This window comes from Miscanthus floridulus, chromosome 13 (assembly GCF_019320115.1).
Source record: "Miscanthus floridulus cultivar M001 chromosome 13, ASM1932011v1, whole genome shotgun sequence".
Classification (NCBI taxonomy): domain Eukaryota; kingdom Viridiplantae; phylum Streptophyta; class Magnoliopsida; order Poales; family Poaceae; genus Miscanthus; species Miscanthus floridulus.
Window position 1 is genome coordinate 78,340,159 of NC_089592.1, and position 60,948 is coordinate 78,401,106.

The following is a 60,948-nucleotide window of genomic DNA, read 5'->3' on the forward strand; positions in this document are numbered from 1 at the left end:
AAAAGATATAAAATAATTTTAAGTTTATGATACCAAATAAGTATTATTATTGCACTAGTTTTTGAAATGTATTTTTTTATTGTAGAACCTATTTTAGAAACATAAATATTGATACTATTTTTTATAAATTAGGTCGGTCAAACTTAAGAAAGTTTGACTTTATCTCAAACTGTTGGGGAGAGCACCTCCGGCGAGCCACCTTGGTCTACCCTCGCCCGTTGGGAAAACCCTCGGGCGGCCTCAGCAGAAACTCTTGACCAAGTAGTGTTAGCGGCGAAGGTCCCTTCACTAAAGTCACTTAAATCCTATGCAGCTTGAGGCGGGACCTTCGTGGAGATCGGTTCGGCCGTTTGACGAGAGACGGGGAGCTGTTATGGATACAAATTAAATACCTAGCGGCTGTTACTGATACGAATTAATGGTCATTTACTTCAAAGTTTATTGCAATGCTTCTGCACCCTTTCTACCCTCGCGTTCTTATTCATGTGGGAAACCCTCAACCCCCTCCATGCTAGCCTATAGCGAGGGTAGGAGGCCAAGTTGTACCCCCACACAGACCTAGAATTGCACCCTTTTAGCATGAATAGAGTACCAAATATAACCCTAGGGACATATGAGACAATTTTCATAATAACCTCTATTTCTGCATCCGAATCCTAGGCACACAGACGGATCTGAATCCGTGTTAGGAGGAAGTAGCTGAGGCAGCCTGGAGGGGAGCAGGCAGCCCCGCCCAACTCCAGCTCACCAGGTGTCTGCCTCCGGCCCAAGTCACGTCCATACACGCCGGCAGTGGCGTAGATTTTTTTTGCACGCCGTAAACATGTGCCACATTCTTGACGTGCTCTGAAAACGTGTGCACCCGCTTGATTTCTTTTCTTTTGAAAGTACAGGCGGATTTCGGGATTCACATAGTCAGATATATTTTGTTACCAATAATATAGGGCTTGTGTTGTTTGGGACCGCTTCGTTGCATGAATTCTGATTTTGCTCGTAAATCAGCAAGCTAAATGGGGTAGCTCCATGAGCTTTAGCTAAAAAACAAAACGCCTAGCGCCCGGACGTCCGGACGACGTCGTGTCCGGACACGGCTCCAACACCTGCGCCGCTCCCATGTCCGCATTGCGCCCATGCCCCGCTTCCCACCCCAGCACCTGCGCCCGCGTCCATCACTAGGACCCATGGCTGCGCCCAGCAGCAGCGACAGCCACCGGTCGCACCATGCAACATCCCGATCTATTCAACATCTAGATAAAACCTTTGTAATATACGTCTAAAATAGATAAAGCATTTAGAACATACAGTTGAAAACCCCATTACAACATGTGTAACATCCAAATCTACTTTTAAAACATCCAGATGTACACACTTGCAACATACAAAAGAAGACAGATGAAACACTTGCAACATACATGTACAAAAAAAACAGATGAAACATTGGGGATAGACGCTTGCAACATACGTGTACAACCATTGCAACATATGCAACATCTCGATCTACTTTTGCAACATCCACATGAAACAATTGAAACATACATCTAAAACAACTGAAACACTTGAAACATGGGCTTGCAACATATCTGAAAAAGCGTCCAGAAACACTTGAAACACAACATCGCCGCACGACCATGACCTACCTAGTGGGCAACTGCGGTGGCGTAGGCTCGCTGGATGGTGCACGCCCGTACGCCCCCACCATGCCCGTCGTCGGTCAAGGGAGAGGAGATGCTTCTAGATCTGGGGAGACCACCGTCGGGCGGGGTAGGGGAGGGGCCGCACGCCAATGGCTTGTTCGAGCTCGCTAGACAGATCTAGAGGGATGCGGGGGAGGGTCGCGACCGCCATGGAGTGGGGAGGGGATGCCATGGAGGCTGTCAGACTTGAGAGAAGACGCACGTGGAGGAGGGGTGCCGCTGGATCCATGGAGAGAGGTTATGACGCACTGGAGGGGACGCCATGGCTCTTGCAGCGGTGATTTTTTTTTGTGAAGACTGAAGACTGTGCGGGCGAGAGGCTACAACTATATGGGGCGCGGTGCAGGCGGGGTCCATTACAGAGCGGCGTAACTCGTGCGGGGTCTGTCCGAACGGACAAACGACCGAACAGGAGCATTACCCAAAAAAGAAATAAAACAATTTTAAGTTTATGATATCAAATAAGTATCATTGGACTATCTTATAGAGATTTGGTCAAACTTAAGAAAGTTTGACTTATCTCAAACCTAGAATTATATATTTTTTAGCATGGATAGAATACCACACATCATCCTAGGGACATATGTGACAATTCGCATGATAACATCTATTCCTAGAGCTAGAGCTAGACTGCAAGATAAATAGATGCAGCTAATAAATCTGACTCGGGATGGAGTTTGGTGTAGTGGAGACTGGAGAGTGAACCAGTCACAGGCAAACTTATAATAGAAGAGCTTGAAAAAAAGAGGTGCAATGATTAATTCCTAGTGGAAGCACCCAAAAGCTAATAAATCTGACTCGCACTATGTCAAAAAGGGTTTTTAGGGGTGGTTGTAGACCATTTGTAGGGATGGTTTGCCCAGCCGCCCCTACGCAAGGGTCTTTACAAATCATGCATTTATAGGGGCGGTTTCTAGGCCACCCCTACAAATCGATTTGTAGGGGCGGCTCGTATTACCAGCCGCCCCTACAAATAGATTTGTAGGGGCGGCTTGTATTATCAGCCGCCCCTACAAACAAGTATTTGTAGGGGCGGTTCAATCTAGAACCGCCCCTACAGTATGTTTTCTCGTGAAAAAAATTAAATTTACAATTCAAAATTGCGTTGCCGAACGTGCCACGACCAACGTTCCGAACCGCGTTCGCGTTGTCGAACGCCCCGCGATCAACATTCCGAACCGCGTTCGCGTTGCTGAATGCCCCGCGACCAGCGTTCTGAACCGCATTTGCGTTGCCGAACGCCCCGCGACCAGCGTTCGCGTTGCCGAACGCCCAGCGACCGCGACTACAAGCACAAGAGTATTTTATAAACTACAATTACAAGTCCAATTCACAAGAATATATATAATCTATCATTGAATATATAAATTCCATACACATTGTTATCAACGTCCTAGAGCTAGTCTTTTAGTCTCACGAAGGTGTTGGTATTGAGGATTTGTACCTAACTCAGACTCTCGGTCATGGTAGGCGCCTCTGACGTGTACAATCTGGTCCAATATGAAGTTGCAAAGGTCACCAACGAGCTCTAAGAGTTGGTCATCCTTGTATGGGTCTCTTTTCATTCCTTTTTCTTCTCTCCACTACAAGAGAACAAGTTTTAGTTTAGTATTTCATACCATTTATAAAGTTTTTATACTACGGGTAAAGAGGTTCAAACTTACCCTTAAGGAGTGTCTCCTATAGGCACCGATGTTACTCATTATAGAACATATATAGTATCCAAAATGTACACTCCCAGGCTTCTGCTTGGGGCACTATGTGTTTTGCATATGAAAATGTTAAGCAATGCTTTTGACAGCCATGTAATGGAGTACTAAAGAAGTAAGTTACACTTACCGCACATAGTGTTTTATAGCCAGCTTTTCCTTCCTTGCTGGATCATGCCTTCCATGATGATTAGTGACATAGAACCTAAATACCCTGTTCGAATTATTTTAGCAAATACAACTTGTTAGTATCCAAAAGTGAACGTTACAAGTATGTATACAAACATATAAGCTAATGAGGATTATCGATATGCATACGTCTTGAGAATCGATACGAAGTCTTTGTATGTCGTCGGGTCCTTATCTAATGAATCAAAGACCCATGCCATGCTCCTCCCGACATCGACGGCTATACAAATCTAGTGGTTGCTGCATGGATTTAATCATAGAACTAGATAAGCTCTTTTGCATTGAATAAAATATATCGAACAAAGCTTTAAGTATAGAGTTGAGCTTACTCGAAGTTGTATGGTAGCCATATAGTACAGTGTTGTTGGAGATTTTTGAAAGCCAGGGCAATGTATGCCGTAACCTTAAGGGGCTCTTCCCTTAGTTTCGCTGTACGGATGTGCTCTTTCTCCTAAAGAGTCTTTGCAGCAGCTAGCTCTTTGGCATCAAGTGTCCACCGTTTAGGGTAATTGAAATTTGTTTGGGCTATAGCTTGAGGGTCCACATACCCGACTTCTACACTTGGCATTTGTTTGACAATGTGCACTTGCATTCTACAAATCATGACGTGGGTTAGTTACAACAAAATTCAAAGATTACATTCATATCATATCGAGAGGACAAGGACTTACAGGCACCATGTGCGAATTAGATTCATCTCCATTTCTCCCAAGTGAAAGCATGTTTGCATGTCATTGAAGTCAAAGACAATTTTCCCGGCTGGGCTTCCAAATGTGCCGGTGGGAAAGCATGCTTGTATGATATCTATGCTCGTTGGGAGAACACGCAAGTATCAATCATGGAACCTTCTCATTCCAAGTGGTAGGCGCTGTATGTCTAGGTTTGGTATGAAGGGCTTGCCTCTTTCATATGTTTTTAGGCAATCCTTTGACCATTTGATGGCATCAACATTTGGATACTGCTTTGAAATTTGGTGGAGTTTGCTAATGATGACCTCCTCAGAACCCCGTGATGGGACTTTTTTAACATGGTTCTCAGGCTTGAACTGGTCATGGGAATACCACTTGGACACCGACGAGACATCTTTGATCGGTACATAAATTGGCCTTATGGTGATTGGATGCTTCTTTCGAAGTTCCCATTCAGGCACGTCCTCATGTTCTTGTGCTGTAGCTTCTTCAGGAGGCACTCGATGTTCCTGTATCGGCTATACTTGTTGAGAAGACTGTGGTATCTCATGATGCACTTGCTCGATATGAGCTAGAGAAGGTTGTGGCATCTCATCAGGCACATGCTCGCTAGAAGGCGGGGAAGAATGTGGCATCTCAGGAATGTGGGGGTCACGAGACGGTGAAAATATCTCCCTGACCTCAATAACTTGCTCCAAATTTGAGAGAGGGGGAGGCGGCGAAGAAGCAGTCAATATAATGTCCTGTTTGTGCCAGAGGATGAACTACCCCATAACGTCTTCGAGTAACACCAGCCCCATGGGAGTTGCGTAGTCTATCCTCCACTACATGAACTCGGGCTTCACTGTATGCACCTCGACCCTAGTGTAGTCCGGAGGTATCTTATTATTGTGGTGTAAGCCATCGGGAGGATGTACCACACCCGTTGCCACCTCCATCATAGTGTTCTGCTAGCCGCTGAGAAACACCAAGGTGCAACTAGTTGGTTCCCGTATGCGATCGACTAGGGTTGTGGCTGCAGTGGACCTTGGCTACTAGGAACTTTCAGAGGGCTGCCAACTAATGCTAGTTCTCCTGGCGACGTCTCTAATACCGTGGCTCCGTAGACAGTCATTGCTCCTCCAGCGCCTTCACAACTAGAGCCTTTACTTGGAGCTCAAGACTAGTCTCCCGGTCTCGGCCATGTTTCTTGTACATGTGCCTGTCCTCTTTGAATCCTTGCTTCTAGGTCGTCCTTTTCCCTAGCCCCCTGGTGCGACCTGTGTGCTCCTTGTTTCCCAAGCCAAGGCTAAGCTTGTCCCTCTCTCTGGAAGGATTGAATGAGCCATTCTCCTTGTCTTCAACATATTTCAGTATTCTTGATACCGCCTCTTGGGTCTCTGGCTTATCAAACTTAAGATTACTGTCAGATGATTCTGTACTCCTCGCATATATCCAGTTCCTTGAGCGTACCTTCAAATTCATCACATTGATATTCCGAGCAGTTGCAGCCTCTTCATCCATCTTCCTAAACTGTTCTTCCTTGGTATAGTAGCCACCGGGGCCTAGATGATGGTGGTATTTGTTCCTCTTCGCCAGCTCGGTGTTACGGGCAATGAGCTCCAATGCCTCCGGTGAAGTCTTCTGAGCCACGAGCTCCTCCTATTGACTAGGAGTTATTTTGCCAAACTCGTTGAAGGGAGTTAACCCCTTTTGGATATACTTTGTGTTGAGCTCCAACCTCCAACGTCGGAATGACTCTCCCATCATCCTGATAGCATTTTTTTACCAATTCATGCTTACCCTCCGGAAATCTAAAATTGACCTTCAGCTACCTATCCCATAGTGCATTCTTTGTGTTCTCTGGTACCTCTTTCTAGTTAGGGATTGCTGGGTTCAATTTATCTCTTACTCGAGCCCCGATTGCATTACAGAATTTTCCTCTTAATTCCTTCGGCTCAAGGATCTCCCCTGCTGACCCGACCTCCGTTATCACATAGCATGCCTTATCTGGATATGGATTTCCTTTTCTATCCCCTCATTTCCTCTTAGGCTTGGTAGTCATGGTTGTGTCTTGAGTTTGTAGAGCAGAGGCATCGTGATCCATCTCTCTGGCTGTTGCCTCCGCTCTCCTTTCCTCTACTCCGTCTTGTCCAGCGAGATATCACGGACGTCGATGTCGTCTTTTCTAAGTTTTAGGAGGGACCTGTATATATGCTAGGTCAAAGTGTTAGCAGAGGTAACACAACCAAAGCTTTAGCAAAATTTACAAGCTAAGGCTTTTTCCCTACCTCCTCGTTCGGGTCAAAATCCTTGTCCAAATCTTCCTCCGTTGGCCTCCTTCTAGCTTCACGTGGGAAAGGATCCTCGAGACTTTCATATCCCTCTTCTGAGTCATCCTCTTCTTCTTCGCCTTTAGCAGACTCTCCTGCTCTTCCTTCTGCTCCCCCTTCCTCCTCGTCACACTGCTCCTGAGTAAGCATCACTTCTAGATCCTTTTCTAACTCATTATCGAACTGCTCCTAAGTTAGCTGGTCCTCTAGTGCTTGCTCCTCATTGGTTGGGTGCTCATCATGCTCGAGGCATCGGGCTGCACTATCTAGTGTCCACGACATTATTTCACGCTTTGTTCTAATAGATGCAAGAAAGTGTGCTTTAGGTACGCGAGAAGGTATACACAATAAAAAAGGGCTATAAACCAAAGTAGTCGTATAAAACAACAATATATCAAAAAAAAGAGTAGTAGTAGTGGTAGAGGCCTCAGAAATATGTCAATCATCATCTGATCTTGAACTTGGAGCATCAAGGCATCATAATAGAGAAGAGAGGAGAAGGTAATATAGGGGCGGCTGCTAATGATGCCAAGTTCCTCACAAGTTCTTGATTATCAGCTCATATTCCATATAATGTATGGACTTGGACAATTTCATCATTGGCAAAACAAAGGAGAGGAGAGGAGAGGGGAGATTTGGCAAAAAAAAAAACCAACAGCTGCTTAGCAAACAAAGTACAGCAGCTGATGGCAAAAGACAGGACAACAAGTCCTGGGCGAGTCTTGGGAGATTTGGCAAAAAAAGCAACAGCAGCCAACAATTAGTAGCTAGAAGTAGCCACTTAGGAGTAGTAAGTAGAAAGTAGTTGAGTAGAGTAAGTGTAGCAGTAGAGTGGTAGTAGTAGAGTAAGAGCAGCAGGCACTTAGGAGTAGTAGTAGGAGCATCACTGAAAGAAGAGCAGCAGTACGAGTAGCAAGTATAGGGAGGAGTAATAGGAGTAGTAAGAGGAGGAGTAGTAGGAGGAGGAGTAGTAGGAGGAGGAGTGGTAGGAGGAGGAGGAGTAGTAGTAGCAGCAACAACAGCCACTACACACCAGCAGTATATAAGCAAAAAAATAGAGAAGGAGTAGTAGTAGGAGCAGAAAGAGTACTAGTAGGAGTAGTGGTAGGAGTAGGAGTAGGAGTAGTAGTAGTAGTAGTAGTAGCAATAGCCACTACACACTAGCAGTATATAAGCAAAAAAAGCAGAGGAGTAGTAGTAGGAGCAGGAGGAGTACTAGTAGGAGTAGTGGTAGGAGTAGGAGGAGTAGTAGTAGTAGCAACAGCCACTACACACCAGCAATATATAAGCAAAAAAATAGAGGAGTGGTAGTAGTAGAGTAAGAGTAGCAGCCACTTAGGAGTAGCAAGTAGTAGTAGTGAGTAGAAAGTAGTAGAGTAGAGTAGGTGTAGTAGTAGAGTGGTAGTAGTAGAGTAAGAGCAGCAGCCACTTAGCAGTAGAGTGGTAGTAGTAGGTGCTATAATGATAGATTATATATAAAAAAAAGAGTAGTAGCAGTGGTAGAGGCCTCAGAAACATGTCAATCATCATCTGATCTTGAACTTGGAGCATCAAGGCATCATAACAGAGAAGAGAGGAGAAGGTAATGTAGGGGTGACTGCTAATGATGCCAAGTTCCTTACAAGTTCTTGATCATCAGCTCATATTTCATATAATGTATGGACTTGGACAATTTCATCATCAGCAAAACAAAGGAGAGGAGAGGAGAGGAGAGGGGAGACTTGGCAAAAAAAAAGCAACAGCTGCTTAACAAACATAGAGAGGAAAAGGTGTAAAAAAAAGCAGCAGCTGCTTCCCAAAAAATAGCTGACTGTTGCCACATGGTTGGAAGACCCCTGCAGATCAAAATCTGGTAACTTAGATGTGGTAAATAATGTATTAGAGTAGAGGAGGAGTAATAGTAGATAGAGTAATAGTAGAGGAGTAGAGTAGAGGAGGAGTAGAGAAGTGTAGCAGCCAGTAGTTAAGAGTTGCAGCCAGCAGCTAGGGAAGAGAGTAGAGTAGATAGAGTAATAGTAGTTCAGTAGAGTAGAGTAGTAGTAGTTTAGTATAGTAGTCGTCATCGTCTTGCCACTTGCACTTAATAATAGCCACAGCACTTGAGAAAGAAAGGAAATACTTTCACTTATTAGATCCCACTTGTGCTACCAGCATCGATGCAAACATTACATCTCTGATCCGATTGTTGGCATCGATGAAACTTGGCAGTGGAATCTCTTTGGCACCGACTATGCTGTGGCTAGTCTAAAACTACTACTAATAGCAAATTGATTAAGTGCAAGTGGCAAGACTACTACTACTATAATAGCAAATTGATTCATGCCAGCCAGCAACAAAGCAATAATATAAGCAAGCATGTTCTAGCTTCAGAAAAAACATAGTCGGCCTAAGCAAGATCAATAAACCAGAAAGAAAAGCCTTTACTAGATTAAATTTGTAGGTGATCACTTAATAGTTTCATAAGCTGAACCTCTACACAACAGGTTTAGTGTATTAACTTAACTCTATGCTAACCATTAAAATATTTGGATGGACATAACAAAGCAAGGATCACTGAAAGCAATAGCCACTTAGGAGTAGTAAGTAGAAAGTAGTTAGTAGCTGGAAGTAGCCACTTAGGAGTAGTAAGTAGAAAGTAGTTGAGTAGAGTAAGTGTAGCAGTAGAGTGGTAGTAGTAGAGTAAGAGCAGCAGCCACTTAGGAGTAGTAGTAGGAGCATCACTGAAAGAAGAGCAGTAGTAGGAGTAGCAAGTACAGGGAGGAGTAATAGGAGTAGTAAGAGGAGTAGTAGGAGTAGTAAGAGGAGTAGTAGGAGTAGTAGTAGTAGTAGGAAGAGTGGTAGGAGGAGGAGTAGTAGTAGTAGTAGTAGCAACAACAACAGCCACTACACACCGGCAGTATATAAGCAAAAAAAATAGAGAAGGAGGAGTAGTAGGAGCAGGAGGAGTACTAGTAGGAATAGTGGTAGGAGTAGGAGTAGTAGTAGTAGTAGCAACAGCCACTACACACCAGCAGTATATAAGCAAAAAAATAGAGAAGGAGTAGTAGTAGGAGCAGGAGTACTAGTAGGAGTAGTGGTAGGAGTAGGAGTAGTAGTAGGAGCATCACTGAAAGAAGAGCAGCAGTAGGAGTAGCAAGTACAGGGAGGAGTAATAGGAGTAGTAAGAGTAGTAGGAGTAGTAAGAGGAGGAGTAGTAGGAGGAGGAGTAGTAGGAGGAGGAGTGGTAGGAGTAGTAGTAGTAGTAGCAGCAACAACAGCCACTACACACCAGCAGTATATAAGCAAAAAACAAAGGAGTAGTAGTAGGAGCAGGAGGAGTACTAGTAGGAGTAGTGGTAGTGGTAGGAGTAGGAGTAGTAGTAGTAGTAGTAGCAACGGCCACTACACACCAGCAGTATATAAGCAAAAAAAATAGAGGAGTAGTAGTAGGAGCAGGAGTACTAGTAGGAGTAGTGGTAGGAGTAGGAGTAGTAGTAGTAGGCAAGTGCTTGCGCATGCGTCTAACGGGAGAGCCGCAGTCAAGATGATGAACAGTGAAGAAGCTGACTACTGTTGGCACGTGTAAATACTTATGCATATAAGAAATTTTCCAAAATCATAGGAAAACAATGATACATCTAAAAATTCTAAAACTTGCTATGTAGCTTTGCAGTGTGCTCTCTCTAATCCAAAATTATGAACCAACAACATAGTGTTTGTGGGGGTATGGCCCCCAAGACATGGACTGCGCCCCCAGGGGTGGCCCGGCCCACAAGGTTAAGGCATGCACGGCGCTGCTCGGCGTGCACCGTAAGATATTGTATAGTACCAAATATGCTACTTTACTTATAACCCTACCTCCTCCAGAGTATATAAGGAGAGGTAGGGGTCCCCTAGCGGATAGGATCTATCAGATCAGATCTACATATAGATCAATACAATACACCAAAGACATAGGATATAGGGTATTACGTCGATCAGATGGCCCGAACCTGTCTAAATCGATGTCTCTGCGTCTTGTGTCACCATCCGATTCCTGATTACGCGCACCCCCACCGACAAATCTACCATCGTGGGATACCCCTCGATGGACTGCCAAGCATATTCTATTGATAGTTGGCACGCTAGGTAGGGGTGTGCGCTTGATCCATGGTGAGCCAGATGGACCTCAAATCAACAATGCGTTCTCATCGTCAATCTCATGGAGATCCATCCCGATCCACGACAACGATTCATCGCTGCTACACCAGCCCCTACGACAGCAGATCTGATCTCAAAACCACCTCTGAGGTCGTCTTCACCAACAACTCACCACCCGCCAGGTGCTCACCGTCAATGCTGACTAGATAACGCCATACATCGCCGACCAGACGCTCCGTCTAAAGCTAAGTCACGCTTTAATATTTTCCTAAATATTCTCCAATCTCCGTATATCGTCATAATGTTTCTCCGAACTATTTTCTCCATGTTTGCTCTCCAAACGATTTTCTGAACCCCCAAACAGTCCTATTGATGCTCGGACGCCTCCAGAGATGGCCCTGTCTCTGGTTCCTCCCTACACGTGCACGAGCGTCTGCCCTCTGCGTTATGGGTGGTCGGCAACGGCTCCTTAGTGACGCCTGTTTCTCCTATACGTGCACGGGCTCCACGCTCGACGCTATGGACTATGGGCTAGCTAGGGCTGGAGACTCAGCTACACACTAACTGTTTGGGCAGTTTATATTAAACATAAATATATTTTCACGCCAACTGATCGCCGAACTACATACGCCATTTCATCACCATTGCTGATTTTTCTCCAGAGTTCATTTATTTTTACATCATGTACTACCTGTTCTACATGTTTGTATTGTAGGATCATCATCCACCTAGTGCTCGGACTTCTCCACCAATCAACTGGTCGGACCACTTGGTTCATGGACTCTGTCGCTGACCAGTTGATCGAACTAATCGCCAGCTACGGCGGTTACTCCTCGGCGCACGGATACTTCATGCTCGAGGACTAAGTGGGCACACTTCACCACACGGACGTCGTTAGCTACGTCGGTGCTCAGACCTCGCCGCCTACGCTGGGGACTCCTTGGTGCTCGGACCTCGCCGCCTACACCAAGGACTCCTCGGTGCTCGGTCATCATCAGCGATGTCGGGGACTCCTCGCTCCTCGATGCTCGGTCATCGCCAGCGATACTAGGGACTCCTCGCTCCTCGGTGCTCAGACATCGCTAGCGACACCGGGGACTCCTCGCTCCTCGATGCTCGGTCATCGCCAGCGACGCCGGGGACTCCACGCTCCTTGGTGCTCGGACATCACCAGCGACGCCGGGGACTCCTCACTCCTTGGTGCTCGGACATCACCGCCTATGCCGGGGACTCCTCGGTGCTCGGTCATTGCCAGCGATGTCAGGGACTCCTCGCTCCTTGGTGCTCGGTCATCTCCAGCGACGCCGGGGACTCCTCGCTCCTCGGTGCTCGGACATCGCCAGCGACACCGGGGACTCCTCGCTCCTCGGTGCTCGATCATCGCCAGCGACGCCGGGGACTCCACGCTCCTCGGTGCTCGAACTTCGCCAGCGACGCCGGGGACTCCTCGCTCCTCGGTCATCGCCAGCGACACCGAGGACTCCACGCTCCTCGATGCTCAGACATCACCAGCGACGTCGGGGACTCCTTGCTCCTCGGTGCTCGGTCATCGCCAGCGATGCCGGGGACTCCACGCTCCTTAGTGCTCGGTCATCGCCAGCGACACTAGGGACTCCCCGGTGCTCGGTCATCGCCAGCGACGCCAAGGACTCCTCGCTCCTCGATGCTCGGTCATCGCCAGCGACGCTGGGGACTCCTCGCTCCTCGGTGCTCGAACATCGCCAGCGACGCCGGGAACTCCTCGCTCCTCGATGCTCGGTCATCGCCAGCGACACCGGGGACTCCTCGCTCCTAGGTGCTCAGACATCGCTAGCGATGCTAGGGACTCCTCGCTCCTTAGTGCTCGGTCATCGCCAGCGACACCAGGGACTCCCTTACTGCTCAGATCTTGCTACGTCTTGTCAATGTGCTATCAAGCTGCTCCATGCTGTTTGGATCAGGGTGCTGGTCTTGGGCAGCATGTCTAAGGTCTTGATATGCACATGTTGGATGACGTCGACAAGCTTTCAGACTTTTTTTTCTTTAACCCTGCTATAAGATTCATTCTTCATCTTCCAGCAGGCTCGGGGACTAAGTGGGCACACTTCACCTTGTAGTGAATGTGCTTGTTCTCATCTCGAGGCTACGCCTAGGGACTGGCTGCCTGCTCGGCTGGTCTTCTACTTTCTGACCCTGGCACCACGTGACTGCGTCACCTACTGTCAGGCTCGAGGACTAGCTGTGGGGGTATGGCCCCTAAGATATGGGTTGCGCCCCCAGGGGTGGCCTGGCCCACAAGGTTAAGGCATGCACGGCGCTGCTCGATGTGCACCGTAAGATATTGTATAGTACCAAATATGCTATTTTACTTGTAACCCTACCTCCTCCAGAGTATATAAGGAGAGGTAGGGGTCCCCTAGCGGATAGGATCTATTAGATTAGATCTACATACAGATCAATACAATACACCAAAGACACAAGACGTAGGGTATTACATCAATCAGATGGCCCAAACCTGTCTAAATCGATGTCTCTGTGCCTTGTGTCACCATCCGGTTCCTGATTACGCACACCCCCACCGACAAATATACCATCATGGGATATCCCTCGGTGGACTGCTAAGTATATTCTGTCGACAATGTTTGTGATCAATTAATTCGTATAAGACAAATTATAGAGCAAATAAAATGCTGAAAGCACTTACATTGGACACTGCTCTACCTATTTCTTCTAGGCTAGGAAAGGAAAAGGTTTAAGGTGAAGCTGTCTCGTGGTTGTGCACTACATTTAGTTGTATCATTACGTATTATAAAATGCTTGTCCAACTTATTAGTCATGATGGTGCACTGTTTTGGACTAGTTAGCTCCTTATTAGTCCTTACTAGTTGGAGCATTGGACCACAAATTGGCAGCGGATTTTGACATTTTCAATCACTTCTAATCGACCAAACAGCTAGATATAAAGATAAAGATATGTACCAATTCAAATTAAGGTAGCGAAATCAGGCGTCGCTCCTTTCTCTCTCAAGCATCAATCAATTAACTAGACACAACGAACCGAGAGGTTTAACAAGAAGCAAGCGTGATAGATTGCACCAAGATGCATGTATTTGAAACTACAATGGCCGAGCAGTGCTAAACAATACTGTAAACACATACAGTGCTAAACTAAAATTGGAAATGATTATCTAATTTCTCATCGAACACTTACAGAGCTTAAGTTATGTGGTTTCAGCTAAACACATAGCATAAGTTCTAGGGATTGCAACAAATGCAAGCTGCCTTTTAGTGATGGTGAGTCATGTTATTTCTGACTAATTTATAAAGGTTTGCATCACTAAAAGATTTAAAACAAATTTAAATTATACATCAAAAACAACAGGCTATCACAAACATGTTGTGGTTACTGTCGAGACAAACAAAAACAAGGCCTACTGGAGGCGTCCTTGTATGCACGCAATAGAGAAGAGGGAGAGAAAGGGTGAGGAAAATGAGCACCTGCTGTCCTTGTAGATCGAGATGTAGCGGGGACTAGTGGAGGCTGGAGATGAGGTGTCGGCGACGTGCATAGGTTGAAGACGGTCGTCCACCATCGACGATGCGTCGTCGGTGTGCAGGGGCGGGATGCCAGGGGCTAGGTGTGGGGCACCGGGAGCCTACGTCGTCGGTGCGCGGGGGCGGGCGCCGGGGGTCGGGTGCGGGACCGCTAGAGGCTGAAGGCTCCTCGCTCGCCGGCGGTGTCCGCTCCTTTGGAAACCCTAGGATGGGTGCACAGGAGGGGGCGCGGGAGGGAGCGAGGAGGCACGGGTGCGGGGAGATGCGCGGAGATGGGGGCGAGCGCCAGGGGCCGGGTGCAGGACTGCTGGAGGCTGAAGGTTCCTCGCTCGCTGGCGGCGTCGCCGCTCCTCTGGAAACCCTAGGGCGGGTACGCGGGAAGGGGCGAGGGGGCGCGGGTGCGGGGAGATGCGCGGAGATGGGGTGCGTGGGTGTGAGGAAGGGGCGCGGGCCGGCGTCGACGGGGAAGGGGTGCGGGCCAGTGTCGGTGGGGCAGCCTAACGGTGTCGGAGGAGAAGAGAGCGCTCAAATGAAGACGACACCTGTGCGCCCTCTGTTTTATAGACGGGATGATTTGTAGGGGCGGTTCCTAATCCAGCCACCCCTACAAATGCATTTGTAGGGGCGGTTCCTGATCCAGCCGCCCCTACAAATAGTTTCTATTTTTTAAATAATAAATTCTATATTTTTTATATCATAAAAACACAAAATAATTTAAAAAAATTGTGTATATGCACAAATATAATATTTTGTATTATTCTATATATGAATAAATATATATAAACAATTGTGGTCAAAACAATATAGAAAACAAAAAAAACAAAAATTAAAATTTTGAATTTTAAAACTTCGACTACAATTTTATGGCATTAAATGAAATAAAATGAAAATGTTGTAAACATAAAAGTTGTATAACTCATCAACATGTACAACTTTTATTTTGGTCATCTTGTCATGTGACTTTGTTGGAATGATTCAAATTTTGAAATTCAAACAATTTCAATTTGAAACAATATTTTGAAAGAGTAAATGATTTCAGATGAAAAACTCATGAATACCAAAGTTGTAGAACTCATCAATATGTACAACTTTTATTTTAATCATATTTTCATTTGACCAAATTTGAATAGTTGAAATTTTGAATTTTAATAATTGACAACTTCAAACAAGATTTTGAAACCTTAAATGATTTCAACAATAAAAGTCGTGATCATAAAAGTTGTTGAAATCCTCACTATCTACAACTTTTATTTTGGTCACTTCTTTATGTGACAAAGTATTAGTAAACATTGTTCATAAATTCACATATGACTCATAGTTTCATAAACTATATGAGAAACATGTTGATTCGTGAACAATGTTTACTATCACTTTGTCAGATGAAGAAATGATCAAAATAAAAGTTGTAGATCTTGATGAGTTATACAACTTTGGTATTCATCACTTTTTCAGCTTAAATCATTTAATGGTTGAAAATCTCATTCGAACTTATCATTTTTTTTAAATTTGAAAATTTGAAGTGCTCAAACTTTGTCAAATGAAAAGAATGACCAAATCAACACACTAACTTTGTCACTAATTTTAAACAATTCAAATTTTTAATTTCAAAAAATGACAACTTCAAACCTGATTTTCAAACACTAAATGATTTCAGCTGTAAAGGTGATGAATATAAAAGTTGTATAACTCATCAAGATCTCCTACTTTTATTTTGGTCATTTCTTCATTTCATAAAGTGTTAAGTGATTTCATAAAGTTTTAGTAGTAATAGAGTGGTAGTCTCACACACATGCATAAAATGTAGTCTCACACACATACAAAAATATATAGTCTTAAACACGTACATAAATATATAGTCTCACACGCATGCATAAATGAAGTCTTACAAACACATACTTACACAAACACTACATGTTCAACAACTAGCTAGCCCGCTATAACGACTTTCCCCTTGATACCTTTTCGTTCCCATGGCATTATGTCTTTGGGGAGGTTCTTTTCCACAACACTGATCTTTTTAGGAAAGTCTATGAATAGCGGCATCTCATCGTAATTATTGTAAGCTTCAACATCGTCCACGCCATCAACTCCAATAATTTGCTGTTTTTCGGAGGCAACCATGTGCTTTGTCTTCTTCTTCGGGGGCAGGTTACTTTGTGGGTCAGACATATAGAAAACTTGTGCGACACGTGAAGCGAGCACCCAAGGGTCATCTTGGTAGCCTAGATTCTCGAGGTCCAAGACTCTCAATCCGATCTCGTTCAGTTGGTGTTGTTTGATCCAGCGGCATCGAAACAGGGCCACCGTTATATCACTTCCATAGTCAAGTTCCCATATCTCTTCAATGATGCCAAAGTATTGGATCTTTCGCCCCAATCCATCGATAGCCTCTATTCGAACGTCGCTGTTTTGGTTCACATATTTACTATCCTTTGTGTGGGTATAGTACGTATACCCATTGATGTCATAAGCATTCCAAGATGTCACTTGTCTCGATGGCCCCTCTGCTAACCTACTGATGGTAATAGAGTCTATGGTTTCTCCAGGCGTTATGTTTTGGTCCTTCAACCATGTAGTTAGTCATTGCTTGTGTTGTTTCATGACCTAATCATACGAACGGCTATTTCTCTCTGCCATAATGATAGCCAAGTGTTCATCAATGTACGGTTGCATCAGTTGTGTACTCTGCAAGACACTGTAATGCGCCTGACTTACCTCTTTGTAATTATGGTTGATGAACACTTTTCTACCACTAGTGCCCTTCCCAGCCAGCCTACCCTTGTGACGAGAATCGGGTTTACCAATCCCTTTCTGTACTTTTAGGTACTCTTGACAGCACTCGATAACTTCTTCAGTACTGTAACCCTCTACAATAAAGCCCTCTGGGTATGCTCGATTATGCACATATCGACTTAGAACTGACATGAACCGCTCGTAGAACCACATTTCATGCAAGTAGCAAGGGCCTAGCGCCTGTATCTGATGAACCATGTGAATCATGAGATGTGGCATTATATCAAAAAAAGCAAGAGGTAAACACATCTCTAGTTGATTTTGTGTCTCTACCATAAATTCATGTAGGTCACTCAGCTCTTGCTTGCCAACCGTCTTCTGTAAGATCTTCAAAAAGAAGTAGCGCATGCGGGTGATGGCCATTTTCAAGAACTCTAGCTTTATAGCCCTGATTGCAATAGGTAGAAACACTATCAGCATCACATGACAATCGTGAGCCTTGCAGTATGTTATTGACAAGTCCTTCATCGACACTAGCTTCTTCACATTTGCTGAAAAACCAGTCGAGACTTTGATCCCCCTTAGAAAAGTGTATATAGCTCTCTTCTTGTCTGGTGTTAGGTTGAAGCACGCTACGGGCAGAGTGTATTTTCCATTAGCCTCAGGTACCGAGTGAAGCTGTGGCATCACGTTTAACTGCACCATGTCTTTCCGTACTTTCAGACCATCATTTGACTTGCATGTGTCCATCAAGGTAGCAATGAGACTCTCAAAGACATTCTTCTGCATGTGCATAGCATCAATGGTATGGGGGACCTCCAAGTCTGGCCAATAAGGCAGATACTGAAAGAAGATCGATTGTTTCTTGAAAGGTACTCCTTCGACAGGAGGTGTGCTTCTATCTCTGTTTGTCCCATCTAGATTCTTCTTTCCATAGACGACGTGTATGTTTTCACCATTCTGTACATGTGTTCTCCATTATGACGTCTCTCCGGAGGGGGTTCAATCTCCAGGGCGTTGTCATAAAATCTAAAGAATAATTTGCTGCGGTACTTGTGACTTATCTTTAAGAAGCGTTGGTTCCTTAGGTAAACTATCTTCTTGGATACATCTAGGTAAACCCATGTAGTACCATCCAAACAAACCAAGCATCCCGTCTTCCCTTTGATCTATCCAGACAAAGCAAACAACGCGGGATAATCATTGATAGTAACAAATATTATTGCTCTACATATGAAGTCCTCTTTATGGAACGCATTGTACATCTGCTCCCCATGCCTCCATAGCCTCTCCATTTCTTGCATCAAAGGCTCGAGGAACATGTCTATATCACTGCCTGGTTGTTTAGGGCTAGAAATAAGAATAGTGAGGAGAAGGTACTTTCTCTTCTGACACAACCAAGTTGGGATGTTGTACATGGTCAAGATCACTGGCCATGTGCTATGGTCGCTCATCCTCTTATTGAAAGGATTCATTCCATCGGTGCTCAAGCCAAACCGTATATTTCTTGGGTCATCGCTGAATTCTTTGTGCTTCTCATCAAACCTTTGCCACTGACTACAATCAGTCGGGTGTGCAATCTTATCATCATCCACCTTGCGCTCATCATGCCACTATGTCATGAGTGTGGATTCTTTAGGGTTTAGGAAGATACATCTCAAGTGGTCGGTCACTGGCAGGTACCACGTTACCAAGGCAGGAATTCTTCTCTGCTTTGCATCGTTGCCTAATGGAGTGTCCTCTAGGGGCTGATATTCTTGTACCACCTTTTTTGTACCCTTCTTATTCATCTTTTTCCCCATGGAGGCTTCGTCCCCACCGTAAAGGTCATTGTTCTTGTACCGGCTGGCCCCCACACCGGGGATATTTATCCAGTGATTTGAACGTTTCGCCATGAAAAAGTATATAGTGGTTGGGGCATGCATGGATTTTTTTCAACCCCCATTGTTAATGGACTTATGACCTTCTTCGCTTGGTATGTGTTGATGGGAACTGAGTTTGGTTGTGGCAGTACCCATGACAGAAGATGCAATAGATCATTGAAACTACAGTCTGACTAGCCATACTTAGCCTTCAGGATGAGCAGCTCAAGCACAAAATGTAGCAATGTCCAATGTGTCGGACAACCCTTTTCAACACCATACACAGTCTCCTTCGATGCTTTTGTCACCTTTTCTAAATTTTCTAGACCTTTCGGGCTATTTAGTAAAATTTCTGGTCTAAGGGCTCGAATCATGTCCTCCAAATCATCTTCATCCCCGACACGTGCTCCACCATTATTATTGGCACCACCTTCGTCGTTACCATCCCAACCACTAGCATCACCACCTTGTTTATTGCCAAACTCGAAATTCATTCGTGCATCAAGCTCTGCTGAATATTGGGACATGGATTCTATGGTTTCGTCATTGTATTTCTCCTCATCCTCGTCGTTAACAATAATCGTTTTACCATGATGAATCCACACTGTGTAGTCCTCAACAAATCCTCGCATAATCAACTGTGATCTGATGATAGTCACATCTGTCCATGCCATGCGGTTCTTGCAATCTTTACATGGGCAAATAATTGTATCTTTATTCTCTTTCAATGTCGTTGCATGCTTCTTTGCGGCTTCAATAAATTTATCCACCTCTTCATGGAAACCTGCCTTGAACCTTAACGAACCATACATCCAAAAGTTCATGTACTCCATCTTTTACAACAACAACAAAACAAACATTAAAGGACTACTTATTCAGATATATATAAAAATGAAACAAATTAATAATTACTTGAGAATAATTGTATATACTTCAGATATATATGAATATAAATCTAATATAATTACATAAAGCATACAAACACACCATGGTAAAGAAAAATTAATTAATGGCCCATTTATCCATAAATAATTAAAATACATAATTATTGATTACAATAAACAATTTCAAAGACAATAATTAGCAACAATTATACTTTACCCAATATCTTTCATACAAACCCTAGTCCAATTTCATCAAATATAAATTTACAAAAACGAAATTAATAAAAAAACCAAACCCTAGATCTAGATCCACATACACATGAAACATCCATAAAACTAACTAATTGTTCACTAAAATCAAGAAACATGGACCAAATAAGGGTATGATCTTGTTCCCCTCCCTAATTTACTCTAGTACATTTAAAACGTGGATCTAATTTACTTCATAAGTAGCTCAAGCACCATAGAAGAGAGAAAAACAAAACTCTAATTACTCACTAACCAACCATTAAAACTTCAAAAAAAGTATAGAATATCATTTTCTTACCTTCTACAACCTCTCCACCAAAGGATTTGAGACCAAAACCTTCCCCCTTAGTAGAACAATTTTTAGGAGGTGTCCAAGGTCTCCCCACCTTTTTTTTCACGGGTTGGAGTGAGTGATCCGAGGAGGAAGGTGCTGCATATGTTTTATATGGGGGGCATTTGTAGGGGTGGCTGGTGATTGAGCCGTCCCTACGAATCAGAGCTATAAATACGGCTGGTGATTGAGCCGCCCCTATAAATCAGACCCCATTTGTAGGGGCGGCTCGTAACACCAGCCGTCCCTGCTGTTCCATTTGTAGGGACGGCTGGTGTCTGGGCACCCGAGCACACCACTGTAGGGGCGGCTCCATCACCGGCCACCCCTACAAAAAAAAAATCGAACCGTTGCTAAAAATTATTTTTTTATGTAGTGTCGGGATGGAGTTTGGTGTAGTGGTCAGTGGAGACTGGAGGGTGAACCAGAGACCGGAGAGTGAACCAGTCACCGACAAACTTATAATAGAAGAACTTAAAAAAAAAGAGCTGCAAGGATTAATTCCTGGTGAAGCACCGAATCTATCTATTGGTTAGCCTACTAAATAGCTGCCATTTATTTAGTATTAGTAATAAATGGTAAGTAGATGATTTTGTCGGACGCACGTCATCATGACTATGTGAATGAAGCATAATACACGTACAGTATGATTGCAACTAGGAACTGTACATGTTGCGCTAGAAAAGAAAAAAGACCTCAAGATGCCTCTTTGATGGGTGAAAGATAATGAGCTTAGAGCAGTGTGCTTTTGTGTGAGTGGAAGAACACGGCTTTTGAGCATGACACATGCGACCGAGGGGAGAGACTTTTGTAGTGCATTGCTTGTAAAACTTTTCGATCAGTTCCCAGCAAGAATAAAGCACAAGACACGTCGCTGTGGACGATCTCAGATTGTGGCGGACGGGCGGTGCGGCGAGACTTTTGGCCGTGGAAAGGCGTGTTTATTTAAAATTAAAGCAAAAATAATTTCGAGGGTCAAAGTCTCAAAATAAAGGAGCATCTTGCCACACGTCTCAACTCTCCAACCCCAATCATGGAAGCAAGACTACGCCATCCGTTCGTTTTCACTCGGAGAAAGCTAGATAGATGTAGCCTTTGCCCCAAACCGGAAACTAAAGGTACCGGTCAGCATGAACCAAGGTTGAATTATGTGAAAAAGAATGGATTGAGAATTCTCCTCCTATGATGATTAGTTTTGACTTTACTATTTAAGTTTTGACGGTTCATTTTTCGAGTATATGTATTGGCAAACTATTACAAAACTAATAATTTTAATCGACTAATTATTATTGAAATATTATTAGTGGAAGTACTAATACGAGTCGAAAACACGGTCATCTAAATGGTTTGGAATGTTACACGTAACTAGGGTGCATTTGGCTCCTGTCTGCAGCCTGCCACAACGGTAGGTGAGGCGGTGGCAAAGACCGATGTGTCGTTCGTCACAGAAAAAATGGCTATATGCAAACATGTGGGGTATATAGCAACCAAATCTCTTTGCTTGAGCTTATTCAGCACTATTTTTCAGCTATGTAACAGTATTTTTCTCTCACAACATTTTAGCATAAACATCAGTATAAGCCGAATTTCAACATGGTAAGCCGCAGACTGTTTCCAGCTCTGAATCTCGTTCCCAACCCTGGTAAGCCAAAATCCGTCGTGAATCGATTAAGGAAGACTAGTGTTTCTGGAACATGATGTTGTTGATGAATTGCCGTTGAAAAATAGGTTGGATCACATGGTAACTATGCCACAACTGATCTGCTTTGTTTATGTCGCATAATATTTTTTTTCTCTGTAGAAACTACTAGTATAATTATGCATTGTGGATGATGATTTATAGTTGTGAAGTTTTGAAGCTATAAAAACTATAGATGGTTTCTGTATTGAGAGTGCTCTTACCTTATTCCTTTACGGCGAGACCACCAGTGGCAAATGAGTCGAGACCACTGGTAGCAAAAGAATTGGGACCTATCTCTAGTTTAAAGTCGAACAATTTTTAGATTTAATTTGCTTATCTTTAGTCCTAAATAAACTTACGACGTGGCCAGGACATTGTAATCAGTATGCGATGACTTCCGTGATGATTCACGCCGAGGTTTGTTCAGAAAATTAATAATAAAATAATAATAATAATAATAAACCTTTTGCTTTATAGCAGGGCAAAATGCGATGACAAGCGAGCCTATGAACGGGCGTCGCCGTCTCTGCCCGGGACCCTAATCCCCGAGCCTATCAAGCGTCAAACTCCATCCGTCCATCACCAACCCTCCGATGGGCCCCATCGCCGTCGATGTCCTACCCCTCGGTCCCTCTTGGTCGCAAGCGACAGTAGCAGAGCGGAGCAGCGCAACAAGGCCGCGCACAATCCAATCTGCACTGCCAAAGGCCAGAAGAGCACACGAGGAGGCTTTTACATGTGTGTCATTAAAAAAGTTTGTAATTATATATATGTTATTAAAAAAGTTGACCACACATATGCCACCGTTCTGAACTTCTTTTCTCTCTAAGCTATTCTGTCTGTTTTTCTACTTAACGGTGTCAAACCGACAGGTGAAATGACTATTTTATCCTACGGTGGGGGTCCGTTTATCAGCCACCCAAACTCTCTTTTTCTCTATCTTTCTCTTACGTCTCCGTTCCGCGCTCCCCGTGCTTCTGCTCGTCGTCGTGGCGCAGGCGGTGTGCTGCTGCTTCCCCTTCGCGGTGGTGGAGCTCGTCGTGCTCACGGTCGTGGGTGTGCCCGCCGCACTATGCCGCCGCGCGCTCCGCGCCCGCGCCGCCGCGGCCAAGAAGAAGGAGATGGCGGGGATGGACAGGGTGAGCAAAGGGGAGCTGCAGCAGCCGAGGGCGGAGCTCCCCCGCGCACACCGCGAGGCGCTCGTGCACGGCGTGGAGGCCTCCTGCTCCCGCCCAGCCGAGCCCCTCGGTGGTGGTGATGGCACGGTGGTGGAGCTTGTGCACCAGCGTGAGGCAGGAGCTCACCGTCGCGTGCGACACCACGCCCGACGCCGCGTCGTACGCGGAGAGCAGCACCACGCACGTGCCGCATCCGCCTACAAAAATGGGTCGTCAAGCTCAAATCGCAGAACGAAACGGAAGAGCGCGGGGAAGGGAGGGAGGGAGGAGGAGGTCGGGGTGGCGTGCCTTCGCCGCAGCCGAACTTGGGCCCGGTGAAGCGGGTGCGGGTGCGGAGGAACTCGAGGAGGGTGGCGCCGGGGTCCATGTCACCCTCGCGGAGCTCCACCCGCTCGCCGTTCACGGCGAAGACCACCGCCGCTGACGCTGAGGAGGAAGGAGTGAGCACGGTCGAAGGCGAAGCAGCCATTGCGGCGCGGAGAGGTGCGCTGTGTGGGCGCGTGCGTGTCGGAACCCGATTCCCATCTGGGCGGCGCCACCAGGAATGGGCAAGCAGCAGCAGCTCATGGAGCCCCATGACGACTTGACGAGGCGGAGCTTCTTCTCGCGGTGGTCGGAGCCGGAGGCGGCCGCGCCATCGTCCCCGTCCGCAGAGCCGACGCTCCGGCGGTTGGAGCTTCGCCCCTGGGGCTGCTGCAACTGCTGCTCCAGGCGGTGGAGCTCTGGCCCGCCTGCCGTGGCGTGCGCCATGGCCGCGTGGGAGCTTTGTCCGCCATGGCAGCGCGGGAGCTCGAGGCGGAGGAGCTCCGCCCCGGCCACCGCGGGCGCGCGCGGGCGAGCTCCGCCTCGGCCAGCCACGGGCGCAGGCGAGCTCCGCGGGGCGCGCGTGCGGAGAAGAGAGATAAGGTCGAGTTTAAGAGAGAGAGAGGATATGGATGAGAGGAGTATTATTGACTTTTTGGCTGACCTGACCCACTTGTCAGGACTTCCAAACGGTGAAAAATGAACAGAATGCGAATAGAATGACTTGGAAAGAGTTTTTTTTTTTAGAACGGTGACATATATATATATATGATCAACTTTTTTAATAGCTTGCATGTAATTACGGACTTTTTTTAACAGCACACGTATAAAAGCCTCCGGCTAGAGCGTGTGCGCGGGGGCTGTCTGTCTGTCTGGCAATTTGTTAGCCTTGGCAGCTTCTTGGCTTCCGAGTTCGCCAGTTCCCACCACCGCGGCGCGCGCACGCAGCGCGCTGACGGAGGGAACAAGGGCGCGCGCACGCCGTGTAGAGTGCCCTGCCAGGTGCCACAGCTGCGGGGAACACCTGCTGCTGATCGCCTCACCGATTGATTTCCCGGCGCGAGGCGGCCGGACAGCGCGGCGAGGAGCAGAGCAAGCGTGGAGGACAGAGGTCCAAGGAAGAGGAAGGGAGGAGAGGGCTAGTACTCAATGGCGCCGCCGGACGAGGGTGCGGCAGCAGGCGGCGCGCTGCGGCGGTGGGTGCGGCGGGAGACGCTGCTGGGCCTCGCGCTGGGCCAGTTCGTCTCGCTGCTCATCACCGCCACCGGCTTCGCCTCCTCCGAGCTCGCCCGCCGAGGTACGTCTGCGTGTATACCTACAGTCCTACACTACACTACACTACACTACACTACACACGCAGCGCCGCCTTCCCCGCCCACCCGCCGGCCGCCGCCAGCCATCGCGCGCGCTCGATTGGTTCGCCGCCGCCGCCGACCACCGACCGCCGACGATGGCGAGTGCTCGGTACTGTTGTGTTGCCTGTTGGGAATTATTGAGGGATCGCGCACGCACGTTCCGTGATAATGAAATCGATCGAAATCTGCGGGAAAGATTTGCGCTTTTGACCCTTCTGGTGGTGCAGCGCGGAAGTAGGGGAATCTGGATCCTCTGCAGTCGACTCGCGACGCTTTTGCTCCAGCTCGACACGGTTTTTTTTTTCCCCAACAGTATAATGCCTGAGCTCTTTGACTAATCATTTCACTGGGGAAAAGTTGTTTTTTTAAATACCCTAACTGTTCTGTTTCAGTTGGATATATACGTTGGTCTCAGCTCACTTTAGTTTCTTGCAAAGTACTCCTAGCTTTCGAGTTGAGATAGTTCCGACTTCTGATCAGTTAACTGACACTGCAACATGTTTTCAGGGATCAACGCGCCGACATCGCAGTCGCTTCTTAACTACATCCTCCTCGCTGTGGCCTACGGCAGCGTTCTCCTCTACCGGCGGCAGCCCCTCACGGTATGCAATGCATCCTTCAAAGTTCCAACTGTTACGTCAGAGTGAGCTGTCATGTCAGAAAGTTCATACACGGAAAATGTCCAGCTGTCATGTCAAAGTTCCAACTGTCATGTTTTCAGGGATCAACGCGCCGAACCTGTTGATTCCTGTTCTTGGCCATTTGCGGCTTCTCGAGCGCATGGCCATCCTTTGGCTTTATTCCATTTTGACCTCCGGTCCTTTCTACACCGTTGAAGCTTGCTTGTAGTGTAGCCTACAAGTTTGACATGTCACATGTGCATTTATATATCTTATCTTTTCGCTTCTCAATAGTTAGGGCCTATGATCACTGCCTGTAATCTTGGTGTAGGACTGGAGCACAGCAGGATTGATGCTTAGCCCTTGTTTAGTTCCACCCCAACTTCCAAAAAATTGCTACAGTACCTGTCACATCGAATGTTTGCGGCCCGTGCATGGAGCATTAAATGTAGACGAAAAGAAAAACTAATTGCACAGTTTGGTGGGAAATTGCGAGACGAACGTTTTGAGCCTAATTAGTCCATGTTTGAACACTATTTGCCAAATAAAAACGAACGTGCTACAGTAGCCCCAAAATCCAAATTCCTCCAACTAAACAAGGGCTTATTCTGATTCTGTTTTTCTCTTAGAGGCTGTAACTAAACTCATCTTTTGAAAGAAACTGGGACAGCCTTGGGGCCCTTCTTTTGAAAAATATTCTGATTCTGTTTTCAAATACAGCTTGGTTAGGCCAATTTTTTGGTTGGCAGTGACAATGTTTATAGGTGGCATCGTAATGCAGAATCTGTACCCTTTTCTGTGCAGATAAAATGGTACTACTACTTAATACTTGGAATTATCGATGTGGAAGCTAATTATATCGGTATGTAGTTAACACAAATTAAACCATTATTTCAATTTCTGTTGGCTCCATTAATGTTTTTGTTTGCTTGTGCAGTTGTGAAGTCATACCAGTACACATCTTTGACAAGCGTGATGCTGTTGGATTGCTGGTCGATACCGTGCGTCATTGTTCTTACTTGGGTATTTCTGAAGACGAAGTATGGGTTGAGGAAGTTCCTTGGCATTGGAGTTTGTGTGGTTGGCCTTATACTAGTTGTATTTTCAGACGTCCATGCCTCTGATCGAGCTAGTAAGAATATGCTTCTTGTCGTGCTATATATGTGCCTATGTTACAGTGCCATATAAAAACAACAATATTTTCATGGACACTGGAAAATTGTTCAATTTCTGTGCTCAACATTCATCAACATAGCATATTTTCTTTTTCCCTTACATTCTGACATGTCTTGCAGAAGGACCTCATCCATTGAAGGGTGATCTGTTTGTAATTCTTGGTTCAATGCTTTATGCTTGCAGTAATGTTACTGAGGTAACCAGCGACTTGCTTGGCTTAACTTGCATGTCACAACTGTTTATATGATTGTTTCTTGTTGGTTGGAAAAAAAACGTGTACAAAGATATTTAGCAATTCTTCTCACTGAAATTCAGGAGTTTGTTATCAAGAAAAGCAACAGAGTGGAGTTGATGGCAATGTTGGGACTTTTTGGAGCAATTGTCAGTGGCATACAAATGTATCCTTGGAATTAACCCATTTTCGTATTTTTCGATCATATCCTATACTCTCATCCTTCCATCCAAGGAATTTTCTTTATTATTATTATTGTTTCCTTGACATTGAAACAGTAGTATACTCGAGCGAAAAGAACTTCACTCGATTACATGGACTACTGGTGCTGTAAGTATATCTCCCCATCCTTCTTGATGCCAAACATTTTGATTTTATTCCTTAAACTCTGATCAATGCAAATCCTAGATTATTATTTTTATTATTATCCAGACATGGTTACGATTCTCCTTATCATGGCTTTTTTATGTTGTTTCAGGTGCTCCCTTTTGTTGGATTCGCAGTAGCAATGTTCCTGTTCTACTCCACTGTACCAATAATTTTAAAGGTACTGCAGGGTTGCTGGAGCTTACTGATGATCCTGACTAATAGTAGTATTTTCAGTTTTTTTTTTCTGATGTTGCATTTGCATTCGCATTCCCTTGTCTGTTGCAGATATGTGGCGCAACCATGCTGAACCTCTCGCTCCTGACTTCAGACATGTGGGCTGTTCTGATCCGCATCTTCGCTTATCATGAGAAGGTTTGTCCACTGCCCTGCATTCTTCTGCACATTCAGAATTCCCTATTAGGAGAACTAGATACTAGTACCTTGCTATAGAACATGCCCAAGTTGGAACCGTAGATGACTCAGCTTGACTAAGTTCATCGTTCCCAAGCAATACTAGAACTGACAAAAATGTGCTCACCGAGCGTGTGTTTACACATGGCCAGGTCGACTGGATCTACTTTGTTGCTTTTGCTGCCACGGCGGGCGGCATCGTCTTATACTCATACAAGTATGGCTCGTTTCACCATCATTTCAGATATGGCTGCAACCTGGCACGCTTACACATATGGTTCTTACTACTACTGAGACTAAGAGGACTCTGGTTGCACGCAGGGGCTCCAATGAGGTGGAGACGGCACAGGTCGCCGGGGCCAGCGACGAGCATGGCAAGGACCGGGACGAGGAGGCTGGAACGCAGAACCCAGTGTGAAGCTCTGGTGCCAGCAATGGCTGCCCCGTCCCCACTCTCTAGCAAGGAGGTCCCATCGGCTGCCAGACATCCAGGAGGCTACTAGATTAGCTGTGATGAGTTGTTGTACTAGGATAACAGGAAGAGCTTGAGAGTTCAGGCTTGGACTGCTTGAGAGCGGCAATATTGTCAGAGAATTTGATGAAGTGTAGCAGGACTTACTTGAGATTTGACGGAAATAATTTTATTTATGTAAAAGAAGAACAGTTGATAACACACCAACAGCGAACCGTCAGAAGATTAGGCTGATGCATTGCCAATTCTTCAAACATAACCAATTTGACCTTATATATAGTTCACGAAAGTTAAGGACTCTATAGTTCTAAGTGTCAAGCATAGCCCTATCAAAAAAAAAAAAAAAGTGTCAAGCATAGCCATGGTGCAAGACGGAAGAACATACTAGATAATATTGGTCTTTGTTTACCCACGGCTTTAGTGCTTGCAGATGCATTATCTAATGTAACAAAGATCTCGTCAGTTGTACCATACTCAGAACCACATAGATGCAACACACTCAACAATATTATCACCATTGTGTGAGACATCAATAAGCCTAGGACTTCAGGTCCTCTTCTGGAATTGCCAATCAACATTAACATAATAGGATTATAGGAGACAACATTATCAGTCTTAACATTATTAGACGAGATATCAGATGAGCAACGGAGCAAACATACTGCCAAGACTGTACAAACTTACCACAAACAATCATTGAAATACTTAGCAAAATCCCCGGTGGTGGTGTTCCCAGAGACGGTAACAAATCTAGGATTACGAGCGACCTTTATGTACCAGTGATTGCACTCATCCATCACTGGCACTCCGGTTCCTTAGGGCCTGTTCGCCTGAACTTATCAGCCGGCTTATCAGCTAGAATCTACATTATTTTTCTCTCACAACAAAACAGCTTCAGCCGCCTTATCAGCTGGCTTTAATAACCTAAGGAAAAAAAAATCAAGAAAGAGGATTCGAGGATAGATTTATTTGTTGGAGTATAAGTGAATTGTTCATCTCTCGTCAACAGCTTAAGCTTTTGGGTTGAACTGTCCCAAAAATAGAGGATATGAGTAAGGTCCTGTTTGTTTCCCCCTGCTAAAGTTTAGCTACTAAACTACCAAACAAACTGACTAAAAACCGACTAAAGTAGTTTAGTCACATTAGTACCTTAGTAGTAGCTAAAGTGAGCTAAAGTACCCAGTGGACATGGCTGCCCAAAATTATTGCCGGTCCCTCACCCTGATTTGTGCATTAGGGGCAGTTTGATCTTTGTTGAACTACTTTAATAATCTTTAGTCACTTTTAGTCACTAGAACCAAACAAGGGTGACTAAAGTTTAATCATTGATTTTAGTAGCTAAATTTTAGTCATGGAAAACCAAACAGGGCCTAAGATGGCCAAAACAAGTGGCATGTGTCAGTGTAGATAACCAGAAGATTGAGAAAGGATTAGATGAAAGATTGATAAAGGATCGTGGATCTAGAGAAGGACCGAGTCGCGGAGAGGCGGCCAAGACAGAGCCAATGTGGCATCGATGCGAATTGGAATGGAGCGGGGCTAGGGTTTATGAAGGAGGTGGCAAGGACAAGTTCAAAAAGGATAAACTTGATGGGGGCGTCGACAAACCGAGTTAGCCTCCAAAAGAATGCTGAGGCCATGTTTAGATGCAAAATATTTTTGGAGTATTGGAAAACTACTACGGTTTCCCAAAATAATTTGTTCAAAAACTGTTGAGTGTTTAGATACAACAAATCCTATCATCTCTAAAACCATGGTTTTGTTAAAATTAGTCTTTTTGGAATTTTAGAAACTCTAGACACTACTTTTTTTTTCTTCTAAACCACTGTTTTGTACCTCTTTAGATTATAAACCAAAGCTTTTGAAATCTACATCATTCAAACATGACCTGGGTGTTAAAGGACCAATTATTATGCATATGCATGATAACTCTAGATGAACTCCAGGAGTGGAGGGGCGCATACTCATCTTTTTTCCTTTTCCCTTTTCTCTGTGCTCATCATCTACTGCTCTAAGCTGCTTAAGTTTTCCTTAATTATTACAGTAATGCTAGATAAATCGCCCGCTCGCTTTGCGCCTCGCCCGTGTTGTCCCCGCGTGCGTCGCCTACGCGCTCAGCGTGCTACGCGCCTCTGCTCCGGGACGGACCCCGCCCTCGGCCGCGTCGCCCCCGCTCGCGCTGCGTGGCTCCACCCACCTGCACCGCGTGCCCCCGCCCAGACTCGCGCTCTATTGGCTTGCCCCTGCCCCTGCCAAGGTCCGTGCCACCGACGAGATCTACATCGGCGACCTCCACGCCACTCCGCGACATCGAGCTTCGCGCCGACGTCGAGCTCCGTGTCGACAAGCCTCCATTTGTCCAAGCAGCGAGCAATGCTAAAAGCGCATGTTGCAATAGTATGTTTCAAGTATTTCAGATGTTTCAGAGGTATGCTGCAAGTGTTGTATATCGATGTTGCAAAAGTAGATCGAGATGTTGCACATGTTCTAATGGCCATACACGTATGTTTTAAGTGTATGTTCCAATATTTCATATGTTTCAGACGAATGTTGCAATGGTTTATCTGGATGTTACATATGCATTCATGTTGTAAGCATATGTTTCAAGTGTTTTCATGTGTTTCATGTATATGTTTGCGAGTGTTTCATCTTTACGTTGTATATGTTTGCAATGATTTTCAAAAATTTTCAAGCATTTTCGCAAGTGTTTCATACGTTTGTTTCAAGTGTTTCATTTGTCTTCTTTTGTAAGTTGCAATTGTTGCATTTGGATGTTTCAAAAATAGATCAGATGATGCACATGGGATACACGTGAAAAGTGACCGACAACACGAACAATGTTCGGGGTGGCATGGACAAGTGTCCGGGGCAACACAGGCCCACTGTTGATGCGCTCCCTTTGAAAGTCCGATGCGCTATACACTTATTTGCTTCCTTTGCGTCCGAACGCTAGCAAGTCCGTAATTATAATTATTAAGGCGTCACCTCGCCTCCCGCCAGTCTCTTTAGCACAAGACAGTAATCAGTCGCCACGCCTCACCTTACCACCTGGATAACCATGATACACCACCATGAAATTTGATCCGGAAGGCCGGAAATAACATGCATATGAGCTTCAATATCAGAAATGAAGTGGGAATACACAAGTCACGTACGGTAGACCATTACATGCTTGTTCAAACAGCAGCCTCTTAACTGTAACATGACCCGCATGCGCTAGATCAGATAGCAATTAGGCATAAAACAGATACAAGGACCCGATATGCGGCTATCCAAACAAAAACATGAAACATGACCATACTTGAACCAAGAGTCCATGTGTCTATGGAAGCCATGATACTTAAAGGAAGGCGTCCTTCTCGAGCAACTTGAGAACCTCGTCCTGGTTGTTGAGCTTGGCAACGTCGATGGGAGTCTTCCCATCCAGGTTTTGTAGCGTTCTGCAGTACATTGGAGACGGTCAAAGCAACATCGATGATATCACCCTTGGGAAAGGAAAGAGATGATTTAACTTACACGGCAGCACCATGCTTCAAAAGAAGATCCACACACTCCTTCCTGCCATAGCCAGCGGCATAATGCAGTGGGGTGTTCTTATTCTTGTCCAAAGCGTCCACTGCAGCACCAGCCTCAAGAAGGATCTGGGCACACTTCAACTGAAATGGAGTTCACCAAATTCTTTAAAACTAGTATCAATAAAGATACCAAACAGATGTAACAAATATGGAAACAAATGTACTCATTTCCCAAATAAATTTTACCACCTAACGTTCTAGTACTATACCTATGAAATCATAACAAACAGCATAAGATCACTCCTAGATTTTAATGTTGCAGCATCAATACAACCTTCAAAGGACTATGACGCCAATCCTAAAGACCACAAATTGCAATTACTCAACAGCAAGGTCCTGAAAACTACTCTGAATAAAAAAAGGGCGTACCCAGTGCAGAGAGCTCCCGCTCTGTGCGGGGTCTGGGGAAGGGTGTTAGTGGCAAGCCTTACCGTGACTCGAACCCGGGACCTTCCGGTCACAGACGGTAAGACTCTACCGCTTGCACCAGGCCCGCCCTTCTGAAAACTACTCTGAATACCATAACAATTATCTCAAGGTTAGAAAGCGAACCATTACCAACTCCTAGAAAGCTGCTGGCCACCTGTGTATCAAAAAACAGCCTAGGCGTCCAAGGAAGTGTTTTGCAGGCACCTAATATGAGGTAATCAGTATGTCTTGGCAGTCCCACCAAATTTAAAGCAATGCTAGGGGCTCCAATGTGATACCTTCATTTTTCATAAAATTATCAAGAAACCTCCTATGTTCAGTTAGATTTTATCATAGCTGAAAAGTAAAAGTCTTTTAGACCCTAAACAAGCTAAATATTCAAGAGCTGGCTAGTTTCCGAACAGTAATTAGAAAACTGCCACAAGTTTTAAAAACACCAAAAGTTAATATAATTTTGTTCATAGCTTGCCTAGTCATGTGGTAGTATGATTTAACAATTTTGAAGTGTTGGTATCATTGGACATTCATTAGTTCCACAAGTTCGAATTTACCACGTATTAACAAGGCTGAGGAGATCTGCATACCTCACCGTACCCACATGCAAAATGTAAGGCCCTTCTTCCCTCAGAGTCTTCTTCATCCTTGTCTGCTCCACCGTCTAGTGCCTTCTTGAGACCCTATTGCATGAATTTTAGAAGGCGACATCAGCATATCAAAATCAAAACCCAGTAGCAAGGTGTTAACTGTATTTACTGTGAAGACAGATAAATTGATGTTTAGAACAAAACATGCAATGTTGATGACTTTATCAAGGGGCGTACCCAGTGCAGAGAGCTCCCGCTCTGTGCGGGGTTTGGGGAAGGGTGTTAGTGGCAAGCCTTACCCTCGCTTGTGCAATGCGAGGAGACCGCGACTCGAACCCGGGACCCTCCGGTCACATGCGGTAAGACTCTACCGCTTGCACTAGGCCCGCCCTTCGTTGATGACTTTATCAAGATTATTAATAAAACATACATCAATTTATGACCATGTGAACACTGAACATAATATTGCAGGTTCAAATATTAGTCCATGTCCATAAAGGCGATTTAAGAGCAAATCACGAATGACTGATAAGCAGAAAGATGCAGTGGTTGGTGCGCAAATCACATATATTTGTCTAGTGAATTTTTGAGAATCAGAAAGTCAATGACTAGGGGTTAACTAGTCTGCCCTAATGTCTCAAGATAGCGATGTAAGCAAGTTCATCTTATTTGAAAACATCCACATGATTATAATAGCTACAAGAAACATCTAACCTAAAAACACCAACATGACAATGACAGCCACAAAATTCCTATGTTCCACTGGCATCACTCAGATTAAATAGATATATGGCAAACACCAAAAGGTAGTAATGGACATTGATGAAGTAGATTTGTAGTGTCACCAGCATATATAATATAAAAATATATGCAAAGTCCAAAACAACTCAATACAAAAATTAAAACCGAACATTCAAACCAATGTTCTCATTACCTCTTCATCACCAACGCTGGCAGTGTGATGGACGATGGATTCATCATCATCCCCACCTTCTTCCTCAGTTTCTTCAGTAGCAGAAGGTTCAGCAGAAGAACCTGCACCAAATGGGAAGCTAGCTCCCATTGCCTCGCCAATCTTTTGAAGAGTATCAGGGTCGTTCCAGTACCTAGAGGAGGACAGCAAGGAATGTCACAAACAAACTCTATAAACAAAACATATCTGTAGTAGATATGACCTACTTCATCATTGAAGAAGGACCACCATTCTCTAACTCATCAAGAATTGACTTCATAGCTGGATCTTCCTTAATGCGAGACATACGCTCTTCCAGCTGCTCCTTATGTGATGGACTACTAAAGGTTTCCAGCATACTGGACATAGCAGGATCCTGAGCCAAATAAATGAGACTTTGGGCACTGATAGACAAATAAGACAATGGAAACCAGCTGGAGGTTTTCCAATGGTACCTGCATAAGAGCATTCCCGAGACGCTCTGCCATTGTCATAAACTGGGGGTTTTCCATGACCTTTTGCATTGTTTCCATGTATTGTTGAGGGTCCAATGGGGGCATGCCCTGTTCGCCTGTACTATGAGCACTATTCTGTAGCTGCTCAGCCATCCGGTTGAATGCAGGATCCCTTGCAATTTGATCTGCCATCTCTTTAATAGATGGATCCTGCACATAACAAGGTAAACTTTGAAGTAACCAGCGGGGTCCATCAAATAAAAGATAATGCAGATTCAGATAAAGCTAGAGTGCAGGCATGTAAAACTACAATAATGCATTGATACTCACTAAGTGAACAACACCATCCTGTAAAAACATTTAGGAAGATCAGTATGTACTACAGACTTTATATGGCCATAGAGGGGCATACGTTGAGCAAACTTTGCATAGAAGCAAAATCAAAAGGATTTGAAAAGCCTGCTGGAGGAACCCCTTGACGTTCGTCGGAAAATCCTTCAGATTTTGAAGTTTTCTTCTCATCTGCAAAAGAAAAGGATAAGAACAGAACAGACATCATGTGGTAATTAACTATGACAGCAAAGCAAAATGAAACAACAATTGAAAGGAACTGAACAACAGTTCGGTGAGTTCATAAATAATCCATAGTTGAGTCAACATGCTATCATTGAACTTCTTTATTTTCACCTTATTAGAATGGAAGGACACTACCTATATATTTTAAAAAGAAAAGGCAGACGGAAGTAATCTGGTCAAATGCACCAGATATCTGGTCAAACACACCAGATTCGACACCCGTAAACACTAGAATTCCCCTCACAAACCTAACACATCAGATTCGACACCCGTAAACACTAGAATTCCCCCACAAACCTAACACATGAGGAATGTAATAAACAAATTGAGTTGAATAGACCACTTATTTTTTTTTCTACTGCGACTGATCAGTGGGCAGCCAAATGAATTTGCAAATTCTCATCGAACAATTGCAGAAATATACTCTATTGCTACAAAATTAGTATAATTGACATTCTTTGCGTGCAGAGGCGGACTTCCCTAGGGCTGAGGGTACAACTGATCTGCCGATTTTCGGCAGACAAACCATTATCAGCAGCAGTAATTCAGAGTAACAAGCACCCTAACACTAAGATCGAGCTCGCGCGGGGTCCGAATCGAGCCAGAGGGGCAAATGAATTGGATTAGCACTCTACCAGACACAGCAAACAAATCCACAACTGACTGGATGAACTGCAGCAGGTCGATCCACAGAGGAAGACGCGGACTCGATTCTCCGAGCACAGCAAAGATCGGAACAGAGTAGAACACAAAACATCCAATCAAGCGAGCGAGAGAGTCCCTCACCAGCAGATCCGGGCGGATCCCCACTCGACGCCATCCCGGTAGAGCGACGGAGGAGGGCGCCCGCTACTAGCAGGGAAGAATTCGAGGCGACTTAGCGCTTGCCCCGGTGGAAGCTGGTCCGGAAGGCCGTGCTCCGCCTCGGAGAACGGAGGAGGGTTCGGCCTCGCCCCTCGGCGGCGCTGCTGGACGGTGGAGTAGGGTCGTAGGGCAGGGACCAGTGACTAGTGACTAGTGACTTAGTGACTAGGGACAAAAACGAATCGGATACGGACAAATATTATCGATATTATATTTATTTTTATATTTATATTTGAATTCAGATTTAAATATAGATAAGATATGATTAGATATTAATATCATAAATATACAATTTAAGTATTTAGATATAAATACGGTATTAAATATTAAATATCTGAACTCACCTATGAACAGATTTTTTTAAATACGGTGTAAAAATATTCGTTCCGTTTTCATCGCAGGAGACGAAGGCACGACACGCGGGCGTCGGGACTCGGGAGGTGAGCTGGGAGGTGTAGGTGGGCCGGGCCGGAGGCGAGTCTGAACGGCCCGAGGCACATTTGGCCTGTGGGCTGTTTGGCTAGATGGCCCATTTTGTCTTGCTCTCGTCCGTGTCGCGGCCGCAATGCGCAGTTGCGCACCGCTGTGGCTGCCTCTCTCTCTCCCCTCCACCTTCCGGACTCTGATGGCGCTCTCCCGGTCGCCGGCTCGCCGCCGCAGGGCACCAGGGCCCGATGGCGGCTGGAGCGACCTGGTCGCTCGCCGCTCGATTTTAATCCGCGAGGAGGTGGTGGTTGCTCCCACTCGCGGCAGCAGTACGCCGACTCCGTCGATTAAAATCTCACATCGTTCCACGAATTAAAAGGTTCGGTTTTCCCATAATGCACAGAGGAGGTCTGATTTTATCCTTTATATTGTGAGGGTGCTCTTGAGTTCTTGACCATCTATTTATTTTTCTTCAGTATTTTTTTGGGTACGGATGCACACAGCGACGGAAGAAGAAACGGGAGCTGCAACATTTCAGGCTAATGCTCACAGATGACAATTAAGAAAGGTGGCATCCTCAGAGCAGCCACAGATCGCTGGGTGTCCAGTTTCCTTACCCTCCCGGGAGCTGGGTGTCTGGAACAAGCAAAGGTGTAAGGCAAATGTCTCATCTTCCTCCCTATTCCTTCTCCGACCGGACCAGCTCCTTTGCTTTGGCTTCAGTCCTTCGGATGACAGGAATACATGGTGCTTTAGCTTTAGCTAGGTAATAACTTTGCTTAAAGCTACGAAAGCAGTGATTCTGTTCTATCTGCCGTGTGGAACAGAAAGAAACAAAACAAGCTTCCTGAGGTTTTCAGCTTACTGCCCTGTGTCGAGAATGCATTACTTTGGCATCTGTCCTTTGAGTGTGCTACCAAGATAAGATAAGAGGACGATGTTGCTTTGTTCCTCCTGTCACCTTGAAGCAGAAGATAGGAATGTTTCATATTTAATAAACCGAAGTATCTTCTCTTGCTTTCCTTGAGACGCAGCAAGCGGGTATCTTTCCTGTTTCTTCAGCTTCTTAGTTCGGATCATCGATCTCTTCTTTGCACATTGTGTTGCTACGTTTTCCTCAATTGCTTTATCCCCATATACTGTTCAACAACAACAGAGTGTGTGAGAGAAAGAAAAAGGGCGGTGATGGAAGCAACAGGGCTTAGCCTTGGAAAGTCTGTGCTGGATGGAGCTCTTGGCTATGCCAAATCCGCCGTTGCGGAGGAGGTTGCCTTGCAGCTTGGCATCCAGCAAGACCAAGCTTTCATTAGGGATGAGCTTGAGATGATGATGGCTTTCCTGATGGCAGCACATGAGGAGTGAGATGAGCACAAGGTGATCAAGACCTGGGTGAAACAGGTCCGTGACGTGGCCTATGATGCAGAGGACTCCCTCCAGGATTTTGCTGTTTGTATTGGGAAGCCATCCTGGTGGCGCTTCTGGCACATCCCTCTCATGCTGCTGGAACGCCACCGTGTAGCCAACAAGATGAAGGAGCTTCGAGCCAAGGTTGAGGATGTCAGCCAGAGGAATGTGCGCTACCGCCTCATCAAGGGCCCTAGCTCCAAGGCTACCACCACCACTGGACAATCCAACATGGCCAGCGAAACAATGTCTAGCACTGAGGAAGTGAGGAGGCAACACAAAAAAGCAAAACTCGATTTCATTCAATTGATCAACATGAAGGATGAGAACCTTAGAGTGATCTCTGTATGGGGAACAAGTGGTGTTCCTCAGGAGACATCCATCATAAAGATGGCCTATGATGATCTTGAGAGGAAGAAGAAGTTTGAGTACCATGCATGGACCAGGATCATGCATCCTTTCATTCAAACAGAGTTTGTGAAGAATATCATCGAGCAATTCTATGTTAATATCCTAGATGAAGCAACAAATACAAAGCAGAAGTTTAACTCCTGGGGCCCAAGATCTGTGGAGGATATGGATGATGAATGAAGATGATTTGGTTGATGAGTTCAAGAAAGTTTTGAGTGAGAAGTGTTACCTGGTCGTGCTTAGTGATCTCTCCTCTATGGAAGAGTGGGATCAGATCAAAACATGCTTCCCAAATAACAAGAATGGGAGCCGATTCATAGTGTGCACAGAGCATATCAAAGTGGCAAACTTATGTGTTGGGACAGAGGTTGCGCTTCTAGAGCACAAGCAATTGTCTGTTGACCAGACTCTTTATGCTTTCTATGAGAAGGTAACATTCAAAGCCCTGAAACCAGATAGCTTAGTCTACTTTACTGTTTTCTAGTTCAACTTCCCAGTTTAACTAAATCGCAGCTGATGTTTTGTTGGAACCTACAATGAAACTTATTTTCTATATTATCTATCGGCCTACCTTCTTAGCTATCTTAATTGTTGCATATCTATCACAGCCTCCCTCCGTCCATCAATGCAAGGCATATTTTGAATAGTGAAAAGCAAATTTTATTAAAAAAAAAGACCAACAACTAGCCAAATTATGTGTTTGTTTAGTGTATAAAAGTTGTATCTATAGATTTCTATTCAAAGTGGGGTTTAAGATAATATTAATTTTGTAGCAGTTGATAAAATAAAACAATGTAAAACTAATAAGGATCAAAGTCTACTTTGTAAGACTTTTCCCATATCAAAATACACCTTAAATTGATGGACGGAGAGAGTACTGTTGAAGAAGCAAAATTTTGTTCTCTACATAATTTTTTTTATGGGTACCATTACAGTTTTGCAAGTTTAAAGAAATACCATTACTATTCACCTATTTAGGAACATGCCATTATATTTATTGTTCAGCTTGAATCGTGCCATTTCTACGTATTCTACCACGTTGGGCCCACGCGCAGGTGACTAGAAGCCAGTGTATTCTCGTATGTCCAAAAATACCCACACTTCTTCTCTCTCCCTCCACTCGCTGACATGTGGGCCCCACCCGTTAGCTTCTCCTTCAACCTCCAGCCGGCACACGGTGTTTGACTGGCGGCGCCGCCGTCGCGGACGCGCGCTCCCCCGCGCCTGCGAATCCAGCATCTCCTGTAGTGCCGCCGTCGCCGATCCTCAGCGCTTGTGCCTGTGCAGGATCGAGCCGGCTGATGCTAGGATCGACACGATCGACGTGTCCGAGCTGCTCGCCGGCCTAGAGGAAGAGGGCTGCACGGCGGAGCAAGGGCGGGAACGGCTGCAGAGCAGTCGCGACGAAGGCGAGGCTCGGTGGCCCGTGACGAACGCGATGGTACTGAGCAGCAGATGCAGAGCAAGAGCAGCTCGTCGTTAGAACGACCGACTGCTCTGGCAACAGGCAGAAGGAGCTCGCTACAGCCACGGCGACCGCGGAGGCGGGGTCGAAGGCTGCCGCCGGCGCCAAGCGGAGCGCAAGGGCGCAGCATCTGGGCGAGCTGAATGTGCCGGCGGCCGCATCCTCGACGAGATCCTAGAGGCGCTGGAGCTGGAGGCCTCGGAGAAGGACGGCGCGGCGGCAGTGGTCCCTCAGCCTCCGGCCGACGCGGGCGCGGGCGCGGGCGCGGACGCTGCGGCGCTCCCGTCGCGGGCAGCAGCTCGCCCGACGGCGCGCAGCTACTGTGTGCTGCCGGCCTGCCGCTCCTCTTGCTTCCTTTGCTTTGATCGGGGCCATAGCTCATAGGCCACACAGGCACACACCGCCACAGCCCACAGTCCACAGGTGGCAGGCCACCCACTGCCTGCCACTGCCAGCCATGGACTCACGCCGGTGGCTGCTGCTCAGCAAGGGAAGAGGAGAAGAGGAGGAAGAAGAAGATGACAAGTGGGGCCTACGCGTCAGAGAGAGAGAGAGAGAGAGGGGCTGCTGTGGATAGGGTGCTGAGGGCATTTAAGTCCATACGAGAATACGCGTCGTCATATATGCCTGCAGCTGGGCCCAGTTCATCCTCATACGTATTCTGTGGCATTCTTATGGGAAGTGAAGAATTGTAATGCTATGCTTCAAAATAGACGAATAATAATGGTATTTCTCCAAACTTTGAAAATTATAATGGTACAAATCAAAAAAAAAAACCTAAAAATGTAACCTTTTGAAGCTTCGACACACCATTAAGCGTTACCCTATGAAATACTGAGCAACACCTAACCTGGATAGCTTGTGTTTAGGGTTCACAGGATGGAGCGGATTCAATAGAGGAAGCCTCTAGTTCAAACACTACGAGGACTATTGATAGTGAAACCTCTATGGATGGAAAGAGACTGACCCTCATGGAAACGACACTAGCTGCTTTTAAGGAATCTCAATTCATTGGGCGAGAGAATGACAAATTAGAAATTATCAAAAAGATTTCAGATAAACATAGTCAAGAATTTGAGGTGATCTCTATCTACGGAATGGGTGGTCTGGGGAAAACAACTTTAGTCAAACATGTCCACCAAAGCCAAGAGCTCAGTGCTATGTTTGAGAAGCGTGCCTGTATCACAATCAAGCGTCGTTTCAATCAAAGTGAGCTCCTCAATAGCTTAGCTACACAACTGGGTGATAAGGAAGGGAATGGTGACAAATTGGCTGATCTTTTACAAGGGAAAAGCTATTTGATTGTTCTTGATGATATATCATCCACCGCAGAATGGGATGCTGTTGTAAACTATTTCCCTACAGCTGTTACAAGGAGCAGGATTATAGTAACCACAAGGGAAGAGAATATTGCTAAACATTGTTCAAAGAAAGACATAAACATATACAAGCTCAAGCTTCTGGAATACAAAGATGCGTATGACCTCTTCACAGAAAAGGTATGATAGAATATAATCGTGCCCACTTTATTTGACATGGAACTTATAGGCATGCAAAATTATTTGCGGGAAATATTTTCTTTTTGTGCATCATCCTTTAGCGTGTCCACGCACATAGCAACTTATCAATAAAGTCCCAAGAGTTTGTGCTGATACACTACTCATACTAACATAAGGCATATACTACTCAATGCAATAATCTATTTATGATAAATTTTTTTGTCATTTTATTAGGTGACTAGAAAGAAAAAAAATAACCTAGAACTTCTTAATAACAATACTAAGCCTTTGATTTGGTAGAGACTTTGATTAAAATTGAAGCATAACCAAGAACCAACAGACCTAGGTGGACTTGAGCCTTCCTAATTACATGAGTGTCCATTTGCCAACAACCAAATTTAAAGGCCCAATAGGGATGTCAGTTTTTTTTCTCCGTCCTCTGTGCTTGCCTAAGTTCTATAAAAGCAGACTCCCAAACGCTACACTTTTACTCCCTGTGCTTCTTAGGCAAGTCAGGTTCCAAGAAATCTAGCTTTGAATTGAAGCGTGGTCACCATGTGAACTCCCATGGAAAAGCTGATTTTATTTTCCCAAAATATCATGCTTATCTTCAAGAATAAGAAATTCTATAGTCTATCAGAACCGCGCTAAGGAACAAATTGAAAAAAATCCCAATTATTTTATATTTTTATATGTAATGAAATCCTAAATTGAAATAAATTCAGGTGTTTGGGACAGTTGCATATATGGATAAGCAGTACTTTGAATTAGCTGAAGAAGTGAAAGTGATTCTGAAGAAATGCAATGGACTTCCTCTTGCGATAGTCACCATTGGTGGTTTCTTGGCAAAGCAACCAAAAAGTCACATCACATGGAGTGGAGACAATTGAATGAGCATATTAGTGCTGAGCTAGAGATGAATCTAGAGCTCTGTAGGATACCAAATGTCCTCATTAGAAGCTATGATGGCTTACCTTATCACCTCAAGTCTTGTTTCTTGTATTTGTCCATCTTTCCTGAAGACTACAATATTAGTCGGAAACGTTTAGTGCATCGGTGGATTGCAGAAGGCTACCCAAGGGAGGTGCGTGGCCAGTCTATGATAGAAAGGGGTGACCTGTACTTCATGGAACTCATTGACAGGGGCATGATGCTACCATCGCAACAATCTCCCTTCAGTAGGAAAAAAAACAACTCTTGCAAAGTCCATGATCTAACGCGTGAAATTAGCATATCAAAGTTAACGGAGGAAAATCTTGTGTTTAGACTAGAAGAAGGTTGCAGCTTAAACACACACGGTGTTGTTCGCCACCTCACTATAAGCAACAATTGGGACGGGGACAAAGGAGAGTTTGAGGGTATGGTGGACCCGTCTTGTATACGGCCATTAACAGTGTTTGGGAAGTGGAGGCCGTTTTTCATGTCTGCCAAGATGCATTTTCTACGAATGCTAGATTTGGAAAACACAAAGATCTATGTGATCACCATCTTAAAGAAACTGAGAAGCTTCTTCACCTAAAGTACCTTTCTCTAAGAGGATGCGACAGTATTTGTCACCTTCCAGATTCATTCGCTAATCTGAAACAGCTGCAGACATTGGATATTAAAAATACAAACATAATATATCTGCCAAATGCCACAATCAATCTCAAGAAGTTACAATATATCTATGCTGGGGACAAAACTTCTGGCACATGAGGAAGATGTAAGCAATTTGTATGAATCTGTGCACGTGCCAAAGCTATTGCAGAACAAGATATGCCTTTTGACCGGTCTTTCGGTTCTCTTTTGTGCCTCGTGTTGTGCACCTCGGATTCTTGATGAATGTCGCACAATAAATAGGCGTGATCTCTGCACAGGATTTTGCTGCCACCTTTATCCTTTTGTACTCTTGGAGCTAAGCGGATATGGTGTTGCATTGCCGAGAGGGTTAAGAAAGCTGAGAGCGCTGCACACACTGAGTACTGTTAACATCGCTGTGGGGAAGCACATTCTAAAGGATATAAAAAGTCTCACCCAGTTGCGCAGGTTCGGTGTGACGGGCATCAACAAGAAAAACTGCCAGGAGTTCTGTTCCACCCTTAATGAGCTCAGCAGCCTAGAATCATTGTCAGTGCATTCAGAAGCAGAGACAGGTTTATGTGGCTGCTTGGATGGCGTGTCCTCGCCTTCAAAACATCTCCAGAGCCTCAAGCCGATCAAATTGCCGGAATGGATTAAGGGGCTCCACAATCTTGTGAAGTTGAAGCTTGAAAATACGAAGCTATCAGAGTTGGATGCCACCATACAGATCCTTGGCAAGGTGCCCAACGTGACCACCCTACGTCTTTTGAAGGAGTCATTCGAGGGTGAAAACCTCCGCCTCACCTTCAGGCATTCCCGAGTCTGATGCTGCTGCACCTGTATCACATATATAACCTTGAATCGATGGAATTTGATGAAGCAGGGGCAACGCCTAAGCTTGAGCTGCTGCTGCTTCATGATACACTAGACCACAGAAGCTCCATCTCAGGACTGTCATATCTCTCGAGCCTCAAGGAAGTTGTGATCAAGGGTGGTTGCAGCGAGGAACTGATGGGAGGCGTGCAGGATCAGGTCTCCAGGAATCCAAAGAACCCTGTTTTGAAGAGGGAGTGAGCTGCTTACAGACATAGGTACTCCTCTTAATTCGCTGCCCCCCCTCCTTTTGTGTAAAATTTCTCTGGTTATTACAACTTGCGTGTGGTGTGTTTCGTTTTAATCCATGTATAGTATCTACCGGTATTAGCTAGGTGGAATTCCTACATAAACTATATAAAAGTAAATAAAATCTGTGCACAGGATGAATTGGGCATGCAGAAAAAGGTGGACGGGATCTGTGTAACCTCTTCGCTTCACGGCGTCAGAGTCCGCCCCCACCCAAAGGATGTCGTCAGCTGCATAAGGTCACCTCCGCTGCCTGAGGAGATAACTGAAAGAGCTCTTCCGCTGTCAGCTGGTGGAGGGCTGTACTACGAGAACTGCGTGTTAACCTACACCGTGTCGATGTTAAGAGCATCATATATCGTCATGGCTGCGTAGCATTTTGGTTTGCTTTGAGTTGAAGGGAGACTCGACCAACATCCGAAGCACACTAGTATCTTGAGATCCAAATGGGCCCTAAAATAATTAAAACGAAACGACCCAGTCCTGATCCGTGCTCTCCTTCCAATTCCATCCCGACCTGCTACGGCGGATGCCCCCACAAATGCTTCCCGTCGTCGCCACCCACCTATTCGCCGGCGTGTCTTGTGGCCTCGATACATCAGCTCACACTCATGGGCGGAGCTGGCGCGCTGAGCTGCGCTAGCTCAGCGCGCCCTTAATTTCCTATGGGGCACCACGATCTCCGCCGCGCCGGCATATGCGCACCTTCCAAGGTTTATAATGTCATGGCTGCCAGTGGTGCAGCTGCAGCCCAAGGTTTCTAATGCTCGAGACCATTACATTATCCGATCCCAGTGACCCAGTCCGAGCCAGGTGAGCATAGCATAGCTTATCCCATCCCATACATCTGGCTCGTCGAGTTCTCCGTCCAGAACCGCGCGCGGAGGCGTGCATGCATGCATGAGCTACCATGACCTTCACAGCATTGTCCCGATCGAGTCTGTTGGCCAGCCAGCAGATCAATTGGTTATTTTGGAAAGATCGCACAACGCGTTATTAGCTCATCACCCATCACTTTGTTTGCTTCTCTTCTTAACGCGTTGTTGTGGAATCCGCCTCATTTTGTCGCGATCCTTAATAAAGTACCCCCGCCCAAGCTTATAAATTCGATCGTCTGTATACGCTGATTCATTATCTGCAACATCATTTGTGCGCCCCCAACCCACCCAAACCGGAAAGTTCCTTGAGTAGCTCGAGAGACTAGAGAGAGGAGCAATGGAGGCGACGGTGCTGAGTGTGGGAAAGTCGGTGCTGGATGCCACGCTCAGCTACACCAGATCCGCTGTCGCGGAGGAGGTCGCTCTGCAGCTTCGCATCCAGCACGACCATGATTTTGTCAAGGACGAGCTGCAGATGATGCAGTCTTTCCTGATGGCCGCGGACGAGGAGCCCGAGGCCGACAACAGGGTGTCCAACACCTGGTACAAGCAAGTCGGCTACGTCGCCTACGACGTCGAGGACTGCCTCCACGATTTCTCAGTTCATCTGGACAGGGCCTCGTGCTGGCCCCTCGTAAGGATGCTGCGTGAGCGGCGACGCATCGCCAGCAGGATGAAGGAGCTGAGGGCAAAAGTGGAAGACGTGAGCAAGAGGAACATGCGCTACCAGCTCTTCAAGGACCCTGCCTCCAGGCCGCCTGCCACCGCCGCCGAGCAGCGTAGCAGGACAGAGGCTGCGATATTCGGCATCAACGAAGCGAGGCACGCCAAGACAGATCTCGTGCACCTCATCAACAAGGGCAGTGAGAGCCTTGCGGTGATCGCGGTTTGGGGAACAAGTGGCGACCTTGGGCAGACGTCCGTCATCAGAGCTGCCTACGATCACGCGGATGTTAGAAGCAAATTCCCATGCCGAGCATGGGTCAGGGTGACGGATCCTTTCAGTCCCAGGGAATTCGTGCAGAGCTTGGTGGATCAGTTCACTTCGGACGTGGGAGTTCACGTTCTCTTGGAGACGGAGAAAGAGTTAGCTACGGAGTTCAGTCGTTATGTAGATGACAACCGTTACTTGATCGTGCTTAATAATCTCTCCACCATTGAGCAGTGGGATCGGATTAAACTATGCTTTCCAAACAAGATGAAACGGAGCCGAATCATAGTCTCCACAACACAAGTCGAAGTTGCACGCTTATGTCCAGGTCAAGAAATCCAAGTTTCGGAGCTCAACCAAATATCCGCTGATCAGACTCTCTATGCATTCTATGACAAGGTAACATTGTTCAACATCACTCATCAATTATGTATAAAATAAATAAACATACAGTAGCTTTTTGATTCGCACGTGTATTCCGATTGCTATATGTAGAATTTTCTATATGCCGACTTCTCAATCCGCATGAATAAAATTTATTGACCTTCATTTGGAAGAATTATATATAGTAAAAAAAAGGGTGATATATATATTATCTCCATCTGCATCTAGATCTGAATAGGTCTCCTTGTAGAAATAAGTTTTTTTTTGAAGCTGTATTGAAAAATTAGTTATTGGCCAAGGACACTTACATGTGGGCTATGCTTCGTTCATAAATGATTTTTAACTTATGATGATCAGATCGTCACTACTTATTGTCACGAAGCCCATGCAAAGCACGTGCTGACGACTATTGGTGACAAAAGCATAACTTAGTCACAAACACTTGTCATCCATTGAAAAATTGTCATAAACGCATCGTTTCTATGACTATAAAGTGCTTTGTCATATGAAAATTGTCATAGAAGGTCTAATTTCTTGTAGTATATAGGCCTGGTGAGCACAGGTTTCTAAACATGCATGTTGTGGCCGCCCCAAAGAGGACTAGCAGTTTCAAGTCTAAATTATATTTAATTTCCCACAGCCAACTACTAAATAGATCCTAGCTAGGAATATAATGATCAATGTCAAGCCAGCTCCATGGGATCGTATGATCACATAATAGTGTGTATTGCAAACTTTTATATTCACAGCATTGGGTCGAGTTGCATTTGTTGAATGTGTCTTCCAAAGTTGATCCACATATATATATTTTTTAACTATGCTTCCACCTGATTAATGCTTCAATGTTTTTTAAAGCTTTTATAGGCTCATATACTTACTTTAATTAAATTGCTTCCTTCTGCTCAGGATTCGCAAGATGGAACGGAATTAACTGAGGCAGTGACTAGCTCAAACGTGGCCACAGCTAGTGCTCACAACTCATTGTCCACTACTGAGCTATCAGAAAATCCATCTGAAGGTGCCGATGGAAATAATGCAGCTAGAAATAACCCTACTCGCATATATTCTTTGGAGGAGGAATCTCGGCTCATTGGCCGTGATAGAGAAAAATCTGATATAATGGAGCTAATTCTAAATCAATCAGGTCAAGAACTTCAAGTGATTGCAGTGTGGGGAATGGGTGGCCTTGGTAAAACCACTCTAGTGAAAGATTCATACCAAAGCCAAAGACTTAGCAGCAAGTTTGAGAAACGTGCTTGTGTCACAGTGATGCATCCGTTCATTCTAGGGGAGTTTCTTAAGAACCTGGTTATGCAACTTGATGTGGAATCTTCTGAAAGGAGTGTGATTCATTTTGGGGGTAGCACAAGAAAATCATTGGCAATGTTGGAAGTTGAGGATTTGATTAAAGAGCTGGCTAGGCTTTTAGAAAACAAGAAGTGCTTGATTGTTCTCGATGATTTGTCTTCTACTGTGGTGTGGGACTTGATAATTAGGAGCTTTCCTAGAATCAATAATACAAGCAGAATCATAGTTACCACAAGGGAAGAGAATGTTGCAAGGCATTGCTCATCGAATCAAAAAAATGTATACAAGCTCAATGTTTTACAATACAAGGATGCACTTGACCTGTTCACAAAAAAGGTAATGATTCAATAATATAATCACGCTGGATTGTTCTAATTGAATGTAAGTTATATTTTACTAGTAGAAAAAATAAATTAAATCATACAAATTTCAGGTATTCAAGGAGACATCAGATTTGGATAGTCATCCTGAATTGATTCATGAGGCGAAAATGATCCTTAAGAAATGCAATGGACTTCCTCTTGCAATAGTTACCATAGGTGGCTTCTTGGCAAACCAACCAAAAACAGTTTTGGAGTGGAGAAAATTAAATAAGCATATTAGTGCTGAATTGGAGATGAACCCAGAGCTCGAGGTCATAAAATCAATCCTTACAAAAAGTTACGATGGTTTACCCTATCATCTCAAGTCTTGTTTCTTGTATCTATCCATATTTCCTGAAGACGACAAGGTTAGCAGGAGACGTTTGGTGCGACGTTGGATTGCAGAAGGTTACTCAAGGGAGATCCGTGACAAGTCTGCGGAGGAAGTAGCTGACAGCTATCTAAAGGGACTAATAGATAGGAGCATGGTACTGCCATCTCAACAATCAGTTTACAGCAGAAAAGCAATTGACTCTTGTCATGTGCACGATCTCATGCGTGAAATCGGCATCTCAAAGTCGATGGAGGAAAATCTTGTTTATAGACTGGAGGGAGCAGACTGTAGCTCGAAGTCCCAAGGCATAGTTCGCCACCTTGCCATAAGCAGTAATTGGAAGGGAGATAAGAGTGAGTTTGAGAATTTGGTAGACCTATCTCGTGTACGGTCCGTAACAGTATTCGGAATGGTTAGGCCCTTTTACTTTTCTGAAAAGATGAGGATGTTGCGAGTGTTGGACTTGGAAGGCACGGAAGGTCTAGTTGATCATCACCTTCGACAAATCGGGGAGTTGTATCACCTCAAGTACCTTTCTCTACGAGGATGTGGTGATATCTATTACCTGCCGGAATCATTTGGTAACTTGAGGCAGCTCCAAACACTAAATATTGCATTCACAAATGTAAGGAAGTTGCCAAAGACAATCACCAGACTTACGAAGCTGCAGTTCCTGCGTGCTGGGACTGTCGGAAACAATGAAGCTGAAGTAGGGGGTCGGCTATGCCTTTTGACCCTATTCTCAATGGCCTGTTGTGCGGCATGGTGTGCACCTCAGCTTTTGAAGAGGAGGCTCAGTTTTGATGGAGAGCCAAACAGGGACGACGTCTGCACCGTGTGCTGCTGCTCCCTGCTCCCTCTCCTCGCGACACGTGAAAGCCTACGTGGCGTTCAGCTGCCAAATGGGGCTCGGAAACTGAGGGCCATGCAGACAATGGGCCTTGTGAACCTTGCACAGGGCAAGAAGGTTCTACGTGACATCGGGAGGCTCACACAGCTCCGTAAGTTAGCAGTGACAGGTATCAGCAGGAAGAACGCTGCAGAGTTATGTTTTGCTATTGCCAGTCTTAGCAGCCTGGAATCGTTACTGCTACGGGCAGACGGGACCATAGGTTTACTTGGCTGCTTACTTTTCATACCCACACCTCCAAGAAACCTGCAGAGCCTCAAGCTGTATGGCACGCTGGGTCCTGAGTTGCCGCCATGGATCGCAGGGCTCCAGAGCCTCGTGAAACTAACTCTACGGAGCACTAGGATATTGGACGTTGATGCCACCATAGAAGCCCTTGGGAGACTACCAAACCTGACCATCCTGCGACTCAGGCTGGAGTCGTTCATAGGTGACGAGCTCAGTTTTAGTTTCCGTGAGGGTTTGTTCCCAAGTCTGACAGTGATGGAGTTTGATCGCCCACTGAGTCTCCAATCGGTGGAGTTCAACAGAGGAACAATGCGTAAGCTTGAATATCTGAATTTTTGCGCGTGGTACAGCGAAGCACGCATTGGTCTGTTGTCGGGGCTCCCAAACCTCACAGGCCTCAAGCACTTTATCCTTAGTGGTAGTACCTACGACGACGACTTTGTGGAAGACTTGCGTGCACAGATTGCCAGGAACCCAAATGCACCCGTTTTCAAGAGGCAATGAGTGGAGGTGAAGGACACAGGACCGGAAGGGCCGGGGGCCAATTGTAGCAGGCAACAGCAACACAGTCTCTTCTTGTTCCGCGCCTCTGTGTGAGTATCTATACTTACGTGTGTAATGTAACTTTCATTTGTGCTGCTCGTCATTCCTTTTAGATGATTGTGGTGGTCATGTGTGTGAAATAATTGGCAATTGGCATGCCACAATTGTGTTTTCCGCATCACCAAATGGAAGTAGCGTGGTTTAAGTTGATTATTAGCTCAGTAATAAACTTTCTTATTTTTGTATTTTCTTCTATTCCCTACCATGTATAGATCGGTGAATGGTGATTGCTGGCTTAGGGACAATAGATGATCTATCATAGGCATAACTGCTAGTTTGCTTGCCCCACGATCTTCTACTAGTCCATGTACGAGAAACTGTGCGTGTCGATGCTACAACCCTCTCTGCTAAAAGGAAGAGGCATGTGTATCTTTAGAGTACATAGGGGTTAGGCTTAGCTTGCGCCTAGTGTGTGTTGTGTGTGGTGTGAGTTGGTGCTTAAGTTCAGATTACTACACCTGGAGTATTGAGCCATCAACGAAAAAAATAAAGGAAAAAAAGAGATGGAAATCAGGCATCCTTGTTCGCACACCATGCTCTTAGCAGATGCTGAGAGGGAATGTCGCGGAGACTGGATGCAGCAGAGCTGCTGGCATTCTGGCTATTCGTGCCAATGCTACATCTTTGTTGCTGTGTCTTGTCACTGGCTCGTGGTGGTGCCACTGGCGACATGAGTACATGACATCCCGGAGGGATTCTTCTTTCGGTGCTAGATCATCGGATTGTCATGCACACACAGTCAGATCAGTGCTCAACTTAATTATATATATTGCTTTGCTCAACCTGCAGGCAACAACTTGCATTATTCTGTCTGTCGTGCTAGGCCAAAGTTTGCATTGCATCTACGTACATACTTTTCTTGTCAGGTGCAGAGGAACTGATAACCTATACTCCCTTGAACAGGTGCGGATCTAGAAAAAAAAATGTTATTGATTTTGCTGCTACTAGAACATAGATGATTACTTATTTATAAGTGCTATTTGCTGATTTTTTGCTAGATATTTGCTGAGTGTTTCTAAGAGACCATCAATAACTATATACTGGATCAGCCCCTGCCTTTGAAAGAGGCGAGAAGGCAAGCAATGGTAACAAAGGGCGATCGAGCGGACTAAGTCTAAACCCTATAACATCACAGTCATAGCTCACAACATCGCTGTGCATGACTCTTTGGACGATCAATGTAGCAAGGGCGTGGAGCAGCCAAGAGGAAAAAATTAAAACGAACGAATAGTAGTTGAGCATATGCGCAGTGGAGGTTGTGTGAAGTGTGAACGTTGATGATCATGTGTGAACTCCCAGCCAACCTCAAACTCTGCTCGGCGTACTTCCAAATGTGAAAGCTAGAAATCTAAAACTCCGCTTCATTTTCAACCTCCTTTCGTCTACATTTCTTCCTTGCATCAGTGGCATTCTCTCGTCGATGCAATCACTGGCGGAGCCTCTCAGAGGCCAAACTGGGTGCTGCCCCCCCCCCCCCCCCCCCCCCCCCCCCCCCCCCACCCCCTTCTACTCTCATTCCCTTGATTTGTTCACTAAGCTAGGTTATATTATATGGAGAAACTACTAGTATTCTTTATACAAAGCTCAAAAGTATATTGTTTTGTAGATATATATTGCACAAATACAAAGCATTTGCATAACAACTTTCAAAAAAAAATTCATTGGTTTTCCTTAACAATTTAGCCCCCCTTAATTAATCCCCACGCTCGGCCACTGGATGCAATTGCATCAAGCGGTGGTACTGTACGTGATAATACTAAGCTTGTGCCGTTGTGCGCAACGCCAATACCACGGCCTGCCCCCTCTGCAGCGTCGGATGTGAGGGAAGAATGCAAGACCAAAGTTTAGATGTCAATTACATGTACTAAGTACTATGAGACGCTTGCTCTGCTTGTTGCCGTCCTTGCACTTGAAGTGCTGAACCCCATTGCAGCGGTGGCAACTGCCCAGCGTGTGATTTGCAGGGCACCGCCAGGTGGAGTTCATCGTTGGCTTTGGAACAGAAGGGTTTACGGTGAAGAAAGACAAACCACCTTACATTGAACAGAAGGGGTTGAACTAGATTTGTAGCGGCCACAAGCTTTAGCAGATGGATAAGGCCCTAAACCCCAGATGTACAAACCTAATTAACTTCGATTTGGGGGCTGTTTGGAAGACATGTCTTTAGACCACAACTCCTCTAAATTACAGGCCCTAATTATTTTCCAAGCCAACGTCGGAAATTTTGTTCACAACTCCTATATTTCAATTGACTGAAGTCTCAGGCGACAGCGCCTGCGCCGCGCCCGTGCCCGACATCTTCCCCAACACCGGCGAGCTTCTTCTCCAACTCTGGCAGATGAGATCCTAACATATGGGTATGTTAAGCCTCGGGTCCAACGGTCCCGAATGACGAAGACCCCCCGACCGACCCCTCCAGGATTGTCCGGGGGCTCAGGGGCTATACCCATTGGGTACGCTCGCGCGCACCCTCTGAGAAGAAACCCGGTCGAGCCTGACTCTGCCACGAGCTTCGCTTGGGCCTAGGGGGCTTGCCCGAGCCCTGAGGCTCCCAATGTACGCCGACACTCCGGTCCGGCCATTGGCTCCTTCCCGGCTAGCGACGCTAGCCAAGGTCTAGGCATAAGAAGACAAGCCTCGAGCTACCGAGGCTCAGGGGCTCCCCCGGCGCTGCCCGTCCTGAGTATGCTCTGCTGTCTGTGGCTCCTGCTATGACCCCCCCTGAGGCTGACTCTCATCCAAGACAACTCGCCATCCCTCAACCATGACAGTCCCAGCTGGACCACCATGACGGCACTCAACCTACTCTAGTGCGGCCCTCGTAGATGGAGAGAGCTGATCTGCAATCTGGACTCCACTCCTAGCACCTCCTGCCTCCGCACGCTCTGCTGCTGCTGCAACTGCGGCTGCTCTAGCTGTGTCTGCATCTGGATACTTCCGCTTCTTTGTTGCAAGTTTCTTCGTCGCCTTGCCTTTTGGATCTATAGGCAAGCAAGGCAGGTGTCTCGGATCCTCATCACCATGACCACCTCCAACATTCTTGACATGAACCATCGGTTGGATCTGAAAAGAACAACTGCCGCTGACAAGAAACAACTGTCAACTGTCACTTCCGAGGCTTGGCCTCGATCCGTACTCGCGAGCTTGGCCCCAAGTTGACTGATAACTGCAAATAGGACCTCAACAGCACCGTCTCGCTGCACGATAGAATAGAGGATATATAGATAATCTTAATTATTCATCTAGAGATACGAAACCCTAAGAAAGCAAGCAATTAGGTACAAAATTGAATCGATGGCTTGCTACCTGATGAACCGGCGATCCGAAGAGATGAGAAGCGACACGCGGGGAACCACCTAATCGGCTAGGGTTAGGGTTCCGGCTCAATGAAAATCGTCGACCGAGATGATGTGGAGGAACTGACTTAGGGCACGAGCTCAACGCCTAGGGTAGAGGCACGGGCGGTGCAGCACAGGAGTGGTGCTGCGGCTGTGGTGCTCAGCGGCGGCTCGGGCAATGGAGGCGCGGGGAGGCTGGCGCGGCGGCTCGGGCGACTCTAGCGCAGGAGGACGGGACTGTGCGGCGGCGGCGGCGGCGGCAACGCGGGTGCGGAGGCGCGAGCAGCGCGGGTGGCGGCGTGCAGAGGCGCGGCGCGCGGAGGCGACAATGCGGGCGCGGAGGCACGACGGGCGGCGTAGGGAGCGGCGGTGCGGGGTGCGGCGGCCAGCGTCGCGGATGCGGCCTTAGGTCAAACGGCGCTGCGATTAAATAGTGGCCCCCAACGTGATGGGAAAAGAAACAGAGAAAAGAGATTGAATCCCGCACGTTTTCAACTGACCGAACACGTCCGGTAGACACCGACCGGACGCAGCCAGAGTCCGGTGCAAGCTGTCTCCTTCATCTTCGATCGACCGGACGCAGAGCCACCATCTGACCGGATGCTGGGAGAACACTGTTTCAGCGTCCGGTCACTCCTTCACAGCAGGTTCACCTCCTATTAACTAACCGGACGCTGGACATCAGAGTCCGATGCAACGTCCGGTCACTCCTTTTCTAGCGAATCTTCAAAGTCCTTCGTGCTGCCTATTCCCAATCAAGTCCTAACTCCAATAAGATCCAAATAAACACCAATTGAGACTGATGTAAATGACCTCTCTCAAACCCTCATGTTTTTCAAAATACTTTGCCTTAGGCTATTATTCTTTTTATGAAAATAGGCAATAAGAGGGCAATTGAAGATAAACGATAAAACAACATTCATGCATATGCAATGCAATACTTGAAAGTAAATCTAGTTGCTTGTCAAGTTTGATCCAAGGTTAAGCTTCTTCACACGCTTAACGGCGGTTATCTTAACCATGTTAGACAAGCCCTATATGCATTACCAAAGATTAAACATGTTATATATTTACAATGCAATGCAAGGGACAACACAAACTCATCTTTTAGTAAAGTTGCTAAAATCAAGAACATTGAGCTCATTCCGCAATCTACAAAAAGTCGCCTCATCTAGCGGTTTAGTAAAGATACCCGCCAATTGATCCTCGGTCCTTACACCTTCTAATGATATATCATTTTTAGCAATATGATCTCTAAGAAAGTGATGACGAATATCTATGTGCTTGGTGCGAGAGTGTTGAACCGGATTATTTGCAAGTTTTACCGCACTTTCATTATCGCACAAAAGAGGTACTTTATCTAGAACTACACCATAGTCTAGCAAAGTTTGTTTCATATAAAGTATTTGTGCACAACAAGCACCCGCGGCAATATATTCCGCTTCGGCGGTGGACAAAGCCACATTATTTTGCTTCTTGGAGGACCAAGACACAAGTGATCTACCAAGCAAATGGCACCCTCCGAATGTGCTTTTTATCAACTTTGCAACCGGCATAATCCAAATCGGAATAGCCAACTAACTCAAATATAGCTCATTTGGGATACCAAAGGTCAATGCTTGGTGTGTGCTTAAGATACCTAAGAATTCTTTTTACGGTAATTAAATGAGTTTTCTTAGAATTAGCTTGAAATCTAGCACACATACACACACTAAACATGATGTCGGGCCTAGATGCGGTTAAATATAACAAGCTACCAATCATAGAGCGGTAGATAGTTTGATCAACCATGTTACCTCCCTCATCTAGGTCGAGATGTCCATGAGTTAGCATTGGTGTCTTGATTGGCTTACATTCATCCATCTTGAATCTCTTGAGAAGATCATTTGTATATTTCTCTTGAGAGATGAAGATCCCTTCTCTCATTTGCTTGACTTGAAAACCAAGAAAGAATGTAAGCTCTCCAATCATTGACATCTCGAACTCCTTTGACATCAATTCACCAAACTCTTTGCAAGAATCTTCATTTGATGGTCCAAAGATGATATCATCAACATACACTTGACAAATGAAGATGTGCCCATCAAGCTTCTTGGTGAATAGTGTGGTGTTGACCTTTCCGATGGTGAAGCCCTTCTCAATGAGGAAATCCCGAAGGCACTCATACCAAGCTCTTGGAGCTTGCTTAAGCCCATATAATGTCTTGGACAACTTATAAACATGATTAGGATATCTAGGGTCTTCAAACCCGGGAGGTTGATCAACATAGAGTAGTTCATTAATAAAGCCATTTAAAAATGCACTTTTCACATCCATTTGATATAGTTTTATTTCATGATGTGATGCATATGCAAGGAAGATACGGATGGCTTCTAATCTTGCAACCGGTGCAAATGTCTCTTCAAAATCCAATCCTTCAACTTGGGAGAACCCCTTTGTAACTAGTCTCTTCTTGTTCCTCACAACTACACCTTAATCATCTTGCTTGTTGCGGAACACCCACTTTGTTCCAATGACTCTTGCTCCTTTTGACCGCTCTTCAAGAGTCCAAACTTTATTGCGGGTGAAGTTGTTCAACTCTTCATGCATGGCATTTATCTAATCTAGATTTTGAAGAGCTTCTTCTACCTTGGTAGGCTCATAGCAAGAGACAAAAGAGTGATGTGCAATAAATGAAGCAAGTTTTTGTGAGCGAGTCATTACACCTTTTAATGGACACCCTATGATGAGATCTTGTGGATGATCTTGTAGTAGAGGTGTATTTCTTCTATTAACCACTTGAGGAGGAGGTTGTGGAGCATCAACATCTTGTGCTTGTACCACCATTTGATCATGGGAGACACGGGTGTCTTCATTTTCTACTCTCCCATCTTTATCATCATCTTGTGACACACTTGATGAAGAAGGTGGATCAATCACTTGTACATCATCTTCATCATCTTTAGGCTTGATGTCTCCAACCTGAATGTTCTTCATAGCCTCCCTCAATGGTTCATCACCTACATCATCAAGATTCTCATGTGCTCCTTGGGAGCTGTCGATACGGGACCCACAGGATACCCCGCAAGAGAGAGAGAAGATCTAGTTCAACTAGGATTCTTCCCATGTAAATCTTAGTAGTAGAACTATCAAGTAATCCTACTAGGAAATCTCATTATAAACCGACTAGGACTTTGGCCTCCTGACCATATAAAGGAGGGCAATGCTCCTGTCAAAGAGAGAACACAGAACAAATTGATAATCAATCCGACGCAAAGGCTAAGGCCGACTGGACGTAAGGTTATTACTCGATCTACGATCGAGGGCCTGAACCAGGATAAATCGGCTGTCTCTTGCGTAAACCATCGAGTTCGGCATACGCCGAAGCCCGAACATACTGCCCCGGGTACCCCCGTGGCAGGCTATCAGTGGTAAAACATCGACAGCTGGCGCGCCAGGTAGGGGCTTTCGGCAACTTTGCTTCCGAGATCTCGATGGACCTCGACAACATAATTTTCCCGACGGGATCAACTTTCATCTTCGGCTCATGGATCTGCGAGGCAGATAACAACGGCAAGCTTCAAAGCCATCTCCTCGAAGATCCAGATCATCTAAAAGAAGTTCCTATTTCAACAACTGCAATGGATCAGCTCACCAGAAGATTCGCGTAGCTCATAGTATCCGAGTCAAATCGGATTTCATGACCACTCGTATCCGATTCGAATTCAAGCTCCAAGGTGAAGTTTTATCCGAGTGCTTTCAAGAAACCGAGTTCTTTTTTGACAAGATTCCAGAACGTGACCCAAAACAACTCGGATTACCCCCAGAATTCTCTCAAGAAGTCGAGTTCTTTTCCATTTGGACTCGATAACATGACAAAATCCTATCAGGGACAGGTCGAAAGATTTTTCAATCCAAGATTCGGGATACCACTGACAGGAGCTCAGGAGGGTCTCGTGCTAACGATAACATCGCAGGACTGTATCATCCACTGGCCGGATTCCGTTCCTGAAGGTAGCGGAACCCAACTAGTCGGCACAACAACAACAGCTATTTTACCTTACCAAGAAGGAGACTCGATCTACGACACCGAGGCATCCACTAAAGTTATCAGCGACTCCGACAGCATGAAAACTAACGCCAATAACAGAACCACTCATGCACGAGAAGTGCTCATGGTTCGACGACCGCGATCACCATTAAATCCCCCGGAAGCACCCGATGTCAGATCATCAGATGAATCAGAATCCAACATATCACCCTTTGCCCAGGGCTACGACGAAGAGACTGATAGTCAGAAGCAAGCTAGAGAAAGAAAAAACAAGTTGAAGCAAGGGCGCCAACACTGTGCTAGGCAGCGCAGGGAAGCTTGGATCAGATACGAGTCAGAATTGGCTGAGTACGACAAAAGAAAATCGCAACGAGAAGTCGAAGGAAGACGCACGGCGAATACGCCTTACGATAAGATTCGAGAAGCATTAGAAGAACTCGGAGCAACTTCGCATCCTGGTGAACAGCTCCAGGACTTGCTCCGATCGACAATCCCGAGAACGCACGAAGAGAAAGCTCGATCAAGACTACCCGCCAGATCAACAACCCACCGGCAAGAAGATCAAAATCAAAGGAAATCCGCTTTCGAAAGACTTGGGCCGGGTGGAAGCCATGACGGAGGAAGTAGGAAGGAACATAATCAAGGCCACCGATTTGAACAACTAAGGAAGACTAGGAGCAGGGTACCTACCTAGACAGCCTCGCAAGATTGTTCCCATCAGAACAACAGTTGGCCAGAGGAAGGCGCCGAATCTGAATTCAAAGAAACCAAGGCACACGACAGGTTCCCCTGCTTCGCGAACAGGCTCGCATTGGTGCGATTACCTCACAAATTCAAACCATCTAATCACTCCAAGTATGATGGCAAAACTGAACCAAAGCAATGGCTCAGAATATATTCACAATCAATTGAACTAGCCGGAGGAGACGACGATATCAAAACCCTTTTTCCCCATGGCACTGGAGGCCATGCCCCTCCAATGGTTCGATAAACTAAATCCAGGATCTATCAGAAATTGGGAGGATTTACAAAGAGCTTTTTGTGAGAATTTTGCAGGAATCATTACACACCCAATCACTCATGCAGAACTAAAAGGACTCAAGCAAAAGGGAGGTGAAAGTCTTAGAAACTACTATCAATGATTCGGCGAACTACGAGCTCAAGTGCATGACATAACCGAACGAGAAGTAATTGAAGCTTTCTCTCACGGAATCATGGCTAGATGGCAATTTCAAGACTTCTGCAAAGAAAATCTGAAAAACAATGAAGAATTCAGACGTATAGTAGAAAAGATGATTACTGCAGAAGAAAAAACACGAGAGAGGTTCCCGGACAGAAGCAACCAAGACAACCCGGACAAGCAAAATCACCAAAATAGCAGACATCAAGAAAGAAAACGTAGACCAGACAATACTGTGGCAATGGCCAACAAATCAAAGAAGTTTCCTAAACCCAGAAGATATGATGACATTGAAAACATACGTTGCCCATTGCACCCTAGTAGGAGGCACACCATCGGAAATTGCTACACTTTCAATGATCGATACACAAGAAAAGATAGTAAGGAAAACACCAAAGAGGACAATCAGAAAAGAGAAGAAGACAACCACGAGGACAAAGGATTCCAAAAACCCAGGGGAACGGTAGCAGTGATTTTCTCAGGGGCTCCGGATTGCAGAAGCAAACATCAAGAAAAACTAGCACTACGGACCATTATGACAGCAGAACCGGCTACACCAAGATACCTCAATTGGTCATAGTATCCTATCCAATTTACCAGAGAAGACCAATGGACTAGCGTAGGAAACGCAGGCCATTATCCACTAGTTCTAGATCTGACTATTGCTGGTATAACCGTCACCAAAGTACTAATCGATGGAGAAGCTGGACTTAACATCATCTTTTCAGAAACTCTAAGGAAAATGGGACTACAACTCGCCGGGATGATTACGCCAACAAGCATACCTTTTTACGGAATAGTACCCGGCAAAGCAGCCATGCCACTCGGACAAATTACTTTACCAGTTACCTTTGGAACTCCTTCAAACTACCAAACAGAGTTTATCAAATTTGAAGTCGCTGACTTCGATTCATCATATCATGCAATCCTCGGACGTCCAGCACTGGCCAAATTCATGGCAATACCACATTATCCGTACTTACTGCTTAAGATGCCAGGACCCTACAGGTATCCTTTCTCTTCAAAGCAATTTAAAGCGCGCTTTTGACTGCGACGTTCAGGCGATCCAAATTGCAGCTAAAGCGCAAGCCGACAATGGAAGAAAAGAAATAGCCGCAATCGCTGCAGAAACAAGCCAAGAAGAATTAGAAATACCAGCTAAAAAGCCCAGCATCATCGCACCACCAAAAGAAGCCGACATCAAGCAAATCGACTTAGGCACAGGCGATACCTCCAAGACAGCAACTATCAGTGCTCACCTCTCGGCAAAATAGGAACTCGCGCTCACCAACTTTCTTCGGGACAACAAAGATATCTTCGCTTGGAAGCCAGCCGACATGCCAGGAGTCCCAAGGGAGTTGGCTGAGCACAGAATTGATGTTAACAAAAGCTCCAAACCTGTAAAACAACGGCTACGACAATTCTCACCCGACAAGAAGGCAGCAATTAAAAAGGAAATAACAAAACTGATGGCAGCCGGATTCATCAAGGAGATCCTTCATCCAGATTGGCTAGCAAACCCAGTCCTTATACAGAAGAAAAACACGGACGAGTGGCGTATGTGCGTCGATTACACAGATCTCAACAAACATTGCCCAAAAGATCCGTTCGGGCTACCACGCATTGACCAGATTGTTGACTCAACAGCAGGATCTACGCTATTATCTTTTCTCGATTGCTATTCAGGATATCACCAGATCGCACTAAAAGAAGAAGACCAGAGCAAGGCATCTTTCATCACCCCGTTTGGTGCCTACTGCTACAAGACCATGTCGTTTGGACTAAAGAACGCTGGCGCCACGTACCAAAGAGCTATCCAGACTTGCCTTGGGAATCAAATCGGTGAAAATGTGGAGGCATACGTGGACGATGTGGTGGTGAAAACAAAGAACCCAGACACTCTAATTGAAGATTTAAAGCAAACCGTCGAAAACTTGAAGAAATGGAGATGGAAATTGAACCCAAATAAATGTGTATTTGGAGTTCCCTCAGGACAACTACTCGGATTTTTGGTCAGTCAGCGCGGGATCGAAGCCAGCACCAAGCAAATTCGAGCTATAACAGAAATGGGCCCACCTAGAAGTGTCAAAGATGTGCAGAAACTAACAGGATGCATGGCGGCCCTCAACCGTTTCATATCAAGACTCGGCGAAAAGGGGTTACCTTTCTTTAAACTACTAAAGAAGACAGACAAGTTCGAGTGAACAATAGAGGCCGACGAAGCTTTCAAAAAACTTAAAGAATACCTCACTTCATCGCCTATCCTGACACCTCCAAAGAAAGATAAAGATATGATGCTATATATTGCGGCAACTCCTACTGTAATCAGCACAACAATAGTCATAGAAAGAGAAGAACAAGGGCGCATGTATAAAGTGCAACATCTCGTATACTACATCAGCGAAGTACTGTCAGAATCCAAAATCTGGTACCCACATGTACAAAAACTACTCTACGCTCTACTCATTACCTCACGGAAGCTTCGCCACTATTTTGAAAGCCACAAGATTACCGTGGTGACAGATTTTCCACTCGGAGACATCCTACACAATAAAAATGCCACGGGGCGCATATCCAAGTGGGCAGTTGAAATTGGAGCTCTTGACATCAATTTCACCCCACGGAAAGCCATCAAATCTCAAGCCCTCGCCGATTTCGTGGCTGAATGGACAGAGATTCAACAGCCTTTATCAGATACAATCCTTGACCACTAGAAGATGTACTTTGACGGATCACTCAAACTAGGCGGGGCCGGTGTAGGCGTTCTCCTCATTTCTCCAGAAGGAAAACAACTCAAGTACGTCCTTCAGATATTATGGCAAGCTACAAATAACGAAGCAGAATATGAAGCCCTCATCCACGGGCTACGAGTGGCGATTACCCTCGGAATAAAAAGATTACTCGTATACGGCGATTCAGCAGTGGTCATCAACCAAGTCAACAAAGATTGGGATTGCACCAAAGAAAACATGGGTGCTTGTTGTGCTGAAATACGGAAACTTGAAAAACATTTTCAAGGATTAGAAATTTTACAC

General features: G+C 45.5%; 3 protein-coding genes and 1 pseudogene across 4 annotated transcripts; 3 read left to right on the top strand and 1 right to left on the bottom strand.

Moving 5' to 3' along the window:
* Positions 1-24,312: 24,312 nt before the first annotated feature.
* Positions 24,313-28,342, top strand: LOC136500850 (uncharacterized). Its single transcript, XM_066496311.1, has 11 exons — positions 24,313-24,764; positions 25,330-25,424; positions 26,247-26,304; positions 26,380-26,574; positions 26,738-26,814; positions 26,934-27,016; positions 27,129-27,180; positions 27,329-27,397; positions 27,505-27,591; positions 27,783-27,847; positions 27,952-28,342. Exons 1-11 carry the CDS (start codon positions 24,617-24,619, stop codon positions 28,046-28,048), a joined length of 1,026 nt encoding a protein of 341 aa, XP_066352408.1. The 5' UTR covers positions 24,313-24,616; the 3' UTR covers positions 28,049-28,342.
* A 2,846-nt stretch (positions 28,343-31,188) lies between these two features.
* LOC136500378 (ankyrin repeat domain-containing protein 2A-like) lies at positions 31,189-35,689 on the bottom strand. 2 transcript variants are annotated; one of them, XM_066495716.1, is made up of 9 exons: positions 35,460-35,689; positions 34,510-34,619; positions 34,098-34,307; positions 33,870-34,018; positions 33,625-33,796; positions 32,691-32,783; positions 32,109-32,189; positions 31,619-31,758; positions 31,189-31,542 (listed from the first exon to the last, which is right to left on the bottom strand). In XM_066495716.1, exons 1-9 carry the CDS (start codon positions 35,491-35,493, stop codon positions 31,443-31,445), a joined length of 1,089 nt encoding a protein of 362 aa, XP_066351813.1. In that variant the 5' UTR covers positions 35,494-35,689; the 3' UTR covers positions 31,189-31,442. The 2 variants fall into 2 exon arrangements, with proteins under 2 accessions (XP_066351813.1, XP_066351814.1); XM_066495717.1 differs by lacking the exon at positions 32,109-32,189 and having other exon boundaries at positions 35,460-35,687.
* Positions 35,690-36,120: 431 nt separating this feature from the next.
* LOC136501598 (disease resistance protein RPM1-like) lies at positions 36,121-43,798 on the top strand (annotated as a pseudogene).
* Positions 43,799-44,621: 823 nt separating this feature from the next.
* On the top strand, positions 44,622-49,391 carry LOC136501597 (disease resistance protein RPM1-like). Its single transcript, XM_066497111.1, has 3 exons — positions 44,622-45,635; positions 46,527-47,264; positions 47,362-49,391. Exons 1-3 carry the CDS (start codon positions 44,643-44,645, stop codon positions 49,264-49,266), a joined length of 3,636 nt encoding a protein of 1,211 aa, XP_066353208.1. The 5' UTR covers positions 44,622-44,642; the 3' UTR covers positions 49,267-49,391.
* The last annotated feature ends 11,557 nt before the right edge of the window (positions 49,392-60,948 follow it).

What these genes read in the sequence shown, in the direction of transcription:
- LOC136500378 (XM_066495716.1), bottom strand. Translation starts at nt 35,493, where the DNA reads ATGGCGTCGAGTGGGGATCCGCCCGGATCTGCTG. An exon ending in GGTCCTTCTTCAATGATGAA is followed by an intron (nt 33,797 to 33,869) that starts GTAGGTCATATC and finishes GTCCTCCTCTAG; the next exon opens with GTACTGGAACGACCCTGATA. An exon ending in CCAGCGTTGGTGATGAAGAG is followed by an intron (nt 32,784 to 33,624) that starts GTAATGAGAACA and finishes TTCATGCAATAG; the next exon opens with GGTCTCAAGAAGGCACTAGA.
- LOC136501597 (XM_066497111.1), top strand. Translation starts at nt 44,643, where the DNA reads ATGGAGGCGACGGTGCTGAGTGTGGGAAAGTCGGTGCTGGATGCCACG. An exon ending in TCTATGCATTCTATGACAAG is followed by an intron (nt 45,636 to 46,526) that starts GTAACATTGTTC and finishes CCTTCTGCTCAG; the next exon opens with GATTCGCAAGATGGAACGGA. An exon ending in TTGACCTGTTCACAAAAAAG is followed by an intron (nt 47,265 to 47,361) that starts GTAATGATTCAA and finishes TACAAATTTCAG; the next exon opens with GTATTCAAGGAGACATCAGA.
- LOC136500850 (XM_066496311.1), top strand. Translation starts at nt 24,617, where the DNA reads ATGGCGCCGCCGGACGAGGGTGCGGCAGCAGGCGGCGCGCTGCGGCGG. An exon ending in ATTGTCAGTGGCATACAAAT is followed by an intron (nt 27,017 to 27,128) that starts GTATCCTTGGAA and finishes ACATTGAAACAG; the next exon opens with TAGTATACTCGAGCGAAAAG. An exon ending in TTACATGGACTACTGGTGCT is followed by an intron (nt 27,181 to 27,328) that starts GTAAGTATATCT and finishes ATGTTGTTTCAG; the next exon opens with GTGCTCCCTTTTGTTGGATT.